The sequence below is a fragment of the Oncorhynchus nerka genome, linkage group LG27, assembly GCF_034236695.1.
Source record: "Oncorhynchus nerka isolate Pitt River linkage group LG27, Oner_Uvic_2.0, whole genome shotgun sequence".
In the NCBI taxonomy this organism is placed as follows: Eukaryota; Metazoa; Chordata; class Actinopteri; order Salmoniformes; family Salmonidae; genus Oncorhynchus; species Oncorhynchus nerka.
This window is the reverse complement of record NC_088422.1, coordinates 79,371,524-79,437,916: the sequence shown is the minus strand read 5'-3', so window position 1 is coordinate 79,437,916 and position 66,393 is coordinate 79,371,524. Positions and strand designations below refer to the sequence as shown.

The 66,393-nt window shown below is 43.4% G+C and overlaps 1 long non-coding RNA gene across 2 annotated transcripts; it reads left to right on the top strand.

Moving 5' to 3' along the window:
• The first annotated feature begins 8,701 nt into the window (after nt 1–8,701).
• On the top strand, nt 8,702–29,684 carry LOC115111139 (uncharacterized). 2 transcript variants are annotated; one of them, XR_010461396.1, is made up of 3 exons: nt 8,702–8,957; nt 9,080–9,204; nt 10,952–11,640. It is a non-coding gene; the product is annotated as an uncharacterized LOC115111139 (long non-coding RNA). The 2 variants fall into 2 exon arrangements; XR_003860782.2 differs by lacking the exon at nt 10,952–11,640 and adding an exon at nt 29,023–29,684 and having other exon boundaries at nt 8,704–8,957.
• Nucleotides 29,685–66,393: the final 36,709 nt, after the last annotated feature.

Sequence of the window (66,393 nt, the reverse complement as noted above, 5' to 3'; positions counted from 1 at the left end):
GTTCCGTTTGTTGTTTTGTAGATTTAAGTTATTTCATGTATCGTTCATTTTCCAGAACATGAGTAACCACCACGCTGCATTTTGGTCCGCTTCTCCTTCTACAGACGAACGTCGTTACAGTAGACAATAGTACAAATAAAGAAAAATCCTTGAATGAGTAGGTGTGTCCAAACTTTTGACTGGTACTGTTCACATATTTATATTCCGGACTCTGGTCCGGAAGCTACATTCCTGCAATTCTATCCATTTTGCCATGGGGTTTTGTACTGTGTATTTAAATACTGTATTCTCGACATAGCACATTGAAATATTTATTCTACTGTACATTGCATTTTACATTAGTTACACTGTTTATATACATCGCATATGTATTTATGTACTGGATTCTTAACACCCCTTGACTTTTTACAGCCTGAATTTAAAATGGATGAAATTGAGATTTGTTGTCACTGGCAAGATCCCAAGATCCCATAATGTCAAAGATTAATTTTGTTTTTGGAGATTCTTACAAATGATTAAAAAATAAAAGCTGAAATGTCTTCAGTCAATAAGTATTCAACCCCTTTGCTATGGCAAGCGTAAGTTCACCAGTACAAGTCACATAAGTTGCATGGACAATAATAGTGTTTAACAAGATTTTTGAATGACTACCTCATCTCCGTATCCCACACATACAATCGTCTGTAAAGTCCCTCAGTCGAGCAGTGACTTTCAAACACAGATTCAACCACAAAGACCAGGGAGGTTTTACAATACTTCACAAAGAAGGGTACCTATTGGTAGATGGGTAAAAATAAAACAAAAAGCAGACATAGGATATTCCTTTGAGCTTGGTGAAGTTATTAATTACACTTTGGATGGTGTATCAATACACTCAGTCACTACAAAGATACATGCGTCTTCCTAACTCAGTTAGGATTTCACCATGAGGCCAATGAGGACTTTAAAACAGTTACAAAGTTTAACGGCCGTGATAGGAGAAAACTGAGGATGGATCCACAACATTGTAGTTGTGAAAAGAAGGACGCCTATACAGAAAACATACATCCTGTTTACAATAAGGCACTACATTTTTTTAATATATATTTATTTTACAAATGTTAGATTTTTTCTTCCACTTTGACATTGGAGTATTATATGTAGATCATTGACAAAAAAATTACAATTAAATCCATTTAAATTTTACTTTGTAACACAGCAAAATGTGGAAAAGTCAAGGAGTGTGAATATTTTCTGAAGGCACTGTATGCTAATGCTGTACATATCATTCTTAGTATATCATGTCTAAATTCATCCAGTGTATATACAGAAGGTATAGATTGCATTCGGATTACTGTTATAGTGCTATTTTGGTTGTTAATTGGATTCGTTCCAACATTTCAAAATTATTATTATTTTGTATTATTATTATTATTATTTGTGTACTTTGGCATTTTACTGCATTGTTAGGAGCTAGTAATATATGAATTTAACTGCACCCACTATAACATATTAAACTGTGTACATTGAATGACCAATAAACTTAGATTTGATTATTAGATTTTGGCCTAGTATGACTTCTAGGCTGACATAAACCAAGCCGGTAGGTTAAAATTAAACAAAAATAAAAAAAATATTTGGAATTCAATGAACAGCATGAACATTTTTAGGGTCCAATACAAACCCAGGTAGCCTAAAATCACTCTTAATTAAAGAGAAACTTCCATATTTTTTTATTTATTTGATAACCAGAAGAGGTTTTAGGATTTCTTATAGTGAAACTTGTCAATTCTGGTCTTCATTTTGACAGCTCATTGCAAAAGTCATATATTTTGGTCTTTTAGTATTAAATCTAGCTCTTTTTGCCCATAGAGGTTCAACTACTATTGAAATCGTGATGTAGAGGGATTTCATCTCAAGAGATGTGCTGGGTGGTGTCATGACGTTGGCCTGGGAGTAGGTTTATGACAGTCATAAATACCTCTTCCACCCTTTTTCCTCTCTCTACCATACTGATGTTACATTTGCAAAACCCTTGGTTAACATAGAGATTCAGGGAACATCAGAAGGTGGGGGGAAATTAACTATATTCTGGTAATCCGACCAATTGATCATGTGCGGTGGTACTTAATGAATATGATGTCATCTGAGACATTCTCAATGATTAGATGACATAAACTCTACAGTGGAATGTCTACACATCAGAATTATTCACATGGAATTGTTGTTCAATTTAAATGTTTGAATATTAAATTATTCGTGATGGGAGGAAATGTGATTTTAGCTTCTAAAATGTGAGATTTGGGTTTTCATAAGGTAGGGCTCTGCTCAATCAGTGGCTCGCCCCTGTGAAGGGACATGGGCTATAAAACATTTCAAACATACCCTTCTCTCCCATCCGATATAAAGCCTTGACGACAATATAACCTCCTGTTCCGAGGATGTGAGGACGACGGTCCGATGTCAGAATGGTTCAGATAATAACTACAGAACGAAGCCAACATCAGCGTGAGCTTTGGTTGCGAATGGTATGAACTTTGAACTCTTTTCACTACAGAAGTGATACCTCCTAGCCATTGAGTTAGCAACAGCAGCTGCAAACGCAGGTTAGGAAGGAACAGACAGAGTATTCCGTCTACCACACAACGACGTTACTACAACGTATCCAATTTACCAGCAGAGACATTCTTCAAAGGACAAAAGACTCGGTTGGGCAACACGGCCTTCCATCTACCACCAACCTACCGATGCGCAGTTCAAATAAAAACAAATCAAATCAAATTTTATTTGTCACATACACATGGTTAGCAGATGTTAATGCGAGTGTAGCGAAATGCTTGTGCTTCTAGTTCCGACAATGCAGTGATAACCAACAAGTAATCTAACTAACAATTCCAAAACTAAATCAAATCAAATCAAATCAAATTTATTTATATAGCCCTTCGTACATCAGCTGATATCTCAAAGTGCTGTACAGAAACCCAGCCTAAAACCCCAAACAGCAAACAATGCAGGTGTAAAAGCACGGTGGCTAGGAAAAACTCCCTAGAAAGGCCAAAACCTAGGAAGAAACCTAGAGAGGAACCAGGCTATGTGGGGTGGCCAGTCCTCTTCTGGCTGTGCCGGGTAGAGATCATAACAGAACATGACCAAGATGTTCAAATGTTCATAAATGACCAGCATGGTCGAATAATAATAAGGCAGAACAGTTGAAACTGGAGCAGCAGCACAGTCAGGTGGACTGGGGACAGTAAGGAGTCATCATGTCAGGTAGTCCTGGGGCACGGTCCTAGGGCTCAGGTCCTCCGAGAGAGAGAAAGAAAGAGAGAATTAGAGAGAGCATATGTGGGGTGGCCAGTCCTCTTCTGGCTGTGCCGGGTGGAGATTATAACAGAACGTGGCCAAGATGTTCAAATGTTCATAAATGACCAGCATGGTTGAATAATAGTAAGGCAGAACAGTTGAAACTGGAGCAGCAGCATGGCCAGGTGGACTGGGGACAGCAAGGAGTCATCATGTCAGGTAGTCCTGGGACATGGTCCTAGGGCCCAGGCCAGTTGAAACTGTCTTATACACAGTGTAAGGGGATAAAGAATATGTACATAAGGATATATGAATGAGTGATGGTACAGAGCAGCATACAGTAGATGGTATCGAGTACAGTATATACATATGAGATGAGAATGTAGACAAAGTAAACAAAGTGGCATAGTTAAAGTGGCTAGTGATACATGTATTACATAAGGATGCAGTCGATGATGTAGAGTACAGTATATACGTATGCATATGAGATGAATAATGTAGGGTAAGTAACATTATATAAGGTAGCATTGTTTAAAGTGGCTAGTGATATATTTACAACATTTCCCATCAATTCCCATTATTAAAGTGGCTGGAGTTGGGTCAGTGTCAATGACAGTGTGTTGGCAGCAGCCACTCAATGTTAGTGGTGGCTGTTTAACAGTCTGATGGCCTTGAGATAGAAGCTGTTTTTCAGTCTCTCGGTCCCAGCTTTGATGCACCTGTACTGACCTCGCCTTCTGGATGATAGCGGGGTGAACAGGCAGTGGTTCGGGTGGTTGATGTCCTTGATGATCTTTATGGCCTTCCTGTAACATCGGGTGGTGTAGGTGTCCTGGAGGGCAGGTAGTTTGCCCCCGGTGATGCGTTGTGCAGACCTCACTACCCTCTGGAGAGCCTTACGGTTGAGGGCGGAGCAGTTGCCGTACCAGGCGGTGATACAGCCCGCCAGGATGCTCTCGATTGTGCATCTGTAGAAGTTTGTGAGTGCTTTTGGTGACAAGCCGAATTTCTTCAGCCTCCTGAGGTTGAAGAGGTGCTGCTGCGCCTTCTTCACAACGCTGTCAGTGTGAGTGGACCAATTCAGTTTGTCTGTGATGTGTATGCCGAGGAACTTAAAACTTGCTACCCTCTCCACTACTGTTTCATCGATGTGGATAGGGGGGTGTTCCCTCTGCTGTTTCCTGAAGTCCACAATCATCTCCTTAGTTTTGTTGACGTTGAGTGTGAGGTTATTTTCCTGACACCACACTCCGAGGGCCCTCACCTCCTCCATGTAGGCCGTCTCGTCGTTGTTGGTAATCAAGCCTACCACTGTTGTGTCGTCCGCAAACTTGATGATTGAGTTGGAGGCGTGCGTGGCCACGCAGTCGTGGGTGAACAGGGAGTACAGGAGAGGGTTCAGAGTAAATATTTATTTCATTTTCCTTTTCCAAATGGGCGGTAATTTAGAATGCATAAAATACTCCATTTACGATAGCACAGCTTCTCCCTGTGTTCCCCAGTCTTCCCACTCTTTCACTCAAACCCATACCTTTTCTTTTGTGTAACCAGCTGTCATATATGTTCCGCCCGCCAGGGACGTTTTCTTTTATGATGTAATTTGTGATCAAGTTATGATTAAGTATGTGTATATGTAATTCTGTGTGATTAGTTAGGTATTTAGTAAATAAATAATTAAACCCAATTTTGTATTGCTGATTCAACTTGTTAGCCGGGGTTCGTGCAGATAACCAAAAATTTACAACTTTCAGATGAGACTGAATTAAGGTGACAATTAATATTGACTGCTATTGATGTAAAATATTATTAGGTCTTTAAGAGTTTATTCGGAAGATAACAGCTCTATAATTATTATTTTGTGGTGCCCCGACTCTCGAGTTAATTACATTTACATGATTAGCTCAATCAGGTAATATTAATTACGGATAAATTATTTTATAGAATAGCATGTCATATCACTTAATCTGGCATAGCCAAAGACACGACAGTGGTGCCACCTCAAGGCTTACTATAGAAGCAGGTGACAGGACGCCTTATTTGGCAATGGTCTTGGTAAGTGGAGTGTGCCAATACATTAAGCATAATGCTTCCTTGACTAGACTACTGACGGTACACAAAATTCAAAAGGCTGTGAGGCACATTTTCGCATTTGACCAAATTAAACTTTTTTGCTTACTGTTTCATACTATGTGCTTTTACAAAGAAAAAAAAAGCATGTAGGCTATATGGATTACACCAAGTTAGGCATACCTAATTTCAAAATAGGCCATCATCACTGTCAATTGTAAATGATTATTATTCACATTTTACTGGTGAAATTGCAACAGCATGCCAATTATTTGACTGATCTCAATCAGTTTCATGGGAATAGCCTACGCATTTTGATCTTCTTGAATTACTGTTTCATGAGTGAAAAAAAATCAAGCTTTTGGGGTGGTGTATTCATGCATCTCAATAAACCAGTGGCAATATTTTAACATGTAAATCTTGGTGGGGCAAACGCAAAAACATTTTTTAGATGCATGCCAGCAAAGCCACAACACAACACTGAACAACACATGAATTGCACTATAACAGTGACAAATGGTGCCCATAAACTGTTAGGGCCTACATAAAGCTGTCCCAAAAGCAGAGATTTCTTTTCCACACCATGGAGTGAATCCTTACCACTGCTACACCTGGCTATCAGCAGAGCCTTGTCTGGCAACAAAACAGTTAATTCAGACTCATTTACTGCCTTTTAAAAAAACATAGCTGATATGGTTGACTTGCTTCAACAAATGTGGTTTCCATTGACAATTGAAATGTACATACTATGGCATAAGAGGACAAAGAGCGGATAAGTGGCAATGCGTAATTTCGATTAAGACATTAATGAGCGAGCTAGGACGGATGTAGTCAATATAACTATTTGCTCAGCACTTTTGAAATGTACAGCGACAGAATTCAGAACATGGTCTGTTCTTACAGTATTCTCCCTGTACATCAAGTCAGAACCGTAGGATAAATAATGGTGGCATATAAGCAGACAATGAAAGTAGACAAAATTCGATGATGACATTTCTCTAAAACAGGCTATAGGCTACATGTGCACCACAAGGTCAGAACAGTGGGCTAAATTAGGAGGGGGAAAGGGACCAAATGATTAGGGTGAGGCACATGGGCTACTAACAGCTTACTACAGAACATACACTTAGTATTACTTTCTTAGCTACAGTATACATACTGTAGCTGACATATTACATCATTTATGCAGCAGCATTCAATACTTCTTTGGACTCACTTTGTTGTGCTGTGCTCACTTGAACAGGAAGAAAAAAAGGTTGAATCATGGAGTCAGTGATCTTCAGGTTGGACCTCTAGAAAGAGGCCAGAGATTCCGACTTGGAATTCGGAGTTGGATGACCGTTCAAAACTTATTTTCCCAGTCGGAGCTCGTTTTTTTCCAGAGTTCCCAGTTGTCTTGAACTCACTGAAGTCTGAAATTTCTCAGTTCAGATTTTCCAGATGTTTTGAACACAGAAGAAGTCATGCTGGATTGACAGCATGGCCAATGTGTTCAACCTTTTCTTGCCCATCTTGTTGAATGTTTATCCTTTTAAGCTTAGAAAAGAGACCCTTAAACCCAGACATGGACCCCACACCCACTCCACTGAATAGAAGGATAGTGATTGCTTTGCTTTGCTTGCAGTTAGCCACTGATTCCTTCCAAACCACTCATTGCTGAATTTGCAATTTCCAACTTGTTGTGTAATGTTTATGTCCAATGACCGACGAGCACTGATACATTTTATCTATAATTTCTCTTCATAATATCTCTTCATATGACAAGGATTGAAAATGATTTGCCAGTAGATTGTCGACTTGATTCATAATGATGACTGCTAGCTACGATTTTTAAATATGATGTTGACACGATCAGTCAAATCTACGGTAGATATAACGTGATTGGACATCATTTTATCTGTGGCCAATGACCTTGAGCCTTCTTGGATGGGCACTTTTAAATGTACAGTGTATTCGGAAATAACTTTTTCCACATTCTGTTACGTTACAGCCTTATTCTAAAATTGAATAAATATTTTCCCCCTCATTAATCTACACACAATACCCTATAATGACAAAGTGAAAATGTGTTTTTAGAAATCTTTGCTAATTTATATAAAAACGGAAATATCACATTTACTTAAGAATTCAGATCCTTTACTCAGTACTTTGTTGAAGCACCTTTGGCAGCAATTACAGCCTCTGGTCTTCTTGGGTATGACACTACAAGCTTGGCACACCAGTATTTGGGGAGTTTCTCTCATTATTCTCTGCATATCCTATCAAGCTCTGTCAGGTTGGATGGGGAGCGTCGCTGCACAGCTATTTTCAGGTCTCTCCAGAGATGTTCGACCGGGTTCACGTCCGGGCAATGGCTGGGCCACATTGAGACTAGTCCCGAAGCCACTCCTGCGGCTGTCATTGTCCTGTTGGAAGGTGAACCATCGCCCCAGTCTGAGGTCCTGAGTGCTCTGGAGCAGGTTTTCATCAAGGATCTCTCTGTACTTTGCTCCGTTCATCTTTGCCTCAATCCTGACTAGTCTCCCAGTCCCTGCAGCTGAAAAACATCCCCACAGCATGATACTGCCACCACCATGCTTTACCGTAGGTATGGTGCCAGGTTTCCTCCAGATGTGACGCTTGGCATTCAGGCCAAAGAGTTCAATCTTGGTTTCATCAGACCAGATAATCTTGTTTCTCATAGTCCGAAAGTCTTTAGGTGCCTTTTTTTTTCAAACTCCAACCGGGCTGTCATGTGCTTTTTACTGAGGAGTGGCTTCCGTCTGGCCCTCTACCATGAAGGCCTGATTGGAGGGATGCTGCAGAGATGGTTGTTCTTCTGGAAGGTTCTCCAATCTCCACAGAGGAACTCTGGAGCTCTGTCAGAGCAAAAATCAGGTTCTTGGTCACATCGCTGACCAAGGCCCTTCTCTCCCGATTCCTCAGTTTGGCCAGGTGGCCAGCTCTAGGAATAGACTTGGTGGTTCCAAACTTCTTCCATTTAACAATGATTGAGGCCACTATGTTCTTGGGGACTTTCAATGCTGCAGATATTTTTTGGTACCCTTCCCCAGATCTGTGCCTTGACACAATCCTGTCTCTGAGTTCTACGGAATTCCTTCAACCTTATGGCTTGGTTTTTGCTCTGACATGCACAGTCAACTGTGGGACATTACATAGACAGGTGTGTGCCTTTACAAATCATGTCCAATCAATTTAATTTACTTAAGTTGTATAAACATCTCAAGGATGATCAACTGAAACAGGATGCACCTGAGCTCCATTTCGAGTCTCAGAGCAGTGTCTGAATACTATTGTAAATAAGATATTTTTGTTTTTATTTTTAATACATTTGCAAAAATATTCAGAATGGTGACATTTGCGCAATCGGTTTTCTATCGCTCATTTGCACGATCGGTTTTCTATCGCTCATTTGCACGATCGGTTTTCTATCGCTCATTTGCACGTCGTGTCACCATATGGGACTGAAGAGGTGGTTCCGCCCAGGGAACCATACAAGCTAGAACAGCCACTGTTCACAAGGCATATGAACTGACAGGTTATAGAGCAAACAACCCAATTATCACAACAGATGTTGGTTCTGTGGAGTTTTAAGATCATCAAGGCAGGTACACTGCATTTTGAAATGGAAAAAAGTGAGGACTTCGCGCTTCCCCAGTACTACAGACCTGTTTTCGACATAAACGTTGTAGCTTTAACCAGTGGCATATTTTTCCGTGCGCATTTGTAGGTGAAATCATTTCCCGGGTCAATGTGAGCCTCTCACCATATTCCTTTGAAGTCAACAATACCGGTGTGATTTTCGGATGCGGGAATAAACAGGAGACAGACATACAATTCCCGTCAGTGCACCAGGTAGGTGGCTTTGAACACCATAATTAAAGTTTTGAACCTAGAATGGGGGCATTTTATGTTGAGTAAAGTCAAGCATCTATAACTATTTCACACATTAGTAGCCTATACGCCCATGTCTTGCAAGGAAAATGTACTATGAAGAAAAATGTTGGGAAAGTCTCAGATATATGGCGCAAATAGGTTCATTTTGGTGTAGCCTACAAGTTACCAATAGGCCCAATAACTATAACCATACGAATTAGAGTTGGCATGCTTGCAATATTTTGATATGGATGAGTAGGCTAATTGCACATTTTGCCCTCACACTGCTACCAATGGGTCAGTTGCTTAAGCCACTATCTAGGTTCAGGAATCAATATGGCTATAGTCCATGGCCAATTCCTCCCATACTGCACTGTGGTCAGGGTTCATCTGAACATGTCCATGTTCCTTGCTTCCACTCCCTCAATTCCAATGTAGCCTAATTGGAGAATCTGGACAGTGTGGGTTGAGAAGTGGAGGCTTGGTGATTTGGGTGACAGCCAGGATTCATGCAAACATAGGCAGCCTAGGCATGCTACTGACTGGAACCAGTTTAATCAGTGGGTGCAGTCAATTTGTCTTGGGCTTTGATGTGATGGTGGGGGCTGGGAGGGAAGTGGTAGAATTAGTGCAGTAGACCTATGTTCATCATCTGCGGCAGTATCATCTATCACTGTCAAGTTGACAGACCCCTACCCCAACCAAGCCTCCCCCTCAAAAGCTGTTCTCATACATAAGGGGTCTTTTTTTCACTATGTCCTTAATATCAGAATTGCACTCCATTTTAACAATACAAATGAGAATGCACTGCCACCGTTAATTAATGGAATAGTACAAGCACTGCTATTCCCCATCCCCCCTCATCTTTGCATATGGGTTATTAAATGATTTACTGTATTTGGGATGATAGGTGTGGTAAGAGCTGTAAGGCTTTGCCATAGTGATGTAGTGGTAAATAAAGCAAGTCGGTACATTTTTCAGCAAAGGGTGGGTTAACTGGGTGGGTAAACAAAAAAACAAAAAAAGTGTGGAGGACCATCCTACTCAGTGAATTTCATAAAAATTTAAATAGTGAAACATTAAACTTCTTAGATAAAACTATACTAAATATATTCACGTCACCAAAAAAGTATCCTCAACAGCACCCTGTAGGGGATCACCAAAGTATAGCCGGAGGACAGCTATTTTCCGTCCCCCTCTTGTTACATTGACTTCAAAACAAAATCTATGAGGATCATGGTTCTAGCTCACTTCCATAGACTTACACAGTAATTATAACGACATCTGGAGGACATCCTCCAACTTATCAGAGTTCTTGCAGCATGAACTGACATGTTTTCCATCCAATCAAAGGATCAGAGAATGAATCTATACTGAATCTATACTGTTGGTCCCATGTTTTGTCACACAATGTAAATGTAAAAACAAAAAAGCAATACGCACCATAAAAGTATTTGACAAATTGAAAATGAATCTTGATATGTAATACTGTTAGGTTTATATACTCTTGTTTGTATATTTCTGTTTTTTTGTATTTGTTGTGTTCATAATAAAAAAAACATATTTAAAAAATAAATGTTTTGTCACACGACACAATGCCACAGATGTCTCAAGTTGTGAAGCAGCGTGCAATTGGCATGGTGACTGCAGGAATACCCACCAGAGATGTTGCCAGAGAATTTAATGTTAATTTCTCTAACATAAGCTGCCTCCAACATCGTTTTAGAGAATTTGGCAGTGCGTCCGACCGGCCTCACAACCACCAACCCCGTGTAATCACACCAGCCAAGGACCTCCACATCTGGCTTCTACACCTGCGGGATAGTCTGAGACCATCCACCCGGACAGCTGATGAAACTGAGAAGTATTTCCATCTGTAATAAAGCCCTTTTGTGGTGAAAACTCATTCTGATTGTCTGGGCATGGCTCCCCTGGTGGGTGGGCCTATGGCCTCCTGGGCCCACCATGGCTGCAACCCTGCTCAGTCATGTGAAAGCCATAGATGAGGGCCTAATTCATTTAGCTAGGACTGCAGTGCATAAAATGTAATGAGTAGTTGACTCAAAGAGAAAGACAATAATTGTATTTTTCCACATTCACTTTCACTTACTTAGCTAATGCAGTTAATTTAGCCTTCTCAACAACCTGACTCAAACAGAGAGGAAAGCTGTTTATGTTAGCTTGCAGGCTAAGGCACTCCTAACTCTTCCAAGTCAAGGTAAACTTTCGGTTGTATTAATTTATATTCACCGGGGCCCACTGGTGTAACTGCTAAACTGCTTGCTGATTGTACACATGGATTGGATTGTGGGTTTATTAACGCATTAGTTCTAGTAGCTATGTTGACTATGGTGGTAGCCAATATGGTGACAATGATGTAGGCTTTGTGTAGCGGTTATGATATGAAGGTTTGGCTTGGAGAGTTTTTTTTCGCTTGGTCACAGACAGCTGTTGTGTTGTGCACTGAAGTCCACAAGCGAAGGGAAAATGTGAGAGGAGGAGAGCGCATGGATTTGATGATGATGTTGTATGGCTGCTATGAAAGTGAACTGTGTCTGCACAGGTGATCAGGGGTGTATTCATTCTGCCGATTCTGTTGCAAAACATTTCTTAAAACAAAACGTGGATGGCCCTACCTGAATTTGTTCAATAGAAACTCTTGTTTTGCAACTGTTTGGGCTAATTATTAAATCCTAGATCCGCTAGATGCAGGCAAGAGTGTGCAAGGTGGTAAAGAATGTGTCACTGTCTGTCACCAGTCACTCCAATTTGTCTCTCGACCTGTGCACCTATGTTATATACATTCATTTGTAGGCTATGTGGTAGGGACCTCATGACGGGTAAAAGGCAAATTAGAGTATCATGTAGTAGCCTAAACCTAGAAATGTTACGACCTGGGAGAATGGAATATGAATGACAGTCATTCAATATGCTGTAATAAAAATAAGGCCATGATAATCATAGAAAAATGTGTTTTCCTTAATCTTAAACAGCACTGACCGCCACTGGATTATTCACTACCCTGTATCAGATGAAATTGAATGCTGTCATCCTGTGAATTATTTAGATAAAACAACAATACATTTTTATTAACCAGTACAATAAACCTAGAGGCCTCGTGTTATAGTTAGTGTCAGACAGTACTGCAAAAATGCATCAAATGCATTCAAACAACTTTGAGACAAAGAGTCAGAGTGGCGAGACCTGCATTCTGAAAAGATTAAAGGTGATGCAGCTAATTCAGCGGGCGTGCGTCAAACATGAGCACTGGCTATGACCTTTTCTGTGGCTATGAGAACAGGCCACATCACAAGACAAACTGTATTAAAAATAAATGGAGGAGCTTTGTGGAAAGGTCAGGACACTTGTTTCTGAGATGTCTGGTGTAAGTCTGTCAATAAGTCTATATACTGTAACACTTCAAATAAACGGAAAGTCTCAAATAGTCGCCTGTCCCTTCTAATTCCCCGCAATGTCACACATTTCAGCAAATAAATGCCTGTTTCAAATAAATGCCTTGTCTAAATGAATTGTTTATGAGGTTACCATGAATTACCATCAATTGTTTACAATGTTTAACACTTAATTTGTTACATTAAAGATGCACTCTGCAGAAATCGCTCTCCCATTTCCTGGTTGCTAAAATTTGAGTAGTATGCCTAATTTCAGTTTCTGACAAAAAAAAGCTAGTATAGCGTAGAACAGTGGTTCCCAAACGTTTTTTAGTACCTGTGCCCTTTCAAACATTCAACTTCCAGTTGCGTAGCCCCTCTAACACCAGGGTCAGCGCACTCTCAAATGTTGTTTTTTGCCATCATTGTAAGCCTGCCGCACACACACTATACGTTTATTAAGCATAAGAATGCGTGTGAGTTTTTGTCACAACCCGGCTCGTGGGAAGTGACAAAGAGCTGTTATAGGACCAGGGCACAAATAATTACCAAATAATAATCAATAATGTCGCTCTTTATTTAACCATCTTACATATAAAACCTTATTTGTTTACTGAAAATGGTGAATAACTCACCACAGGTTAATGAGAATGGTGTGCTTGAAAGGATGCACATAACTCTTCAATGTTGGGTTGTATTGGAGAGAGTCTCAGTATTAAATCATTTTCCACACACACTCTGTGCCTGTATTTAGTTTTTATGCTAGTGAGGGCCGAGAATCCACTCTCCCATAAGTACGTGGTTGCAAAGGACATCAGTGTCTTAACGGCGCGATTTGCCAAGGCAAGATACGCTGAGTGTAGCCCAATCCAGGGATAACGAAAGGGATAACGAATCCAGTTTGTGTCATCCGGTTCGGGAAAGTACCTGCGTAATTGCGCTCCAAACTCACTCAGGGGCTTCGCTATATCACATTTGACATTGTCCGTAAGCTTGAGTTCATTTGCACACAAAAAAGTCATACAATGATGGAAAGACCTGTGTGTTGTCCTTATTAATGCAGACAGAGAAGAGCTCCAACTTCTTAAGTCCAACTTCTTAAGCATAGCCTCAATTTTGTAATGAACCATAAACAATTAATGAACATGCACCTGTGGAATGGTCGTTAAGACACTAACAGCTTACAGACGGTAGGCAATTGAGGTCACAGTTATGAAAACTTAGGACACTGAGGCCTTTCTACTAACTCTGAAAAACACTCAAAGATGGATGCCCAGGGTTCCTGCTCGTCTGTGTGAATGTACGTGCCTTAGGCATGCTGCAAGGAGGCATGAGGATTGCAGATGTGGCCAGGGCAATAAATTGCAATGTTTGTACTGTGAGACGCCTACATGGAGACAGGATGGAGAGCTGATCATCCTCGCAGTGGCAGACCATGTGTAACAACACCTGCACAGGATCGGTACATCCGAACATCACACCTGTGGGACAGGTACAGGATGGCAACAACTGCCCGAGTTACACCAGGAACACACAATCCCTCCATCAGTGCTCAGACTGTCCGCAATAGGCTGAGAGAGGCTGGACTGAGGGCTTGTATGCCTGTTGTAAGGCAGATCCTCACCAGACATTACCGGCGACAACATCGCCTATGGGCACAAACCCACCGACGCTGGACCAGACAGGACTGGCAAAAAATGCTCTTCACTGACAAGTCGCGGTTTTGTCTCACCAGGGGTGATGGTTGGATTCGTGTTTATCGTCGAAGGAATGATCATTACACCGAGGCCTGTACTCTGGAGCAGGATTAATTTGGAGGTGGAGGGTCCATCATGGTCTGGGGCGGTGTGTCACAGCATCATCGGACTGAGCTTGTTGTCATTGCAGGAAATCTCTGTGCTGTGCGTTACAGGGTAGACATCCTCCTCCCTCGTGGTGCCCTTCCTGCAGGCTCATCCTGACATGACCCTCCAACATGACAATGCCACCAGCCATACTGCTTGTTCTGTGAGTGATTTCCTGTAAGACAGGAACGTCAGTGTTCTGCTATGGCCAGCGAAGAGCCCAGATCTCAATCCCATTGTGCATGTCTGGGACCTGTTGGATTGGGCCATTCCCCCCAGAAATGTCCGGGAACTTGCAGGTGCCTTGGTGGAAGAGTGGGGCAACATCTAACAGCAAGAATTGGCAAATCTGGTGCAGTCCATGAGGAGCAGACGCACTGCAGTAATTAATGCAGCTGGTGGCCACACCAGATACTGGCTGTTACTTTTGATTTTGACCCCCCTTTTTTCAGGGACACATTATTCCATTTCTGCTAGTCACATGTTTGTGGAACTTGTTCAGTTTATGTCTCGGTTGTTGAATCTTGTTATGTTCATACAAATATTTACACATGTTAAGTTTGCTGGAAATGAACACAGTTGACAGTGAGAGCATGTTTCTTTTTTAGCTGAGTTTTATAAAGGATTATTTTATTTTTTATGTATACAGGCATACTAAGACTAAATAAATGTGACACTTATTAGTGCAGGAATTTAAGAAATTTATTAAAATGCGGGAAGTGAACAATTAACAATTTTCAATGCAAATGAGCAAAAGCAATATGTATTAAGGCAATAGGGAGAAAGGGAAAACAAGATGGTCAAAGACATTATAATGAGTCTTTGAGAAATAAATATCTGTGGATGTGTAAAATGTTATTTTAGAGGTTGAAATCTTTTATGTTTTTAATGTAATACATTTATTCAGTTTAATATTTTGATTTTATGGAATGCATAATTGCCATGTTTTGGTATTTAATGCTGAAGTAATCTAACCCTAGATCATTAGTATTTTCTTTACCATTTATAATCAAAAGTATGAAGATGGTAGCTTTTAGGCCTGATTGCTGGATTACCACATGATTCTCATTGAACATTTCGTTTTGCTTTCCTGCCGGCCTACGGGAGACTATGGCTTAGTGCCACAGGTAGTCACACACCATTGCAGGAGAGGGGACCTACACCTACAGTAGGATTTGGAGTAGACCATCTCAGACCTGCAGCTACACTATGAGTAGGAGCTGTGCTCCATAACATCTGTCTGCCTTTTCCTAGTTAATGAACCTTTTAAGCCCTGATGAACTTGGGTCTTTGTCCCTCCTCTTTGGATCCCTTGATTTTCATTTCCTAGGCCGTATTGGTTTTGGATATCATCTTATGACTGAATTAAGATCCTGCTGCTGGCCTAGTTATGGTAACATAGTGCACAAATTAGTGTGGCTTGTAGTAAGTTGAGTCAAGCAAGGTTTTGATTATGTCACTTGTTGAATGAGCAGATCCTTTTTGTGTCTTTGTATTCACACACAAATCAAGATTGAATAGACGGCAATTACCATCTGCTGTGCAAAGCTTTTGAGTGATTTGAGTTTAAAATGCAGTAGCACACTCAGTTTAAAAATGTGAATTTTATTCAAATTGTCACTTGAGCAGGTAATGGGTCACTTCCTCTGCTGATTTAAACAGTGGTGTATGCAGCTTAGCACTAGGCTACTTCACGGCTATAGCATATGTCCACCGGGGTGTCAGTAGGCTTAATGGACAGCAGACCTGGGCAGAAAATAGTTGTATATAAATGTTTTCAAATACTTGAGATAGTCTAATATAGTTTATGTAGAGTTTCAACTAAAAGCCAACTACAGTATTGTCTTTGATATACAATACAGGTCTCAGAAACCCAAATAATAGTTTAAAGTATTTTGAATACGTCTCAGAAAACCAAATAATATTTGAAGGTGTTTGAATATATGTGAGGTGTTTGAATATATGTGAGGTGTTTGAATATATGTGAGGTGTTTGAATATATGTGAGGTGTTTGAATATATGTGAGGTGTTTGAATATATGTGAGGTGTTTGAATATATGTAAGGTGTTTGAATATATGTGAGGTGTTTGAATATATGTGAGGTGTTTGAATATATGTGAGGTGTTTGAATATATGTGAGGTGTTTGAATATATGTGAGGTGTTTGAATATATGTGAGGTGTTTGAATATATGTGAGGTGTTTGAATATATGTAAGGTGTTTGAATATATGTAAGGTGTTTGAATATATGTAAGGTGTTTGAATATATGTAAGGTGTTTGAATATATGTGAGGTGTTTGAATATATGTGAGGTGTTTGAATATATGTGAGGTGTTTGAATATATGTGAGGTGTTTGAATATATGTGAGGTGTTTGAATATATGTGAGGTGTTTGAATATATGTAAGGTGTTTGAATATATGTGAGGTGTTTGAATATATGTGAGGTGTTTGAATATATGTGAGGTGTTTGAATATATGTAAGGTGTTTGAATATATGTAAGGTGTTTGAAAACAAAATAAATATTTATTTGATGGCTGCCAAATATTTAATGAAAAACCAAAAACTACAATAGTTAGTTGAATTCATGTAAATATACTGTATGATCATTAGGTTTGGAGGGCTCTTAGATATGGATCTTATTATAGGCTATCGCTAGAATTACATTAAATATATGAAGGACATTGAATCATCACAACACTAGAGTAGACCACTTTTGCGCCTTAAGAATGACTAACACATATTTTCATAATAACTGAGACGTAAGGTAACACTTGACATCAAGTTCCTATACATGTGTAGTAACTTTGATTATTACAATAGCAACATTGTTGTTACATAGGACTTTGGAAATTGCTTTATAATTGCATAATAATGGAGTTATTACATAAGTGGAACAGTCACTATTCCTCTTGTGTACAGTAGTTACAAAAACTCAGCTCATTGCTATGGAATTAAAATATAATTACCAAAGTATTATGTAACAACATGCTAATAAAATGTTGCTCCAAAGTTAATTACAGTTTTATTACACAGGCACAAGAACAGTTTAATGTTAAGTGTTACTGAGTGTTCTAAAAGTAACAAAATATGGCTATTAAGTGTCGAAAAGAAGCTAAATATCCCCAAACTGCCTTCTTTAATCAGACTCCAGCCAAGGTAGGTGGAAAGTCATGTTATTTTGTATTCAGCGTAAACTCTCCTTTTAAAGATAGTATAGTGTGTGTTTGGAACAAGAACACTTAGGCCTACCCTCAGATGGACAAAGAGGTTCGAAATTGTTTTAGCTAAGCATCAACTTGCTGTTTGCAATGTTTGCAAACAGCTTTGAATTACTCTGAACAAATACACTGAACAAAAATATGAACGAAACATGCAACAATTTCAAAGCTTTGACTGAGTTACAGTCCATATAAGGAAATCAATCAATTAAAATTAATTCATTAGACCATAATGTATGGATTTCACATGACTGGGAATACAGATATGCATCTGTTGGTCACAGATGCCTTAACAAAACATTGGGGCGTGGATAAAAAAAACAGTCAGTATCTGGTGTGACCACCATTTGCCTCATGCAGTGCGACACATCTCCTTTGCATAGAGTTGATCAAGCTGTTGATTGTGGCCTGTGGAATGTTGTCATACTCCTCTTCAATGACTGTGTGAAGTTGCTGGATATCGGCGGGAACTGGAACATGCTGTCGATCCAGAGCATCCCAAACATGCTCAGTCGTTGACATGTCTGATGAGTAGGCAGGCCATGGATGAACTGCAACATTTTCAGCTTCCAGGAATTGTGTACAGATTGTTGTGACATGGGGATGTGCATTGTCATGCTGAAACATGAGGTGTTGGTGGCAGATGGATGGCACGACAATGGGCCTCAGGATCTCGTCACGGTATCTCTGCGCATTCAAATTGCCATCGATAAAATGCAATTGTGTTCGTCGTACGTAGCTTCAGCGTGCCCATACCATAATCCTATATCCACCATGGGGCACTCTGTTCACAGCATTGACGACAGCAAACCGCTCGCTCGCACGATGCTACATGTGGTCTGTGCTTGTGAGGTCAGTTGGACGTACTGCCAAATTCTCTAAAACAACGTTGGAGATGGCTTATGGTAGAGAAATTAACCTTAAGTTATCTGGAAACAGCTCTGGTGTATATTCCTGCAGTCAGCATGCCAATTGCACTGTCCCTCAACTTGACATCTGTAGCATTGCGCGAACCCAGAGTCTCTGGTGGCACAGCTAGCACTGCGATGCAGTGCCCTAGACCACTGCGCCACTCGGGAGGCCTCATGATCATGCCGTTTAATCAGCTTCTTGATATGGCACACCTGTCAGGTGGATGGATGATCTTGACAAAGGGGAGAGAAATGCTCACTAACAGGGATGTAAAACAAAACTGATTTTTTTTTTTTTGAAAGAAGCTTTTTGTGCGTGTGGAACATTTCTGGGATTTTTTATTTCAGCTTGAAAGAGTAATACAGTAGTTGATCATCACAACTTATTTATACTTATCTGTATACAATATAATTGATTAATTAGTTTGACTTGATTATGTACAGTACACCTGGGGCAATAGACATTCAGGAAAATGGACATTTTCAGAATGTTCAGATAGTCATATTTGATATGCACAATACATTTCTGTCAGATAGATTGAAATAGTATAGGAGATTGTGTGTGCGCTATTCATTCTATTTCTGTCTTCAACATGCAGTACCAGATACAGACCTGCGATTAGTTGAAGGCAGCCAATGTCACGCCCTGGTCGAAGTAATGTATGTTTGTCTTCATTTATTTGGTCAGGCCAGGGTGTGACATGGGTTATTGTGGTGCGTTTTTGTCATGGGGTTTTTGTGGGGTGTCTAGCATAGTCTATGGCTGCCTAAGGCGGTTCTCAATCAGAGTCAGGTGATTTTCGTTGTCTCTGATTGGGAACCATATTTAGGCAGCCATATTCTTTGAGTATTTCGTGGGTGATTGTTCCTGTCTCTGTGTTAGTTATTCACCAGATAGGCTGTATAGGTTTTCACGTTCCGTGTGTTGTTGTTGTATTGTTCGTGTTTTTCCATCTATTAAAGATGTATCGATTTAACCACGCTGCATTTTGGTCCGACTCTCTTTCAACGGAAGAAAACCGTAACAGAATCACCCACCACACCAGGACCAAGCAGCGTGGTGACAGGCAGCGACAGCAGAAGCAGCGAAAGGAGGAATGGACATGGGAAGACGTTTTGGATGGCAAGGGTTGTTACACTTGGGAGGAGATACTGGCTGGAAGAGATCGCCTCCCATGGGAACAGGTGGAGGCACTTAGGAGAGCAGAGGCAGCCGGAGAGAGGAGCCGACGATACGAGGGAACACGGTTGGCAAGGAAGCCCGAAAGTCAGCCCCCAAAATTTCTTGGGGGGGGGCTCAGGGAGAGTGTGGCAGAGTCAGGGTTCAGACCTGAGCCAACTCCCCCTGTTTATCGTGAGGAGCAGCGATCACAGGACTTCTGGACTTGGGAGGAGATATTGGACGGAAAAGGACCCTGGGCACAGCCTGGTGAATATCGACGCCCCAAAGAAGAACTGGAGGCGACGAAAGCGGAGAGGCGCTGGTATGAAGAGGCAGCACGGCGACGCGGATGGAAGCCCGAGAGTCAGCCCCAAAAATGTATTGGGGGGTGGCTCACAAGGAGTATGGTTACGCCAGGTAGGAGACCTGCGCAAAGTTCCTGTGCTTACAAAGGGGCTAAAGAGACCGGGCAGGCACCGTGTTATGCTATGGAGCACACGGTGTCTCCATTGCGGGTGCATAGCCCGGTGCGGTACATACCAGCTCTTCGTATTGGCCGGGCTAGAGTGGGCATCGAGCCAGGTAAGGTTGGGCAGGCTTGGTGCTCAAGAGTTCCAGTGCGCCTGCACGGTCCGGTCTATCCAGTGCCACCTCCACACACCAGTCCTCCGGTGGCAGCTCCCCGCACCAGGCTTCCTGTGCGTGTCCTCGGCCCAGTGCCAGCACCACGCACCAGGCCTTCAGTGCGCCTCGCCTGTCTAGCGCTATCAGAGCCTTCCTCCTCTCCAGCGCTGCCGGAGTCTCCCGCCTGTTCAGCTCAGCCAGAGCCTTCCTATTCTACAGCGCTGCTGGAGTCTCCCGCCTGTTTAGCGCAGCCAGAGCCTTCCTCCTCTACAGCGCTGCCGGAGCCTCCCACCTGTTCAGCGCAGCCAGAGCCTTCCTCCTCTACAGCGCTGCTGGAGTCTCCCGCCTGTTTAGCGCAGCCAGAGCCTTCCTCCTCTACAGCGCTGCCGGAGCCTCCCGCCTGTTCAGCGCAGCCAGAGCCTTCCTCCTCTACAGCGCTGCTGGAGTCTCCTGCCTGTTCAGCGCAGCCAGAGCTGCCAGCCTGCATGGAGCAGCCTGAGCTGTCAGTCTGCATGGAGCAGCCAGAGCTGCCAGTCTGCATGGAGCAGCCAGAGCTGCCAGTCTGCATGGAGCAGCCAGAGCTGCCAGTCTGCATGGAGCTGCCAGTCTGCATGGAGCAGCCAGAGCTGCCAGTCTGCATGGAGCAGCCAGAGCTGCCAGTCTGCATGGAGCAGCCAGAGCTGCCAGTCTGCATAGAGCAGCCAGAGCTGCCAGTCTGCATGGAGCTGCCAGTCTGCATGGAGCTGCCAGTCTGCATGGAGCAGCCAGAGCAGCTAGATCCGCCAGTCAGCCAGGATCCGCCAGTCAGCCAGGATCCGCCAGTCAGCCATGATCTTCCAGATCCGCCAGTCAGCCAGGATCCGCCAGTCAGTCAGACTCTTCCAGATCTGCCAGTCAGCCAGACTCTTCCAGATCTGCCAGTCAGCCAGACTCTTCCAGATCTGCCAGTCAACCAGACTCTTCCAGATCTGCCAGTCAGCCAGACTCTTCCAGATCTGCCAGTCAGCCAGACTCTTCCAGATCTGCCAGTCAACCAGACTCTTCCAGATCTGCCAGTCAGCCAGACTCTTCCAGATCTGCCAGTCAGCCAGACTCTTCCAGATCTGCCAGTCAGCCAGACTCTTCCAGATCCGCCAGTCAACCAGACTCTTCCAGATCCGCCAGCCAGCCAGCCAGGATCTGCCGGAGCCAACTACCTGCCTGACCTTCCTCTGTGCTGAGCTTCCTCTCAGTGCTTGGCTTCCCCTCATTGCTGGGCTTCCCCTCAGTGCCGAGCTTCCCCTCAGTCCCGAGCTTCCCCTCAGTCCCGAGCTTCCCCTCAGTCCCGAGCTTCCCCTCAGTCCCGAGCTGCACCTCAGTCCCGAGCTGCCCCTCAGTCCAGTGGGGTTCTGGGTGAGGACTACTAGGCCATGGTCGGCGGCGAGGGTGGACTATCCTAGGACGCGAGGAAGAGGGACTAAGACATTGATGGAGTGGGGTCCACGTCCCGCGCCGGAGCCGCCACCATGGACAGACGCCCACCCGGACCCTCCCTATTGTTTTGATGTGCGTCCGGGAGTCCGCACCTTAGGGGGGGGGGTTCTGTCACGCCCTGGTTGAAGTAATGTATGTTTGTCTTCATTTATTTGGTCAGGCCAGGGTGTGACATGGGTTATTGTGGTGCGTTTTTGTCATGGGGTTTTTGTGGGGTGTCTAGCATAGTCTATGGCTGCCTGAGGCGGTTCTCAATCAGAGTCAGGTGATTTTCGTTGTCTCTGATTGGGAACCATATTTAGGCAGCCATATTCTTTGAGTATTTCCTGGGTGATTGTTCCTGTCTCTGTGTTAGTTATTCACCAGATAGGCTGTATAGGTTTTCACGTTCCGTTTGTTGTTGTTTTATTGTTCGTGTTTTTTCGTCTATTAAAGATGTATCGATTTAACCACGCTGCATTTTGGTCCGACTGTCTTTCAGCGAAAGAAAACCGTTACAGCCAATCCAATAGTTTCAGAAAAGTAGTCACTACTTGAGATCTGTATTAAAACATATTTTTTAAGTAGTTGATTTCTCAGGTCTGTATTCAAATAGTTTTGAAAAGTATTCACTTTCTGATATCGTTATTCAAATAGTTGTAGTCATTAAATTAGGACATTCACATTTTTTACGATATGACAGTATTCGACTGTATTTTTTATTTTTTTCACTTGATCCATAGCGGTCCCCAGACGGTGGAAAATGGTGGTGAGGTGTTTCACGTGCTCCTCCATGGAAGTGGAGAGTGCGTCAGGAGCGCGTATAACTTGGTGCGTATCCGGGAGGGAGATGAGTGGAAGACAGCGTTTAGTACCACATCTGGCCATTATGAGTACCTCGTTATTCCACATGGGTTGAAGAATGCCCCAGCCGTCTTCCAATCCTTTGTAGACGAGATTCTCAGGGACCTGCACGGGCAGGTTGTGGTGGCTTATATCGATGACATTCTGATATATTCCCACGTGTCTCTGGTGCGCAGAGTACTTGGGCGACTGTTGGAGCGTGACCTATACGTCAAGGCTGAGAAATGCGTGTTCTCCCAACAGCCCGTATTGCATTTCCACATCAGGGTTGGTGATGGAGTGTGACCGCATTGCAGCCGTGCATAATTGGCCGACTCCCACTACGGTAAATCCAATCAAATCAAATTGTATTTGTCACAAACACTTGGTTAGCAGATGTTAATGCGAGTGTAGCAAAATGCTTGTGCTTCTAGGTCCGACAATGCCATAATAACCAACGAGTAATCTAACCTAACAATTCCACAACTACTACCTTATACACACAAGTGTAAAGGGATAAAGAATATGTACATAAACATATATGAATGAGTGATGGTACAGAACGGCATAGGCAAGATGCAGTAGAGTATATACATATGAGATGAGTAATGTAGGGTATGTAAACATAAAAGTGGCTAGTGATACATGTATTACATAAAGATGGCAAGATGCAGTAGATGATATAGAGTACAGCAGGGGTGTCAAAGTCAAATGGACGGAGGGCCAAATAAAAAAATCAGCTACAAGACGAGGGCCGGACTGTTCGAATGTTCATTGAACATTTTTTAAATGACGCATATAGTCTAGTGAACCTAATTGAACCTACTGAAAACCTAACAAATATATTACAATATGATCAGATAAATAAAGCAATATTTTCTTATGGCTCTGTCAGTAATCTTTAATTTTCAACAGACACAAAAGACAAATTTCCTTTATATAAATATCCCCATAACATGAACATTAAATGAAAGAAACCGGTATTCAAGGCACCATCAGTAGACTATATTTTCTATTTTAGCAAAAGTGGGCTAAATTTACTTCAAAGAAAAAACAATAATAGCAATTTTCTATCATCCACTCAACTGAAATATTTTTAAAATATAATTGGATTGAAATACAAAAAAATAAAGTGCAAAAATCTATTAATCAAAAACAACACTTTGTTTAAGGAGAAGTAACATGCAGTGAAAACAAATATTAAATTTTAACTTTTAAACTTGAACTGAGTAAAAACTCTAAATATGTGATTGCACAGTAATGTTCACTTGTTTGAGGTTGAGGGTGATACTTGGTGGTGTCCCATCTTTTCCACAAGTTCATCAATGTTCGGGGTAAGGCTCTGAGCTGAAGAAATCCTCAGAATTGAGTGGAGGTGTTCAGCAGTAAGTCGACTTCTGTGTGATGTTTTGTTCAGGTTCATCAAAGAAAACAGTTGTTCACACAGGTATGTGCTGCCAAACATAGACAACGTTTGAGCAGCCTGGATGCGCAGCTGGGGCATTGTGCCGGGAGGAAACGGGCGAACTCCGCAGCACCCACTGCCGCATATTTTGCCCTCAGTGCATCATTGCATTGGAGGTCAATCAACTCCATTTGGAGGTTTGGTGGTGAGCTTTCCACGTCAACAGCAAATGGGTTACCGAGCAGTTCCAACCTGCTTTTTGTGCTTCAAAGTCAGCAAATCGGCGTCGAAAGTCAGCGGCAAGCATACCTATTTTATCAGCCAACTGTGTGCTCGGGAACGCACTGGTAGAGAGCTTCTCTTTCATGGTCTGGCAGCTGGGAAAGTGGCTCAAATTTTCTTTCCGCATCTCGTCTCCCACAGAGTCAGTTTGGTTTTAAATGCCTTCACTGTACTGTACATATCAGAGATGACACGATCCCGACCCTGCAGCTGCAAGTTTATTGCATTCAGATGACTCGTAATGTCACACAGAAAAGCCATTTCACACAGAAACATTTCGTCTCGGAGTTGTGTTGTGTCTTTCCCTTTGCTGTCCAAGAACAGACAAATCTCCTCACGAAGCTCGAAACATCTTTGAAGCACCTTTCCCTGGCTTAGCCATCGCACCTCTGTGTGATAAGGCAAATCACCATGCTCCGTTTCTAACTCCGTCAGAAATGCCTTGAACTGGCGGTGATTCAAACCTTTGGCTCTGATAAAGTTAACTGTGCGCGTGATGATGCTCATTACATGCTCCATTTTCAAGGCTTTACCGCACAACGCTTCCTGGTGTATGATACAATGATAAGCTGTCAGCTCACCTGTCGCGTTTTCCTCTTGCATCTTTTCCCGTATCTTCGCCACCAGTCCGCTCCTGTGTCCACACATCGCAGGTGCTCCGTCGGTTGTCAAACCCACAAGTTTTCCCAAGGCAGCTCCATCTCATTTACACATCTTGACACCTCTTCATACAAATCATGCCCCGTAGTTGTGCCATGCATAGGACGTAAAGCCAAAAACTCCTCTGTCACGCTTAGGTTGGAGTCCACTCCGCGGATGAAAATTGACAACTGGGCAATGTCAGAAATGTCGGTGCTCTCATCCACAGCCAAGGAATATGCAATAAAATCTTTTCCCTTTTTCACAAGCTGCTCTTTTAGATTGATGGACAACTGGTCTACTCTCTCGGCAATGGTGTTTCTGCTCAGACTCACATTTAAAAAGAGTTGCCTTTTTCTGGGCAAACTTCGTCACAAACTTTAATCATGCAGTTTTTGATGAAATCCCCCTCCGTAAATGGCCGGGCTGATTTAGCGATCTCTTCTGCCAAAATAAAACTGGCCTTGACAGCAGCCTGGCCTTGTGATTTGGCTTTTTTGAACAGAGCCTGTCGAGATTTGAGGCCTCGTTTTAATTCCTCTGCCTTTTGTAGCCTTTGTTCCATGTCCATATTCTTGTTTTTGTCCGCGTGTTTCGTTTCATAATGTCGTCTCAGATTATACTCTTTCAGTACCGCCACACTTTCTCCACACAGAAGACACACAGGTTTTCCAGCTACCTTCGTGAACATATACTCCGACTCCCACCTTGTTTGAAACCCCCGGTTCTCAGTATCCACCTTCCGTTTTGCCATTTTTGATGGGTATCTGAAAGTTAATTTTACTGTGATGCTGACGACTGCTGTGCCAATAAATATTGAAATGAAGCAGCCTACTGCTCGGTGCGTCACCTTTGCATTGTGGGAAATGTAGTATTGGTGCGTGTAAAAGATCTGCGGGCTGCCGGCTTGCTGCGGGCCGGTTCTAATAATAAATCAAGATCATCCCAGGGGCCGTAAAAAACCTTCTTGCGGGCCGGATGTGGCCCGCGGGCCTTGACTCTGACATATGTGGAGTACAGTATATACATATACATATGAGATGAGTAATGTAGGGTATGTAAACATTATATTAAGTGGCATTGTTTAAAGTGGCTAGTGATACTTTTTTTTACATCAATTTCCATTATTAAAGTGAGCTGGAGTTGAGTCAGTATGTTGGCAGCAGCCACTCAATGTTAGTGGTGGCTGTTTAACAGTCAAATGGCCTTGAGATAGAAGCTGTTTTTCAGTCTCTCGGTTGCTGCTTTGATGCACCTGTACTGACCTCGCCTTCTGGATGATAGCGGGGTGAACAGGCAGTGGCTCGGGTGGTTGTTGTCCTTGATGATCTTTTTGGCCTTCCTGTGACATCGGGTGGTGTAGGTGTCCTGGAGGGCAGGTAGTTTGCCCCCGGTGATGCGTTGTGCAGATCTCACTACCCTCTGGAGAGCCTTACGGTTGTGGGCGGAGCAGTTGCCGTACCAGGCGGTGATACAGCTTGACAGGATGCTCTCGATTGTGCATCTGCAGAAGTTTGTGAGTGCTTTTGGTGACGAGCTGAATTTCTTCAGCCTTCTGAGGTTGAAGAGGCGCTGCTGTGCCTTCTTCATAATGCTGTCTGTGTGGGTGGACCAATTCAGTTTGTCCGTGATGTGTACGCCGAGGAACTTAAAACTTACTACCCTCTCCACTACTGTCCCGTCGACGTGGATAGGGGGGTGCTCCCTCTGTGGTTTCCTGAAGTCCACAATCATCTCCTTTGTTTTGTTGACGTTGAGTGTGAGGTTATTTTCCTGACACCACACTCACCTCACCTCCTCCCTGTAGGCCATCTCGTCGTTATTGGTAATCAAGCTGTAGTGTCGTCCGCAAACCTGATGATTGAGTTGGAGGCGTGCATGGCCACGCAGTCGTGGGAGTACAGGAGAGGGCTCAGAACTTACCCTTGTGGGGCCCCAGTGTTGAGGATCAGCGGGGTGGAGATGTTATTACCTACCCTCACGACCTGGGGGCGGCCCGTCAGGAAGAACAGCACCCAGTTGCACAGGGCGGGGTCGAGACCCAGGATCTATGGTGTTAAATGCTGAGTTGTAGTCGATGAACAGCATTCTCACATAGGTATTCCTCTTGTCCAGATGGGTTAGGGCAGTGTGCAGTGTGGTTGCGATTGCGTCGTCTGTGGACCTATTGGGGCGGTAAGCAAATTGGAGTTGGTCTAGGGTGGAGGTGATATGGTCCTTAACTAGTCTCTCAAAGCACTTCATGATGACGGAAGTGAGTGCTACGGGGCGGAAGTCGTTTAGCTCAGTTACCTTAGCTTTCTTGGGAACAGGAACAATGGTGGCCCTCTTGAAGCATGTGGGAACAGTAGACTGGGAGAGGTGCAGTGGTTTTTAGGGTTTGCCAACTACTACCGGAGGTTTATCCGGGATTTTGGGCAGGTGGCTGCTCCCATTACTTCACTGCTGAAGGGGGGACCGGTGCGTCTGCGGTGGTCGGCTGAGGCAGACAGAGCGTTTTGTCGCTTGAGGACTCTTTTTACCGAGGCTCCCGTATTGGCGCATCCGGATCCCTCTTTGGCATTCATAGTGGAGGTGGACGCATCCGAGGCTGGGATTGGAGCCGGGCTCTCACAGCGCTCAGGCTGTGCTTTCTTTTCAAGAAAGCTCAGCCCGACGGAGCGAGACTATAACATGGGGGACCGGGAGCTGCTCGCTGTCGTAAAAGTTCTGAAGGTGTGGAGACATTGGCTTGAGTGGGCTCAACAGCCTTTCCTCATCTGGACTGACCACCACAATCTGGAGTACATCTGGGCGGCGAGGAGTCTGAACCCTTGCCAGGAAAGGTGGGCCATGTTTTTCACCAGATTCAGATTTACGATATCGTATAGACCAGGATCCCAGAACGCTAAGGCAGATGCACTGTCCCGTCTTTATGATACAGAGGAGCGGTCAATCGATCCCACCCCCATACTTCCGGCCTCTTGTCTGGTGGCACCGGTGGTATGGGAGGTGGACGCAGTCATCGAGCGGGCATCTCGGTCAGAGCCTACTCCACCTCAGTGTCCAGCTGGACGGAAGTACGTCCCACTTGGTGTTCACGACAGGTTGATTCAGTGGGCTCACACGTTACCCTCCTCTGGTCATCCGGGTATCGATAGGACGGTGCGATGCCTTAGGGGGAAGTACTGGTGGGCCACTTTAGCTAAGGACGTGAGGATTTATGTCTCTTCCTGTTCGGTGTGCGCTCAGTGCAAGGCTCCTAGACACCTGCCCAGAGGGAAGTTACAACCTCTCCCCGTTCCACTGCGGCCTTGGTCACACCTGTCGGTGGACTTCCTGACCGATCTTCCTCCGTCTCAGGGCAAGACCACGATCCTGGTCATGGTGGATCAGTTTTCTAAGTCCTGTCGTCTCCTCCCTTTACCTGGTCTCCCTACGGCCTTACAGACTGCGGAGGCCCTGTTTACACGTCTTCCGGCACTACGGGGTGCCTGAGGACATTGTTTCTGACCAGGGTCCCCTGTTCATGTCCTGGGTTTGGAGGGCATTCATGGAGCGTCTGGGGGTCTCGGTCAGCCTGACCTCTGGTTTTCACCCCGAGAGTAATGGGCAGTTGGAGAGAGTAGACTAGGATGTGGGTAGGTTTCTGCGGTCGTATTGCCATGACCGGACAGGGGAGTGGGCGAGGTACGTTCCATGGGCAGAGATGGCTCAGAACTCACTCCGCCACTCTTCAACTAACCTTTCGCCCTTTCAGTGCATTTTGGGGTATCAGCCGGTCCTGGTACCGTGGCATCCGAGCCAGACCGAGGCTCCTGCGGTGGAGGAATGGGAGGTCGTCCACGGGCACCTGAAATGGGCCGAAGGGTGGCAGAAAGCGAGCGCTGACCGCCACCGCAGTGAGGCCCCGATGTTCGCACCGGAAGCTGGGTCCGCGGTTTGTGGGGCCATTTAGTCCTGAGGAGAATAGACAAGGTGTGTTATAGATTACAGCTCCCCCTTATCACCGTATTAACCCCTCATTTCATGTGTCTCTCCTCAGGCCGGTGGAAGCTGGTCCGCTTCAAGAAGCTGAGGTGCGGGAGGTCCCTCCACCCCCCCTGGACATTGAGGGAGCTCCGGCGTACGCAGTGCGATCCATACTGGATTCCAGGCATCGGGTAAGGGGCCTGCAGTACCTCGTGGATTGGAAGGGGTACGGTCCGGAGGAGAGATGCTGGGTGCCGGTGAAGGACGTCTTGGATCCATCTCTGCTGAGTGAGTTTCACCTCCATCTGGATCGCCCTGCGCCTCGTCCTCCGGGTTGCCTCGAGGCCGGCGTCGGCGTGCTGCGGGAGCCGCATGTCAGGAGGGGGGACTGTCACTTTCTCCGAAGGTGGCTCCTCTCCCTGTTCGGGCGGTGCTCGCCGGCCTACTAGCTGCCACCGATCCATTTTTCGCTTGTGTCTGTCTGTTGTTATCACCTGTGCCTGATTAGTTAATTTCAGTGGGTTTATTAACCTCCGCTGCCTGCTAGTCTCTGTGCGGGATTATTTTGCTGTGTTAGCTCTGTTAGGGGTGCGTGTTTGCGCCACAGGGTTTTTTCCCTCCACGTCGTTGTACCGTTCGTACTGTGTTAGGCGTAGAGGTTACTCCTCCGTGTGTGTCGTGATTTTCCCCGCCTGTTGTTGGTGGGTTGGGACTTATAATAAACGACTGTGCAAACTGGAATTCCTTGCTCTCCTGCTCCTGACTCCTGCACCTACCTCTTCTTATGAGGGACCTAACAGTGGGGTTAAAACTTGCAAAAGTACTCTACTAGACGCTGTGAACAAGCGATACGGTGGCATTCTCTCTGAGTCTCTTTACTAGAGGTCGACCGATTATGATTTTTCAATGCCGATGCCGGTTATTGGAGGACCAAAAAAGCAGATACCAATCAATCGGACGATATATATATATATATATATATATATATATATATATATATATATATTTGTAATAATGACAATTACAACAATACTGAATTAACTATTTTATTTTAACTTAATATAATACATAAATAAAATAAATTTAGTTCAATTTCGTTTAAATAATGCAAAAACACAGTGTTGGAGTGTAACGGCTTTCTTCCGTCGAAGGAGAGTCGGACCAAAATGCAGCGTGGTTAGTTCGATACATGTTTAATGAATGAATAAACACGAACAATACAAAAACAACAAACGGAATGTGAACCTATACAGCCTATCTGGTGAAATTAACTAACACAGAGACAGGAACAATCACCCACAAAACACACAGTGAAACCCAGGCTACCTAAATATGGTTCCCAATCAGAGACAACGAGAATCACCTGACTCTGATTGAGAACCGCCTCAGGCAGCCATAGCCTATGCTAGACACCCCTACTCAGCCACAATCCCAATGCCTACTAAAACCCCAATACGACAACACAATAAACCCATGTCACACCCTGGCCTGACCAAATAACTAAAGAAAACACAAAATACTAAGACCAAGGCGTGACAGAACCCCCCCCCTAAGGTCCGGACGCACATCAAAACCATAGGGAGGGTCCGGGTGGGCGTCTGTCCATGGTGGCGGCTCCGGCTCGGGACGTGGACCCCACTCCATTAATGTCTTAGTTCCTCCCCCTCGCGTCCTAGGATAGTCCACTCTCGCCGCCGACCATGGCCTAGTAATCCTCACCCAGAACCCCACTGGACTGAGGGGCAGCTCGGGACTGAGGGGCAGCTCGGGACTGAGGGGCAGCTCGGGACTGAGGGGCAGCTCGGGACTGAGGGGCAGCTCGGGACTGAGGGGCAGCTCAACACTGAGGGGAAGCTCAGCACTGAGGGGAAGCCCAGCACTGAGGGGAAGCCCAGCACTGAGGGGAAGCCCAGCACTGAGGGGAAGCCCAGCACTGAGGGGAAGCCCAGCACTGAGGGGAAGCCCAGCACTGAGAGGAAACTCAGCACTGAGAGGAAGCTCAGCACTGAGAGGAAGCTCAGCACTGAGAGGAAGCTCAGCACTGAGAGGAAACTCAGGCAGGTAGTTGGCTCCGGCAGATCCTGGCTGGCTGGCGGATCTGGAAGAGTCTGGTTGACTGGCAGATCTGGAAGAGTCTGGTTGACTGGCAGATCTGGAAGAGTCTGGTTGACTGGCAGATCTGGAAGAGTCTGGTTGACTGGCAGATCTGGAAGAGTCTGGTTGACTGGCAGATCTGGAAGAGTCTGGTTGACTGGCAGATCTGGAAGAGTCTGGTTGACTGGCAGATCTGGAAGAGTCTGGTTGACTGGCAGATCTGGAAGAGTCTGGTTGACTGGCAGATCTGGAAGAGTCTGGTTGACTGGCAGATCTGGCTGCTCCATGCAGACTGGCAGCTCTGGCTGCTCCATGCAGACTGGCAGCTCTGGCTGCTCCATGCAGACTGGCAGCTCTGGCTGCTCCATGCAGACTGGCAGCTCTGGCTGCTCCATGCAGACTGGCAGCTCCGGCTGCTCCATGCAGACTGACAGCTCCGTCTGCTCCATGCAGACTGACAGCTCCGGCTGCTCCATGCAGACTGACAGCTCCGGCTGCTCCATGCAGACTGGCAGCTCCGGCTGCTCCATGCAGACTGGCAGCTCTATGCAGACTGGCATCTCTGGCTGCTCCATGCAAACTGGCAGCTCTGGCTGCTCCATGCAGGCTGACAGCTCTGGCTGCTCCATGCAGGCTGACAGCTCTGGCTGCTCCATGCAGGCTGACAGCTCTGGCTGCTCCATGCAGACTGGCAGCTCAGGCTGCTCCATGCAGGCTGACAGCTCTGGCTGCGCTGAACAGGCAGGAGACTCCAGCAGTGCTGTAGAGGAGGAAGGCTCTGGCAGCACTGTAGAGGCGGGAGGCTCCGGCAGCGCAGGAGAGGAGAAAGGCTCTGGCTGCGCTAAACAGGCGGGAGACTCCAGCAGCGCTGTAGAGGAAGAAGGCTCTGGCTGTGCTGAACAGGCGGGAGACTCCGACAGCACTGGAGAGAAGAAAGGCTCTGGCTGCGCTGAACAGGCGAGGCGCACTGAAGGCCTGGTACGTGGTTCTGGAACTGGTGGTACTGGACCGAGGACACACACAGGAAGCCTGGTGCGGGGAGCTGCTACCGGAGGACTAGTGTGTGGAGGTGGCACTGGATAGACCGGACCGTGCAGGCACACTGGAGCTCTTGAGCACCGAGCCTGCCCAACCTTACCTGGCTCGATGCCAACTCTAGCCCGGCCAATACGAAGAGCTGGTATGTACCGCACCGGGCTATGCATCCGCACTGGAGACACCGTGCGCTCAATAGCATAACACGGTGCCTGCCCGGTTTCTTTAGCCCCCCGGTAAGCACAGGAAGTTAGCGCAGGTCTCCTACCTGGCGTAGCCATACTCCCTGTGAGCCTCCTCCCAATACATTTTTGGGGCTGACTCTTGGGCTTCCATCCGCGTCGCCGTGCTGCCTCTTCATACCAGCGCCTCTCCGCTTTTCCGCCTCCAGTTCTTCTTTGGGGCGTCGATATTCACCAGGCTGTGCCCAGGGTCCTTTTCCGTCCAATATCTCCTCCCAAGTCCAGAAGTCCTGTGATCGCTGCTCCTCACGATAAACAGGGGGAGTTGGCTCAGGTCTGAACCCTGACTCTGCCACACTCTCCCTGAGCCCCACCCCAATACATTTTTGGGGCCGACTTTCGGGCTTCCTTGCCAACAGTGTTCCCTCGTATCGTCGGCTCCTCTCTCCGGCTGCCTCTGCTCTCCTAAGTGCCTCCACCTGTTCCCATGGGAGGCGATCTCTTCCGGCCAGTATCTCCTCCCAAGTGTAACAACCTTTGCCATCCAAAACGTCTTCCCATGTCCATTCCTCCTTTCGCTGCTTCTGCTGTCGCTGACTGTCACCACGCCACTTGGTCCGGGTGTGGTGGGTGATTCTGTAACGGCTTTTTTCCGTCGAAGGAGAGTCGGACCAAAATGCAGCGTGGTTAGTTCGATACATGTTTAATGAATGAATAAACACGAACAATACAAAAACAACAAACGGAATGTGAACCTATACAGCCTATTTAAAAAATATATATATTTTTATAAAAAATAATTATTATCTTCAATACCATTCATTCTTTACAACTCATAATTTTCATACATACACAAATAATGGTATTTTAATTTAACTAATTTAACTAAACATAAACCCCAAACAAAACCTCAGGGGAGCATCTTCCCTCCCCGTCACACTACAAAATACCTTTCCCTATCTCCCCGTCCCTAACCTATCCCCTTACAAATCTAAATGACACCCAGCCCTAAACCCCCCTTCCACCTCTCCCGAGCAGCATGCTGCCCCCACTTCCTCTCCTCCCTCTTCATCCTCCCCGTCAAATCTCCTTCCACCCTCCTCACTATCCCTTCCACCCCCCAATCTTTCCCTGTCTTCACCATGTTCTGCCTGGCTTCCCACAGCCCCCGTTTAAAGAGACTCATGAGAAGCCAGAGCAGAAACCTGTCCCTATCCGTCCCTCTCGCTCTCCCTACACCTCTCTCTAACCTGGCCCACGTCAATACAAAATCCCCCCTTACCAAACCTAACAACACCCGTGCCTTAGCCCATACTACTCCGGCAAAGGCACAGTCCCAAAAGACATGGCGCACAGTCTCCTCCCTGCCACAAGAGGATCTTGGACAGGTGGGGGATTGCACCAAACTATACCGGTACATGATGGAACGTACCGGCAAGCACTTATGGAGGCTCAACCAATTCAGGTCCTTGAGCCTGTTGTCCAGACCCCGCACCTGCACTCCCTCCCAGACCACTTCCGAGATGCCCACTATAGGCGCCGGACTCCCTGCCTTTCTGACCTCCTCGTACAGGTGCCTGTGATCTAAACCTACTCGGGCAACTTCAACCTCAGAGTGCGCACGCAGCCACTTGGCCGCATGACCAAAGTGCCACGGCAGCTGTTCCGCCCGAGGACCCGTGTTAGACCACACCATTACGCTTCTCGCCTGATACGAGAAGAACACCCGCAGGAGGTAACCGGACGGGTGTATCACTGGATGAGCAAGCTCCGTTAACAAGAAAGAAACAAAAATTGTGTCCAGCTTGAGGGGGAAATGTGGTACCCCCCTACCTCCCTCCCCGATGGGACAGATCATGCGTGCCCTGGCGACCCACTCGCACCTGCCACTCCACATAAACTGAAACACAAGCCTCACTAGAGGCCTCCTCAGACAAGCCGGCAATGGGTAGATGTACGCCAAATACAAAAGAGACGGCAACACATCCACCTTTAGGACCAGGACTTTGCCCTAGCCTTCCACATTGCTAGCTTCCTCTGTACCACTGCGATACGCATGTTCCAGTTTAGCGTCGCTGAGCCGGAGGTCTCAAAATGGACCCCGAGAATCCTCAGGGCCCCCTCACAGAGAGATAACCCCCCAGGCACATCCGTTCTACCGCGCCATCTTCCGAAAAACTTGACGGAAGACTTTGCATGGTTCAGAACTGCTCCCGGCGCTCGGGTGAAATCCCCAAAGATGGCAAGGGACCATGTCAGGCACGAGTCCTTGCACAGCAGCAAGGAAGTGTCGTCGGCGTACTGCGTCATCTTAACACTCAGCCCACCACTTCCAGGGATCAACAATCCTTCCACCTCTGTGTCTGCCTGATAGAGGAATTCTAAATTCCTTTATGTTTTAATTGCCAAAACCAATTTCGCACTCGTTTCTAACTCATTAATGAGGTGTAAGTTCATTAATTATGCATGAAGTAGATCGAGACCAGTCTTAAAAGCCAGGTAAGAGTGTTTAATTCCAGAGAGTACTGACTCCAAATACAAAGAACATTACATTTTAAAGAAAGAGAACATAAAATGACGTCATCAGTTTCACACCCTCTCCCACCATCCTTACAATAGCGTAGTATTCAGTCCTAGAGATTTTTTTACTCCCCTCATAAAACTACATTCCAACCTGTCTAAAAGATATACTTCTCTCCACTAATGGAATCCAACCAAAACATTCTTATCTGTCTGAAAAGCTATCTCACTTTCCCTCCTTAAACTACCCAAGAGGCACAGACAATTAATTCGTTCTGCTTACATTTTCAGTAAAAACTCATACTTTTCATATCATAACATAATAGTATCAGAATAAATGGTTCTAATCAATAATGTATACATAATTAATCATTTCAACTATAATTTCCTCTAACACTGCCCTAATGGCAGCCCCCAGAGGCTCCATGTACAGAACGAAGAGGAGAGTCGAGAGTGGGCACCCCTGCCTGACCCCAGACGAGAGGTCAAAAACGTCACCCAAGTGACTATTTACACTAACTCTGCACCCCGCTCCGACATATAATGTACGAATCCATCCTATGAACTTCTCCCCAAATCCTAATTGACCTAACACTCTGAATAAAAAGGATCTATTCACGCGATCAAAGGGTTTCGCCTGATCTAGCGCTGCTACCATTAAAGGCAGTCCTCTATCTTCAACCCAAGCGATGGAGTCCCTGATTAACTGTAGGTTCCATCTAATAGAGCGGCCCTCTACCCCGCACGTCTGATCCTCATGGACGACGTAGGGAAGGGCTGTGCGCAACCGGTCTGCTAAAACCTTTGCAAGTAGCTTGTAATCTACACACAGCATGGTCACCGGCCGCCAGTTGCCAAGGTCTGTTACTTCCCCCTTCTTATATAAAAGTGACAGCACACCAACAGCCATTGATCCCCCCGGGACCCCCGTCTCAAGGATGGCCTTCAAGACTTCGAGGACCACTGGTCCAAGTATACCCCAAAACTTGAGAATAAACTCAGCCGGCAGCCCATCCATCCCAGGCACCTTCCCTTTTCCCATCCTCCTAAGAAGCGCTCTCAACCTCTTCTAGTGAAATCTGGGCCTCCATCACTTCTCTAATGTCCTCCGGCAACCGCGTGGACAAGTGTTCTAAAAACACATTTCCCTGCTCTACATCTATTTCCCTTTCCTTAAATAAACCTTGGAAATGATCAGTTGTCACCCTGACCATATCCTCTGGTTCTCTAACTATACTACCATTTTCTTCCCTAACGCCATGCATTACCTTCCTACTCTGTCTGGCCCTAACCGACTTAAAGAACATAGCAGAACAAGTCTCATTATGTTCTAGAAAGCCACTATGCGCACGCTCCAGGAAAGCTCGAGCCTTCCGCTCCTGCAACTCCCTGAGCTGCGCCTTTAGGGTTGCGGATCTTTCCCAGTCAAATGACCCGCCGAGGTTGCCTGCCTTGTATTCGAGTTCAATTAACCTTTGGATACGATCCACCTCCCTCCTCTCCTCCCTTTTTTTCCTCTTGCAATACCCTATTATAAAAGCCCTAATCCTCACCTTAACAAATTCCCACCACTCTAACACCCCCTCACACATGGACCGGAGGCCTTCAAGCCTCCAAAAGAAACCATTAAACCCGTCAACAAAATCCTGCTCCTCCAGCACATCCCGATCTAACTTCCAGTACCCCCTACCAAAGAGGCAGACTGGCGACCCCACCTGCAGGAGCACCCCGTCGTGATCCGAAAAGAAAACAGGCAACAGCCGCCCAGACAACTTACCCAAAGACCTGGGTACAAAAATATAGTCGAGCCTCCGCTCAACCCCCCTGGAGTTGTGCCATGTAGGACCGTCCATTTTCGGAGTAGTGTGCAGACCATGGCAAGCCATTAGCCCGGCAATGGCGCCTGCACTGCTATCCCCCTCCATTCCTAAATCTGTATTAAAATCCCCCCCTATCACTAATTTCCTATTTGTGACACACAGGGGCGTCAGACAGTCCACCATCTCCCTCCTGTCTGCCACCACCTGTGGCCCATACACCACCACTAATCTAAATTTACAATCCCTTATCGTGACATCCACCTCTATAACCCTCCCCTGCATTACCACAAATGAATCCTCCACTTTTACCTCCCTGTGGCCCACACAAAATCCCTACCCCCGATTAGTGCACCCCCCCAATACCCCAAACCGACTCCCCCTTGTCCCACTCCCTCTTAAACCTATTAACATCCCCTCCATCCCTCAGGTGAACCTCCTGTAAAAAACAGAAATCAAACCCCACACCCTCCAAATAACTAAAAACCGCCCTCCTCTTAACACAATCCCTTAAACCCCTTCCATTTAAACTAACAAAAGTCTAATTAGACCCCATGAAAAAATAAAAACATGTAATACACTCAAATTCTAAACCCAGACAGAAAAAAACAAAAACAGGAGACTCACCCGATGCTCCCCTGCTCCATATCTACCGGTGAGAACACCATCCGTACTCCCGACAATCCCCCCTCTTCCTCCATCTTACCAACCCAGGATGCAGGTTTAGTGTTTGGCTCCGGGGTGCCCTGCACCCTGGGTCTACCCCCACAATCCTCCCCCTCCCCAGTGCTGCAGCTGGATTGGAAAAAAATCGGGAAGGCTGAGTCCCCAAACAAAAAACTCCCCACCTCCTCCTGTACCCAGTCCTGAGTCTTGTTAGGTGTGTCCCCACCCAACAGAAGTTGAGGGCCTGGGGAAACCAGCAGCAGCCCAGATGTTTCTCCCACCTCCATCACTCTCTTGGCCATCCCTTCCCTCTCACTGTCAGCCAATCGCACCCTCCTCTTCATTCTCTTCTTTGGTGATGGCGGCAGTGGAGAGATACCACCCTCCCCCCCCGCCAGCTCCTCCACCATACCCCTCATCTCTTCCACCAGGGCACTTTCCCCCCAGTCCACTTGCTCTTCCACCGTCTCCTTCTCCAACACTCCTCCCTCGCTTTCTTCTCTCTCATGCTCCTCCACTCGGTCGCCTTCTTCCGCCACTTTTCCTGGTTCTCCTACTCCCGTGCCTTCCGTTTCCTTCCCTCTTCCATCCTTCGCTTCTTGCTCCTCCTCCTTCCTTGCGGCCTTCCCCTCTGGACCTGTACTCTGGTCATGAGGTGTGCTTCCTTCCGCTCCTCTTCTTCCCCCATCCCCCGCTCCTGCTCCACCCCCGCCACAGGTGTGCTGACGAGCCACACCCGTGGCACGTCTTAGGCTTGTCACAATCCCTCGCCTCGTGTTCCTCAGATCCACAAAATCTGCATTTTCTTGTGCTGCATGAGGCGAATATGTGTCTGTAGGCCATACAGCACCTGCAAAATGGGGGCTGACGTGCATAATACAACGTCCCCCTGTCAGCCCCTAGGGAGAACATAGCAGGAGGATGGAGGTAGCCACCATGTCCCTTTGGGTCCTCTCTGAGGAGGGCCTGGAAGCCTCTCCTCCCATTCCAAAACCCAAGGGAGTCTTTGAGGTGCCTTGCTGAGGAGACGTTATCCATGTATCTCCCCAAAAAGGCCCTCACCTCTTCGTCCTTAACGTATGGGTTGTAAATGTTGACAGTTACAACCCTAAAGTTATTCTTCGCCAGGCTTGTTATTTCATAGTGGCTCATCGGCCTCTCACCTCTCACTGCTCTTGCCCTTCTCAGGATATCATCGTGTTTCTCCTCTGTATATAGTGCCACGTCGTATGCTCCCTCCAACGAGTTGCCTTGGAAACAAAACACGTCCTTCACCGTCAGCTTTAGAATCCCCATCAATATTATCCTTCCAAAAGTTTCCTGTTCTAAAGGCTCCAACTCCTTTTCCTTCCAAGCAAACCGAATCGTGTTGGCCAGCCCAATCCCAGGGACCGACCGTGTTGATGTATTTAGCACCATCTCCGCAAGGAGAATGGCGCTCGTTCTCTTCTCTTCCAAAAAAATGAAAAAAGAAAAAACCAATGTGACTGAGCCTATTTGGTGCAAACAAACACAGAGACAGGAACAATCACCCACAAAACACACAGTGAAACCCAGGCTACCTAAATATGGTTCCCAATCAGAGACAACGAGAATCACCTGACTCTGATTGAGAACCGCCTCAGGCAGCCATAGCCTATGCTAGACACCCCTACGCAGCCACAATCCCAATGCCTACTAAAACCCCAATACGACAACACAATAAACCCATGTCACACCCTGGCCTGACCAAATAACTAAAGAAAACACAAACTACTAAGACCAAGGCGTGACATGGAGAAGAAAGTAAAAGTGCAATATGTGCCGTGTAAAAAAGCTACATTTAAGTTCCTTGCTCAGAACATGAGAACATATGAAGCTGGTGGTTCCAGTCTTCAATACTCCCAGTTAAGAGGTTTTAGGTTGCAGTTATTGTAGGAATTTATAGGACTATTTCTCTCTATACCATTTGTATTTCATATACCTTTGACTATTGGATATTCTTATAGGCACTATAGTATTGCCAGCCTAATCTCAGGAGTTGATAGGCTTGAAGTCATAAACAGCGCTGTGCTTCAAGCATTGCGAAGAGCTGCTGGCAAACGCAGGAAAGTGCTGTTTGAACGAATGCTCACGAGCCTGCTGCTGCCTACCACTGCTCAGTCACACTGCTCTATCAAATATCAAATCATAGACTTTTATAATATAATAAAAACACAGAAATACGAGCCTTCGGTCATTAATATGGTCAAATTATCATTTCGAAAACAAAAAGTTTATTCTTTCAGTGAAATATGGAACCGTTCTGTATTTTATCGAATGGGTGGCATTCCTAAATCTAAATACTGCTGATACATTGCACAACCTTCAATGATATGTCATACTTATGTAAAATTCTGGCAAATTAATTACGGTCTTTGTTAAGAAGGAATTGTCTTCACACAGTTCAACGAGCCAGGCGGCCCAAACTGCTGCTTACGCTGAACGCAAGAGAAATGACACAATTCCCCTAGTTAATATTGCCTGCTAACATTAATTTATTTGAACTAAATATGCAGGTTTAAAAATATATACTTGTATATTGATTTTAAGAAAGGTTAGATCATGGTTAGATACATTGGTGCTACTATTGTGCTTTTTTCATGATAGCACCTTTGTTAAATCATCACCCGTTTGGCGAAGTAGGCTGTGATTTGATGATAAATTAACAGGCGCTGCATTGATTATATGCAACGCAGGACAAGCTAGTTGAACTAGTAATATCATCAAACGTGTAGTTAACTAGTGATTATGTTAAGATTGCTTGATTGTTTTTTATAAGATAAGTTTAATGCTAGCTAGCAACTTACCTTGACTCCTTGCTGCACTTGCATAACAGGTGGTCAGCCTGCCACGCAGTCTCCTCATGGATTACAATATAATCGGTGTCCAAAAATGCAGATTACCGATCGCCCATGCCGATTAATAGGTCGATCTCTACTCTTTACTGTGTCGTCACCATGCTCGATGGTTAGGTACAAGAACCTCTACTTCGATGCAGACAAGAAACAGGGTTTGCGTGAAATGTTAGACACAGCTGGACATGATGGAAACCCACGCAGTGAAAGTGAAAATCCGAAGAAGAGGACCCACGAAAGAAGAGGCCACGGACAGACAGGGCTGAAACTTTACTGCTTGACAGGTATGATGAAATCCTAGTTGAGATTGAAACGAATGAACAAATGAACAATGAAACAGCACAGCAAGTAAGTGAAAGAAATTGGTTATGGTTATGTTTTACTGGTAAATGCCAACAAAATAACTTTTTGGTGTGTGTGTGAGAGAGAGAGACTCATTGTATTTTCATTTTCTTTACTAAATCGGCCAACATTTGCCAATGTTGATCAATGCCTAATGATCCTTTGGAATGCAAGAATAATATGTTGTATTACATGTTCTAACCCCCCCACCCCTTTCCCATTTTTTGCAGATACTAGGATACCTGACAGAACCTACTATTCCCAGGAATGAAGATGCACTTGGATACTGGAGAAGGAACAAGCACCGTTTCCCCATCCTAGCTAAAGCTGCGCGCAAGTATCTTGGTGCTCCCTGTACTAGTGTGGACAGTGAGCGCCTTTTCAGTGCATCTTCACACATTGTAGACGAAATAAGAAACACTCTCTTGTGACAAAGCCGAGCAGGTCCACTTTGTGATGAAAAACCTCCCCCAGGTGTTAAAATTGTAAATGGGAAGTCATATTGTTACCCAGCCATCTCGAGGCACTGGAAAAATGTTTACTAAGCCCAATGGCTTTTCTGTTGTTCATTCATGGCTGGTATAGGTTAAGATTTTAATTTAATTTAAAACAAAGCAGTTGTGTTTTATTTTTTTGATTTCCTAAATGAAAGATGAGATGTGTTGTAAATTTGCTCTCATTTTACTAGTTAAGTTAGTTGAGCACATTTGAAATTTTAAGTTGTGCCATTTATAGCAGTTTTTGACAGCCTAGAGACAGTATTTTTTTCAAGCAGTTAAAGCTAAAATTATTAACTGCATTTTAGTTTAAACCAATATTTCTTTCAAAGCATTTAAGGTTCTCCATACGGTCAAGATTGGACAGTAAGAAGAGCCACCAACAACTTAACCATCTATGTAATGTGGGGCAGCTAAAATATTTGTCTCATGAATATCTGTTGTGCGATAAAATACATTCATGGATGTGTAATTCAAATGTACAAGTTATTACAAGTTATTAAACAATCTTGTAAAACAATCAAGTTATTAAACAATCTGTTCCTAACTGAACAAATGAACATTGTTTCAACTATTTAACTGTACTAGAATTCTTAAAAGGCTGCTAAAATGTAAGATATCGGTTATCGGTATCGTTTTTCTTTGCCAGGGAAATTTTGGATATCGGTATCGGCCAAAAATGTCATAGCGGTGCATCCCTAGTTTTAATCGATTGTATGGCGACAGCCACTAAACTCTGGCAGTTTTTGCTTGAAAGAGTAAAAGCTGGCACAATACAGCCAATGCCGCGCACAGCTGCCTTTCGCCCGGCTCGTTGCCTCAGCCAACGGCATCAGGCACTACCACACAGGTACAGTAGCAAGCAAGTTCTCGTCATGAAAATGGGAGTGGCGAAACGTGTATTTGGACCAGTCGATTTGGACCAGTACATCAGAACGTAGTTATGAAGCTCTACTTTGTAACCTGTTGTTTTTTCGTGTCTCTGAAAGCATCTGAATGACAGAAGTAAAGGATAAACGTTTTACCTTATATTTTAGTCAAAAGACGTGCAGTGATCGTGAAACAAGCTCAGGACTTTTCCAAAGTTCTTGGTAATACAATGCCACATAAAATTTTACTTGTCACATGCTCTGTAGACTAACATTAAAATGCTTACTCACGGGTCCCTTCCCAATAATGCAGAGAGCAAAAAAGAGAAATAACAGAAAAATAATAACATGAGGAATAAATGCACAATGTGTAAAGATAACATGGCTATATACACAGGCTACCAGTACTGAGTCGATGTGGAGGAATACAAGGTAATTGAGGTAGAAATGTATATTATAATTTTTTAAATGTAATTTTATTTAACTAGGCAAGTCAGTAAAGACCAAATTCTTATTTACAATGACGGCATACCAAAAGGCAAAAGGCACCCTGCGGGGATGGGGACTGGGATTGAAAATAAATTCAATAAAAATATAGGACAAAACACACATCATTACAAGAGACACTACATAAAGATCAAATCAAATCGAATGTATTTATATAGCCCTTCGTACATCAGCTGATATCTCAAAGTGCTGTACAGAAACCCAGCCTAAAACCCCAAACAGCAAGCAATGCAGGTGTAGAAGCACGGTGGCTAGGAAAAACTCCCTAGAAAGGCCAAAACCTAGGAAGAAACCTAGAGAGGAACCAGGCTATGTGGGGTGGCCAGTCCTCTTCTAGCTGTGCCGGGTGGAGATTATAACAGAACATGGCCAAGATGTTCAAATGTTCATAAATGACCGGCATGGTCGAATAATAATAAGGCAGAACAGTTGAAACTGGAGCAGCAGCACGGCCAGGTGGACTGGGGACAGCAAAGAGTCATCATGTCAGGTAGTCCTGGGGCATGGTCCTAGGGCTCAGGTCCTCAGAGAGAGAGAAAGAAAGAGAGAAGGAGAGAATTAGAGAACGCACACTTAGATTCACAAAGGACACCGAATAGGACAGGAGAAGTACTCCAGATATAACAAACTGACCCTAGCCCCCGACACATAAACTACTGCAGCATAAATACTGGAGGCTGAGACAGGAGGGGTTAGGAGACACTGTGGCCCCATCCGAGGACACCCCCGGACAGGGCCAAACAGGAAGGATATAACCCCACCCACTTTGCCAAAGCACAGCCCCCATACCACTAGAGGGATATCTTCAACCACCAACTTTACCATCCTGAGACAAGGCTGAGTATAGCCCACAAAGATCTCCGCCATGGCACAACCCAAGGGGGGACGCCAACCCAGACAGGATGACCACATCAGTGAATCAACCCACCCAGGTGACGCACCCCTTCCAGGGACGGCATGAGAGAGCCCCAGTAGGCCAGTGACTCAGCCCTATAAAGAGAGACCTAAGACGACAACGTAGCATGGAAGCAGCACATATTTCATGGTATATACAGTGGGGCAAAAAAGTATTTAGTCAGCCACCAATTGTGCATGTTCTCCCACTTAAAAAGATGAGAGAGGCCTGTAATTTTCATCATAGGTACACTTCAACTATGACAGGCAAAATGAGAGAAAAAAATCAAGAAAATCACATTGTAGGATTTTTAAACAATCTATTTGCAAATTATGGTGGAAAATAAGTATTTGGTCAATAACAAAAGTTTCTCAATACTTTGTTATATACCCTTTGTTGGCAATGACAGAGGTCAAACGTTTTCTGTAAGTCTTTACACGGTTTTCACACACTGTTGCTGGTATTTTGGCCCATTCCTCCATGCAGATCTCCTCTAGAGCAGTGATGTTTTGGGGCTGTTGCTGGGCAAAACATGGACTTTCAACTCACTCCAAAGATTTTCTATGGGGTTGAGATCTGGAGACTGGCTAGGCCACTCCAGGACCTTGAAATGCTTCTTACGAAGCCACTCCTTCGTTGCCCGGGCAGTGTGTTTGGGATCATTGTCATGCTGAAAGACCCAGCCACGTTTCATCTTCAATGCCCTTGCTGATGGAAGGAGGTTTTCACTCAAAATCTCACGATACATGGCCCCATTCATTCTTTCCATTCTTCCCTACAAAAAATATAGATGAAAACTATTGGTGTAAATAGTATGGTTTGGAGCTTTTCATGAGGCATTCTAACTCAGGTGAGCAAAACCTAGAGACTTCCTTAATATTAGAGATCGCACACAAGCTGTTGTTAAAAAAAAAGACACACACCTCCCCCTTAACCTTACCCAAAGTTGCCGTTCAGTTTTGACAATGCACCAGCTAGATGTACAGTATATTGTCCATGTTCAGCCATGATACTGAGAAACGTGGGATATTACAGTTATTCAGGTCCCGTTGATGGTATAGTCTCAAACAGAGCTTGTCCAGTTTGTTCTCTAGTGATTGTATGTTCGCCAATAGAACGGAGGGTAGAGGCGGTTTATTTACTCGCCAACGTAGTCTCATCAGGGAGCCTACTCATGTGCCTCTCTTGCTCCGTTTCTTTCGAATCCTGGGGAGTAGGCCTTGATCCGGAGTGAGCAGTACATACATCCACAGCTGCCGACTCGTTGAAGTAGAAATCTTTGTTCAAATCGAGGTTAGTGATTGCTGTTCTGATGTCCAGAAGCTGTTTTCGGTGATATGAAATGATAGCGGAAATGTTATCGACAAAAAACGTTCAGATCAGTGTAAAAAGTCCACACAAAATAGCAGAATTGGTCAGGAGCCTGTAAGACAGGAACTATCCACTCTAGCGCCATCTTTTTCTTTTTAGGTTGAGAAATACCCATCGCAAAGAGCAAATATTAACACAGATTTTGCAGGTTTCACAAAACTGACTGTCCCGTTTTGAACATGCTTTACAGTTGTGCTCTAATTGCATAAATATTATAACGTAGAGTATTGCGGTTTTAAGACATGGGTAACAACTGCCACATTAATGTTTTCAAATAATTGATTATGTATTTTGACAACCACATTATTGACATTTAGTGAAAACGGATTTGTTTACTGCAGGTTTTTTTTTATTCTCTCATAGCATCCATTGTGTGTTGCATCACCTATCACCCTACCTACAGTAGTTTATTGGTGAACTGTTGAAATCATGGACATTTTATGATAATTGTAATTCAATAGTTGGAATATAGTGGGCAGCACTTTGAATACATTGTTGTTTGACATGACAACAAATGAATGAGCCAGGGAGGAATAATAGATAGACGACTTGCAAGTATCAGACAGAGTAAACTACAAAAATGGACATTACACTCGCCAGTGTTGCTTATCACATTTAACAAACCAAACAGAGCATCAATTCCAGGTATATAGTAAAATACAGTATACTGCACAGCCCTACATCATAACGGCATGCATACTGTATGTTTGACGTAAGACATCAATTTAAGTTTTTGTCCTTGGTATAACCTCAACATAATTGAGTGAGGAAAAGATCAAGAGAAAATTTGTGTTGGTAATATATTTTGTATCATACACATAATTGTAAAGTAAATATACGGATACTGTTTTTGCTTGAGAGCAACAAGAGAAGGTTGGAAATGCTCCTTGAAATCATGTCTCCCTTCCTTTCTCTTAGATATACATCTGTAGCCTAGTGTGTGTTGCTGTCACATTGAATAAAGTAGCTTGGCATTTCAAAATGCTTTGAAGAGTTTTTCAGGGTAATAAATAATACATCTGTCCCAGGACTTCAAGACCTCTTGTGGAAGTGAACCGTAAACATCAAGTTGATGAATCTTCGGTGGAATTTCAGTTTCAAGTGCCTGCTGGATGTTAGATTCAAAACAATTTGTTACATTTAAAAGTACACTAAGGTTAGAATCAATTTACCAGGCCAGTTTCAGTGATCAGTGCAATTTTGTCCAAACCATGTCAGCGATCAGTTCAGTGTTTTCCAAACCATTTCAGTAATTCAATGCACCCATTGGTTTCCAACTATAAAAGAAAACGTCATCTGTAAAATTCAATAATTCATGCCACGTCAAAGATGTTATATAATACTGCATAGCAACTAGTCTCTGCGGAGGGAAAGGTCACTTAGCCAATAAATTCATTGCCTCAGTAGATTCCTATTATTGTATTCCATTTAACCATCACTTTCATCCAAAGCGACTTACAGTCATGCATGCATTTGTGTGGCCCCTGGAATCAAACCCACAACTCTAGCGGTGCAAACACTGTGCTCTACCAACTGAGCCATACAGGACCACTTGTATTTTACTTGCTCCCTCTCTCTCTCTCTCTCCCTCCCACTACCTCTCTTACTCCTCCCTCTCTCTTCCCCCTAATTTTCTCCCCCCCTCTCTCTCATCTCTATCTTGCCATGGTTGCCACGTCTAGCTAAAATGCACAGCCCAATGACTACTCAAAACTCGCCCTCAAGGCCTGAAAATTAGCCCCAATTTTTTTCCACAGCAGTTGCCACATTTATCCAATAAACCCGTTTTCCATAATGTTAACGAGCAAATTAAAAAGGAATCTCAATGTAACTTCTAACGACCTAAGAAACAAAATTTCAAATGAACAATTATTGCGAGATAATGTGACTAATAAAGGAATTTGAATATGTCGCAAGAGAAAAGATAATTCACCCTTATTAAACTTCAAAAAACGAATGTTAGGCTATTTTCTGGCAATTGTGCTGTTATTATGTGCCAGATGTTAAGACTACAAGCTGTTGTAAATGGCCTATTTGCGAGATTGACTTGTCATTTCAATAGCCATAGGCTAGGCCTACTGACTACAATCTGGGTTTGTGATTGTAATTCAACTTTACCATGGTTTGGTTAGCTAGATGCAGGTATCCTATTGCCCCCGATAGGCCTACATCTAATGTCAGATAGCCTACAGTAGCCTAGGCAAGATGTAAGATGAACAATTTAACAGCTTGCTTAGTTCAAATTGATAGACTCATTTATTCAACATGAACAGCGAGGTGATTTCGAGGTAAGAAGCGCTTCCATTGCCCAATAGCCTGCTGGAATAAGCTACTGAGGATGGGGTCGTAGTTTCAATCACTGAATCAAATATTAAATTATGGGTATGAACTGAATAGGTCTATTCTTGTCAACAACAGCCAGTGTTTTTGTTTTAACCTGCAGCCTAATCTGACTGACTGTTACCTTCAATCTAATACAATGTAACACCAGCTGATCTGCAATTGGGAATGAACTGTGACCATGATCACAATTGACAACTTCCAATTTCATTAACTAAACATGTACAAAAGCTGAAGAACATACAGTACGCACATCTTTGTACTTCTTGCAGGTGCTGGAGTTCTAGGTGAATTAATAGAAAAAAAGGAAAACGCTGTACACTGCTGCTCATGCTCCCAGGTGATTTTATGTTAGGCATCCATATCCCAGGTGAGGGTGGAAGGTCCAATATGTAGGGGCAGTTTTCACTGACATCACTTCCTGAAACAGGAGGTAAAAATGTATAACATAGGTTCACAATATCAACAATCAATGTATTATAATATATGACCATACACAAGGAAAGTGATAAATATTTACAGTAATATACAGTACCAGTCAAACTTTTGGACACACCTACTCATTCAAGGGATTTTATTTATTTAGACTATATTCTACACTGTAGAATAATAGTGAAGACATCAAAACTATGAGTAACACACATGGAATCATGTAGTAAACAAAGAAGTGTTAAACAAATACAAATATATTTGATGTTTTAGATTCTTCAAAGTAGCCACCCTTTGCCTTGATGACAGCTTTGCACACTCTTGGCACTCTCTCAACCAGCTTCATAGGAATGCTTTTCCAAAAGTCTTGATAGAGTTCCCACATATGCTGAGCACTTGTTGGCTGCTTTTCCTTCACTCTCCCGTCCAACTCATCCCAAACCATCTCAATTGGGTTGAGGTCAGGTGATTGTGGAGGCCAGGTCATCTGATGCAGTACTCCATCACTCTCCTTCTTGGTCAAATAGCCCCTTACACAGCCTGGATGTGTGTTACGTCATTGTCCTGTTGAAAAACAAATGATAGCCCTACTGAGCGCAAACCAGATGGGATTTCCCTGCAGAATGCTGTGGTAGCCATGCTGGTTAAGTGTACCTTGAATTCTAAATAAATAACAGCCTTTGTCACCAGCAAAGTACCCCCACACCATAACACCTCCTCCTCCATACTTTACGGTGGGAACCACACATGCGGAGAGCATCCGTTCACTCACACCACGTCTCACAAAGACACGGCGGTTGGAACCAAAAATCTCAAATTTGGACTCATCAGACCAAAGGACTGATTTCCACCGGTCTAATGTCCGTTGCTCATGTTTCTTGGACCAAGCAAGTCTCTTCTTCTTATTAGTGTCCTTTAGTAGTGGTTTCTTTGCAGCAATTCGGCCACGAAGGCCTGATTCACACAGTCTCCCCTGAAAAGTTAATGTTGAGATGTGTCTGTGACTTGAACTCTGTGAAGCATTTATTTGGACTGCTGGTAACTCTAACTTATCCTCTGCAGCAGAGGAAACGCTGGGTCTTCCTTTCCTGTGGCGGTCCTCATGAGAACCAGTTTCATCATAGCGCTTGATGGAATGCACTGGAAGAAATTTTCAAAGTTCTTGACATTTTCCACATTGTCTGACCTTCGCGTCTTAAAGTAATGATGGATTGTCTTTTCTAGTTGCTGATTTGTAAAAGAGACCTTGGTCTCAGTCAGTGTTCCTTGTTGAAATAAAGGTATAATGAATTGAGCTGTTCTTGCCATAATATGGACTTGGTCTTTTACCAAATAGGGTTATCTTATGTATACCCTCCTTACCTTGTCACAACACAACTGATTGGCTCAAACGCATTAACCTGTTGCGACGAGCAATCCCGTATCCGGGATCCTATTTATAGCCTCAAGCTCATTACCATAACGCTACGTTAACTATTCATGAAAATCGCAAATGAAATGAAATAAATATATTAGCTCTCAAGCTTAGCCTTTTGTTAACAACACTGTCATCTCAGATTTTCAAAATATGCTTTTGAACCATAGCTAAACAAGCATATGTGTAAGAGTATTGATAGCCTAGCATAGTATTAAGCCTGGCATTCAGCATGCAACATTTTCACAAAAACAAGAAAAGCATTCAAATAAAATCATTTACCTTTGAAGAACTTCAGATGTTTTCAATGAGGAGACTCTCAGTTAGATAGCAAATGTTCAGTTTTTCCAAAAAGATTATTTGTGTAGGGCAATTCGTTCCGTTTTGTTCATCACGTTTGGGTAAGAAAAAACCCGAAAATTAAGTCATTACAACGCAATTTTTTTCTCCAAATTAACTCTATAATATCGACAGAAACATGGCAAACGTTGTTTAGAATCGATCCTCAAGGTGTTTTTCACATATCTATCGATGATAAATCATTCGTGGCAGTTTGGTTTCTCCTCTGAAGAAATGGAACGCGCATGGACCTGGAGTTTACGCAATAATTTTGAAGCAGGACACCGGGCGGACACCTGGTAAATGTAGTCTCTTATGGTCAATCTTCCAATGATATGCCTACAAATACGTCACAATGCTGCAGACACCTTGGGGAAACGACAGAAAGTGCAGGCTCATTCCTGGCGCATTCACAGCCATATAAGGAGACATTGGAACACAGCGCCTTCAGAATCTGGGGCATTTCCTGTATGAAATTTCATCTTGGTTTCGCCTGTAGCATTAGTTCTGTGGCACTCACAGATAATATCTTTGCAGTTTTGGAAACGTCAGAGTTTTTTCTTTCCAAAGCTGTCAATTACATGCATAGTCGAGCATCTTTTCGTGACAAAATATCTTGTTTAAAACGGGAAAGAGCGCCCCCTATCTCGAAGAAGTTAAGAAGAAAAGAAATTCCACAAATGAACTTTTAACAAGGCACATTGTTAATTGATAAGCATTCCAGGTGACTATCTCATGTAGCTGGTTGAGAGAATGCCAAGAGTGTGCAAAGCTGTCATCAAGTCAAAGGGTGGCTATTTTAAGAATCTCAAACATAAAATATATTTTGATTTAACACTATTTTGATCACTACATGATTCCATATGTGCTATTTCATAGTTCTGATGTCTCCACTATTATTCTACAATGTAGAAAATAGTAGTAATAGCGAAAAACCCTTGAATGAGTAGGTGTGTCCAAACTTTGGACTGGTACTGTATATACACACTTTTAAATTAAGATAAAAAAAACACAATAATTTTTACATTTTGGAAGTATAAAAACAGTTTTATGTCAAAATCCTCGTTAAGGCCAAGGGAAGACAGTGTGTTTTATTGAACCTTTTTTTAATCTAGGAAAATCAGTTAAGAACAAATTCTTATTTACAATGACAGCCTACCCCAGCCAAACCCTACAGGACTCCCAATCACTGCTGGTTGTCATACAGCCTGGAATTGAACCACTGTCTGTAATGATGCCTCTAACACTGAGATGCAGTGCCTTACACCACTGCACCACTTGTGAGCCCGAGTGTTAAGCCGGTGGATCCAGAAAGATCCCCTTTGAAGAAGTTTCCTCTCAATGTCCCATCTTGACCATTTCTATTCCAATGCATCTCAGAGAACTAATAGGATGTCCAGCTTGTACAAAATGTCTCACCTGCCCGTATATTGCGATGGTGCTCACTGATCTAGGTCTTAAGCATTCTACAGGTTTTCCCTATGGTAGACAGACCACAGAAACATTTCACCATGTAAATAACATTGGTGTCATGGAGGTAATCAGGCATTTGATCTTAAATCTTTGTCCTGTGCGGGGTGGCTAAATGAGTCACATTTGTACGTGAAACTGCATTGGGCACAATGGCCACATTTTCAGTTGCCTTCTGGAACCTTGTCCAAGAAAGTGTCCCTTTTCTCTGATGGATAATCAGATTTGTTCACAATATTCTACTTGTCACGCCCTGACTTTAGAGAGCCTTTTTATTTCTCTATTTGGTTAGGTCGGGTGTGATTTGGGTGGGCATTCTAGTTTTTCTATTTCTTTGTTGGCCGGGTATGGTTCCCAATCAGAGGCAGCTGTCTATCGTTGTCTCTGACTGGGGATCATACTTAGGCAGCCTTTTTTCCACCTTTAGTTTGTGGGATCTTGTTTGTGTGTAGTTGCTTTCTGCACTGCATGTAGCTTTACGTTCATTTTTGTATTTTGTTGTTTTTTCAGTGTCATTTAATAAAAGTAAAATGTACACCTACCACGCTACACCTTGGTCCAATCCATCTTTCAATGAACGTGACACTACTAAGCTATATGGAATTATTTTAAGGTCATACCAAGGATAATTTTGCTCTGATTTTAAATTTTAAGACCCCTTGAAGTATAAAAAATAGGGGGAGGCCCTCTCCCTCCACAGCACTTACTCACTCACTGTCACCCCTGACCGTAGAGAGCTTTTTATGTCTCTATTTTTGGGTTGGTCAGGGTGTGATTTGGGTGGTGATTGTATTTCTTTGTTTTGGCCTGGTATGGTTTTCAATTAGGGACAGCTGTCTATCGTTGTCTCTGATTGAGAACCATACTTATGTAGCTTTTCCCCACAGAGGTTTTGTGGGTAGTTGTTTTGTGTCTTTCTGCACCTGACAGGACTGTTTCGGTTTTCGTTCATTCTCTTTGTTATTTCAGTGTTCAGTTCAAATAAAGTATGAACACATACCACGCTGCGCTTTGGTCCTCTCCTTCCAACAGCCGTTACACTCACTCACTAAGAAACAGGCTGCTTCAATGCCTGTTAGTCAGCAGCAGCAGGTCACAGTGAAATATATATTTTTAAGAAATTGCCATGGTGGCTGCGGTTCAATTTAGAAGTAGCCCAAAGACCTGCAACCCTCGATCAATACATTTTTCACCTGCGACATAGATTTCAAAGTAGCCCAATTTTACAGGAAAACCGTTTACATGGCAACCCAGTATCTTTCTCTGCGGTTACCCCCACCTTGACCAGCGCCCATGTCTTGGCCGGTTTGCCCAGGTGGGACACTGGGTGGTGCCCCTAGAGGGGGGGGGTACTGTCACCCCTGCTCCCGCTCTTCCCCCCTGGCGATCGAGGGCGCCAGGCTGCCCTGCATCACGCACTCCTGCCATCTATTACACACACCTGCCTTCCCTTGTCTTGCACATCAGCGATATTGGACTCACCTGGACTCAGTCATAACCTGTTTATTTCCTCCCCTATATTTGTCAGTTCCCTTGCTCTGTTCCCTGCTGCTACATTAATTGTTTTTTGTCTGTATTACTCGTTTGCTGATGCTGTTCCTGTCTCGTTCCATGTCTATTCCTTATTAAATGTTTGACTCCCCATACCTGCTTCGTCTCTCCAGCATCATCCCATTTGACAGAATGCTTACGAATCATCGGGGAGTACTGGCGTTCCGGTTGGGGATGACATCGGCTCTGTGTCGCCGCCGATGGAACCGGGAGTGCCTAGCCAGCTCGTCGGGCTTCCACGCCCTAGCTGGCTCGATAGGTTTCCTTGCCCCGGTTGGCTCGGATGGCGCACATCCCACGTTGGGCCTCAGCCGGATCGTCAGGTCTTGTTCGCCCAGCTGGTCCAGGAGTTTTTTGTTGTTGTTGTTGGTGACGTCGGGGTGGATTCTGCCGCCGATGGAACTGGGGGTGCCTAGGCCAGCCCGTCGGGTTTCCACGACCTGGCTGGCTTGAGAGGTTGGCTCGGCGGGTTTCCATTCCACGTCACACTCCACCGGATCTTTGGGCTCCCTCTCTGCAGCGGAATCGACAGGCATCTTGCCTCAGCCGGATCGTCGGGCTTCCATGCCTCAGCCGGCTCGCCAGTCTCCCACGCTCTTGCCGGTTCGTTGGGCTGTCACGCTCGGCCGGTTCGCCCAGGTGGGAGGCGGGTGGTGCCCCTAGAGGGGAGGGGGGGGGGTACTGTCACGTCTGCTCCCGCTCTCCCCCCTTGCACTTGAGGGCTGCCCTGCATCACGCACTCCTGCCATCTATTATGCACACCTGCCTTCCCTCGTCACGCGCATCAGCGATATTGGACTCACCTGGACTCAGTCATAACCTGTTTATTTCCTCCCCTATATTTGTTAGTTCCCTTGCTCTGTTCCCTGCTGCTGCATTAATTGTTTTTTTGCCTGTATTACTTGTTTGCTGACACTGTTCCTGTCTCGTTTCATGTCCGTTCCTTATTAAATGTTTGACTCCCCATACCTGCTTCGTCGCTCCAGCGTCATCCCATGTGACCCCCCCCATATTGCTCTCTCGCTCTCTCTTTCTCTCTCTTTCACTCTCTCTCTCTTTCTCTCTCATAAATGTGGTGATTCACAGCTTTGATTTTGAACAAGCTATTAATATTAATTTTCTGTTTTCAGTGTAATAAACATTGACATGAGAATGTGCCTAAGGCAGGGACTTCTAATGAGAAAATGAAATTAGTTTTTCGGCTGACTGATCAGAAACATTTTTTACATTATAATCAAGCATTTATTTGACATGATTTGTTTGTGTGTGTGTGTTTCTCTCTCTTTCTCTGTGTATTGCTTAATGCATAGAGTGCATGTAAGTTGGTAATGTGCCCAGCTGTGTGCATTTGGTTGATAGGATGTGAGTGCATCTGCTTTTACACAACACAGTACATGTGTTTTTACTTATTTGTTTTAATACTTGAATCCCAGATTTTATGTAGCCTGTGACATTTTCCAACCTTTATGTGTAGGAATTAGCACAAACCCTCCCTGTCAGTGTGAACATATTTTTTGTGTAACCTTTCCATTTTCCATTATTCCTTCACTCTGAGGTCAAAGGTCTACGTCTGTGGCCCAATTAACTGGCCTGACATGCAATTTATTCCATCTACATTTAACCGTCCTTCTGCTGGGTTTGAGTGCTACACTTCAACGAACAATGATTGAGTGAAGGAATGATTGAATGAATGCAAATAGTTTGCAGTTTAAGTGGCTGGAGTCCAAGGTCACACATTTCAAAGCTTATGGAACATGAGTTGCAGTGCTTTTTCTGGATCAAAAAGGGGCTTAGGTGGTGGCCGTGGCAGGGGGCTCGTTGGCACGTTGGCGAGGCTGAATTTGATAGAACATTTTAGAGGCCCCATCTTGGCGATGTAAACCTATTTCCTGCAATTCTGAACACTTCCCCATGTAGCTGAGAGAAATGTTTGCAGTTTTGAAGCTAATTTCCTGCATTTCTACACATTTTGCCATGCGTGAGAATGAAAATATTGCAGTTTTAAAGCAAATTTCCTGCGACTCAACTTTTTCTGCCATAGAGCTAAGAGAAAAATGTGTCGTTTTAAAGCTACTTTTCGGTAAATTCTATGCATTTTGCCATGGCTAATGCGGAGTTATTTTGCTCAAACATAACAACTAAATCTGTACTGTTAAATTAATTGTTTTTGGGATTTTAGTCTACTTTTTATATCAGTGAATGTTAGTTCTCAAAGATTATATTATAAGAAAATATGTAGGTCCATTATCTTTTCTAGATACTATTTATCTAGTTTTAGTCATTTACGTTTACACTGAAAGCGTATTATCCTTCCCAATTTTGAAAAAATATATAGGCAACCCAAATGTTTTATTTTATTTCAATGGCAGAAAGGTTCCTGAGTTGGCCTATAGCCCAATCTAGAAGACCCAGTAAACTGGATGAGGTACAGTACATGCATTTGACATTCCTACATGATCTGTGTGGCAGGAGCCATATGCAGAATACATTTGTAAAAACCCTGGCCGATATTGTACCGGATGCGTTTTTCTACTGTAAGATATGCTATGGATTTTGAGGACAAATGGGGAGGCGTACACTACCGGTTAAAAGTTTTAGAACACCTACTAATTCAAGGGTTTTTCTTTATTTGACTATTTTCTACATTGTAGAATAATAGTGAAAGAATAAAAATGATGAAATACACATATGGAATCATATAGTAACCAGAAAAGTGTTAACCTCTCTGCGCACAGAACCCGTTAGTTAGCTGGATGAAATTCGACAACATACGGTGAACGCTACATAAATAGTCATATTAAACATTCATGAAAATACAAGTGTCTCACATGTTTCAAAAGCCTAGAATCTTGCTAATCCAACTGCGTTGTCAGATTTAAAAAAATAATTTACTGCGAAAGAATTCGCTGCGATAATCTGAGGATAGAGCGCCATAAAAAACAACTATTTCAACCAGCACAGGCGTAACAAAATCACAAACTGCAATAAAATAAATTGTTTACCTTTGACGATCTTCCTCTGTTTGCAATCCCAATGCTCATTGTTACACAATGAATGGTCTTTTGTTTGATAAAATCCATTTTTATAGCCTAACACAAAACATTTTGTGAACCGCTTGTGTCGTGAATTCCGTCTCATTCCATTTTCGACGACACATTCGATGTAAATACACACACGAAACATGACTTTTCCAGTCATGTTTGGTTTCATTGCAATCAACTGGTTTGTTTGTAACACAATCAAACTTGATGGGTCATTTCGCGGAACGTATTGACTGAAAGAAACCGATTTGAAGACAACAAGTAATGACATCAGTGTGCACCAATGATATGACCGCTGTTTCGTTGATTGACTGTATTTTAACCCAATGACCACTGATCGTCTTGAAATCTAGCTGGGTAGATAGCCAATGAGCTGAGGTAAACGGCAATATGTAATATTTATGTGTTGGAAGACCAACCCATGTGGTAAACTCCGGCGTAAAGAGGGTCATTCGCCATTGAAGTTTCATACCGGAAGGAGCAACGGATGTTACGCACAGCGGTGTTTTGGTAAAGTGCGCCTTCAGCTGTTTATATATCAATCAGTATGGCGACAACCGTAATTTCCGGACTATAAGCCGCTACTTTATTCCCACACTTTGAACCTCGCGGTTTATACAATGACGCGGCTAATTTATGGATTTTTCCCGCTTTCACAAGATTCATGCCGCCAAAAAACTGAGCACCGTCACATAATGTGACGTAAATCGAGCGCGCTCAAACTTCCCATCATTCTGATTATGGTAGTAATTTTGTCACCCTCATCATGGCAAAGACACGGAGAAATGCATATGATTCAGCTTTCAAGTTGAAGGCGATAAATCTGGCTGTTGGAAAAGGAAATAGAGCTGCTGCATGGGAGCTTGGCCTTAATGAGTCGATGATAAGATGTTGGAAACAGCAGCGTGAGGAACTGACTCAGTGCAGAAAGACAACAAAATCTTTCAGAGGGAAGAAAAGCAGATGGCCCAAAGTATTTGCAGCCACTCGACATCAGTGTAAATCGTGCATTTAAGGTGGCGCTCCTTGTTCAGTGGGAGGCTTGGATGACAAGTGGGGAGAAATCCTTCACTAAAACGGGCCGCAGGCGAAGAGCATCTTATGGTCAAGTCTGCCAGTGGGTCCTGACAGCGTGGAGCATTGTCAAAAAATTCACTATCATCAACGGGTTTCGAAAGGCTGGACTGCTGCGTGTTGAAGGGGCAGCATGAGCTCAGCGGGGTATTTGCCTCCGGATGAAAGTGACGAGAGCGACAATGAAAACGATCCAACATCGGATTAAGCACGTGGAGGCCACACACACTTCTGAGCCTCATTTTGACTTGTTTTAAGTACATTACATCAAAGTTGGATCAGCCTGTAGTGTGGTTTCCACTTTAATTTTGAGTGTGACTCCAAATCCAGACTTCCATGGGTTGATAAATTTGATTTCCATTGAACATTTTTGTGTGATTTAGTTTTTTTACCATTTGTTTGGGGGGGGGGGGGTGTTAGAATACCATTTTGGTATTTTGTATATAGTTATTCCATTCCAAATGTATAACTTCACCACTTGGGTACATTTGGGCTACTTGTGTGGGACACCTAGGTGACTTCATGATAAATGTCATGTAGCACACTCATTTTGGAAGTTATCATTCTGAAACTTTGCACAAGTACTGTTGCCCTCTTATGTTTTTCACTGAAATTGTCCCCATTGTCCTAACTGAATGTTTTGTTTTGTCTTGTTCATTTTAAAGATGATGATACAACAATAAAAATGAAAACTGTTTTTTTCATTGTATTATCTAAACCAGATCTATTGTGTTATATTCTCCTACATTCAATTCACATTTACACAAACCTCAGAGTGTTTTCTTTCAAATCAAACCAAGAATATGCATATCCTTGGTTCTGAGCCTGAGCTACAGGCAGTTAGATTTGGGTATGTCTGCAGGCGGAAATGGAAAAAAGTAAGGGGTAGCTGTAAGAGGTTTTAAACAAATCAAAATATATATTATATTTTATATTTAACATTCTTTGCCTTGATGACAGCATTGCACACTCTTGGCATTCTCTCAACCAGCTTCATAGGGATGCTTTTCCAACAGTCTTGAAGGAGGTCCCACATATGCTCATCCCAAACCATCTCAATTTGGTTGAGGTCGGGGGAATGTGGATGACCGGGTCATCTGATGCAGCACTCCATCACTCTCCTTCTTGGTAAAATAGCCCTTACACAGCCTGGAGGTGTGTTGGGTCATTGTCCTGTTGAAAAACAAATGATAGTCTCACGAAGCCCAAACTAGATGGGATGGCGTATCGCTGCAGAATGCTGTGGTAGCGATGCTGGTTAAGTGTGCCTTGAATTCTAAATAAATAACAGACAGTGTTACCAGCAAAGTACCCCCACACCATAACACCTCCTCCTCCATACTTTACGGTGGGAACCACACATGCGGAGAGCATCCGTTCACTCACACCACGTCTCGCAAAGACACGGCGGTTGGAACCAAAAATCTTACATTTGGACTCATTAGACCAAAGGACTGATTTACACCAGTCCGTTGCTCATGTTTCTTGGACCAAGCAAGTCTCTTTTTCTTATTGGTTTCCTTTAGTAGTGGTTTCTGTAGCAATTCGACCATGAAGGCCTGATTCACACAGTCTCCTCTGAACAGTTGATGTTGAGATGTGTCTGTGACTTGAACTTTTATTTGGGCTTCAATTTCTGAGGCTGGTAACTCTAAACTTATCCTCTGCATCAGAGGTAACTCTAGGTCTTCCATTCCTGTGGCGGTCTTCATTAGAACCAGTTTCATCATAGCGCTTGATGGTTTTTGCGACTGCACTTGAAGAAACTTCTTGAAAAGTTATTGACATTTTCTGTGTTGACTGACCTTCATGTCTTAAAGTAATGATGTACTGTCATTTCTATTTACTTATTTGAGTTGTTCTTGCCATAATATGAACTTTGTCTTTTACCAAATAGGGCTATCTTCTGTGTACTCCCCTTACCTTGTCACAACGCAACTGATTGGCTCAAACACATTGAGGAAAGAAATTCCACAAATGAACTTTTAACAAGGCACCTGTTAATTGAAATGCATTCCAGGTGACTACCTCATGTAGCTGGTTGAGAGAATACCATGAGTGTGCAAAGCTGTCATCAAGGCAAAGGGTGGCAATTTGAAGAATCTCAAACATAAAATATATTCTGATTTGTATAACACTTTTTTACTACATGATTCCATATGTGTTATTTCATAGTTTTGATGTCTTCACTAATATTCTACAATGTAGAAAACAGTAAAAATAAAGTAAAACCCTTGAAATAGTAGGTGTTCTGAAATGTTTGACCGGTAGTGTACATTGTACTGTAGAGTAAATAACTGGCCTGGTTAAGACCATGTTTTAGTCCCCTCATACCTGTATCCCTCCTAGCTGTTCACATAGTATCATCCATGCTTAGTGATTCTACATAAGTCAGGTTCCATGTTAAAGGCCCAGTGCAGTCATAAATTAGATTTCCCTGTGTTTTATATATATTTCCACACTATGAGGTTGAAATAATACTGTGAAATTGTGAAAGTGATAGGAGCTGTTTGAAAATACATTTCTGCCAGTTGTGGTGGGATGGAGATTTGTCCTGCCTTGTGACATCACCAGGCTGTAAATTAGTTAATAGACCAATAAGAGCATGCAAAACCTCTCTGCCAATAACAGCTAGACTTCAGTTTCCCTCTCCCCACTCAGACAGCTTCCAGTACTTGCAAAATTCTTGCTTGAGAAATAGCTTTTTGCTAAGAAGCAATTTTGGTTTCTTTTTCACCATTTTAGTTTACATGAATCACAGTAATGTACTTAATTGTTATCCAGAAATTATTTTGATAAAAACGGCTGCATTGGACCTTTAAAATGCTCTTAATATATTCAATTATAATTCCAGTTTTAGCAGGGAGCATCTGTCTTTAATTTCCGCTCTGATTTATATTTCTCCTGCTACGGACCAATACCGGGGTATCCTGTTCATTAGCGTCAGTTTGGCGCTCCAGCAGAGTTCAAAGTGTTTTCCTATCTGCAGATGTATAGTTAGATTAAAATAACTAAAACCTATGCTGAGTATGCAGAACCTCCCTCTGTGCCATTTTGGAGAAATGGGGCCGTCATCAGGCAGAACAAAGGCTTGTTTATTGCTGTTTTACATAATTTATTCTCGTGTTCCTATGACGAGGGCGTGCTGTGATCATGTCTGTTTGATAAAACCTAAACCACGGCACTGTAGGCCTGGATAGACCCTGTTATTTAACATAACACCAGCGCATAAACACACAATGCTTTAATATTATATTACACTACAGACTAGAGGTCGACCGATTAATCGGCATGGCCGATTAATTAGGGCCAATTTCATTTTTGGATGCAGATTATTGCAATCCACGAGGAGACTGTGTGGCAGGCTGACCACCTGTTACGCAAGTGCAGCAAGGAGCCATGGTAAGTTGTTAGCTAGCATTAAACTTATCTTATAAAAAACTATCAATCTTTAACATAATCACTAGTTAACTACACATGTTTGATGATACTACTAGTTTAACTAGCTTGTCCTACGTTGCATATAATCAATGCAGTGCCTGTTAATTTATCATCGAATCACAGCCTACTTCGCCAAACGGGTGATGATTTAACAAAAGCTCTATCACGAAAAAAGAACAATCGTAGCGCCAATGTACCTAACCATGAACATCATTGCCTTTCTTAAAATCAATATACAATATATTTTTAAACCTGTATATTTAGTTTAAATAAATTAATGTTAAGAGGCCTCTTGCTTCTACTTGGGACGCTTGCGTCCCAACTAGAGCTCTGGAAATGCAAATGCGCTACGCTAAATGCTAATAGTATTAGTTAAAACTCAAAAGTTCATTAAAATACACATGCAGGGTATCAAATTAAAGCTACACTCGTTGTGAATCCAGGCAACAAGTCAGATTTTTAAAATGCTTTTCGGCGACAGCATGAGAAGCTATTATCTGATAGCATGCACCAATACACTACAACACAAAAGCACAGCAGGGGACGTAAACAAAATAATTAGCATTTCGGCGTTACACAAACCGCACAATAAAATAGAAAACAGTCATTACCTTTCACCATCTTCTTTGTTGGCACTCCTAGATGTCCCATAAACACTATTGGGTCTTTATTTCGATTAAATCGGGCCATATAAAGCCAAGATATCGTTATATGTAGACTGTGTGATAAACGAAAAAAACAGCGATTTCACAACGTAACGTCATTTTTTTTAAATTCAAAAAGTAGACGATAAACTTTCACAAAACACTTCGAAATACGTTTGTAATGCTACTTTAGGTATTAGTAAACGTTAATAAGCGATAAAAATCATCCTTAGGCGATGTAAAAATCATTAGCTGTCGTCTTGGAAAAAATTTCACGAGAGAGCTCTTCCGGAATGATCTGGGCGGAGACCGGAGGTAAGTGGTGCCCCTGTTTCGGTTCAACCAAGAATCAAAGATGATTCAATTCACAAGACTCTAGGCAACATAGGGATGCTGTGGGAGTTGAATGCTCGGTCTTATCTAATTCGGCTCACTGTTAACAATTGCTGGAAGTGGCACAAGGATATTTATTTCCATTTTCTGTGATCAGGTTTTCCTGCGCTTTCCGATGTAACGCACGTTATGTTATAGCCACAGTCGTGATTTAACCAGTTTTAAAAACGTCCGAGGGTTTCCTATCCACACATTCTAACCATATGAACGTACTATATTCCTGGCATGAGTAGCACGGCGCTGAAATGTTGCGCGATTTTTAACAAAATGTTCAAAAAAGTAGAGGGTAGGAGCAACAGGTTAAGAGGTAGTATTAACTAGGGAAATTGTGTCACTTCTCTTGCGTTCAGCGTAAGCAGAGTCAGGGTATATGCAGCAGTTTGGGCCACTTGGCTCATTGCGAACTGTGTGAAGACCATTTCTTCCTAAACAAAGACCGTAATTAATTTGCCAGAAGTTTACATAATTATGACATATAATTGAAGGTTGTGCAATGTATCAGCAATATTTAGACTTAGGGTTGCCACACGGTCTATAAAATACGGAACGGTTCCGTATTTCACTGTAAGAATTTTTTATATTTTTTTATCGAAATTATAGTTTCCGGATTTATTAATGACCTAAGGCTCGTATTTCTGTGTGTTTATTATAAGTGTGTGTTTATAAGTTTATGATTTGATATTTGATAGAGCAGTCTGATAAATTCCTATAATAACTACAACCTAAAACTTCTTTACTGGGAATATTGAGGACTCATGTTAAAAGGAACCACCAGCTTTTATATGTTCTCATGTTCTGATCAAGGAACCTAAACGTTAGCTTTTTTACATGGCATATATTGCGCTTTTACTTTCTTCTTCAACACTGTGTTTTTGCATTATTTAAACCAAATTGAACATGTTTCATTATTTATTTGAGACTACATTTACTTTATTTATGTATGATATTAAGTTAAAATAAAAGTGTTCATACAGTATTGTTGTAATTGTCATTATTACAAATATATAAAAATCGTCCGATTAATCGGTATCTGTTTTTTGGGTTCCTCCAATAATCAGTATCGGTATCTGCTTTGAAAAAAATCATAATCGGTCGTCTTCTACTAGAGACAGCTACAGAGAAGTGATAAGCACTGCACATCCCAGATCGGTAGATTCCAATGAGCAGCTACAGTCACATTGGACACATTGTTTAAATTCCTCAATTACAAACTAGCTGTGACGCATTGTTTGACTTCCAGCGAGTGCAGGCTTGATATGAGTTGCTTTGCTTCACCTGCAGTTCAATTTGGAATGATACTTCTTTTAACTCTATGCCACTACATATAATTAGATCAAGGAAGCCCTACAGTTGCACTGATGAGTTTGATGACTGAACTATTTTACCCGAATAACTTATGCTTTCACTTATAGAAAGGGAAAACATTTATCTCTCTGTGTAGTCATGCAGTGTCAGCATTAACTAGTCGGTACATGGATTTGTTGAATAGGCCTATTATATAAGGTGCTATAGTTAGACTTGGCATTTAAAAAAAGTTTGCAGTAAAACTGTTTGAAAGCCGAGGTGATAACTGATTTGCATTTAGGCACCACTGTTGCTGACAGTCAAGTTCAGTCTTGTTTTGAAAACATTAGCTAGCATGTGTCCTTTATTTATGATCTCTCTCTGAATTGATGAACAGCAGTCATCTTCTTAAGAACAAACTATAGCACCATTTTTCTTTTAAAGAGGTGCTTAAGATAAAACGCTGAAAGGGCAGAACGGCACATCTGGAATTAGCTAGTAGCTGTGGAGGCATGCAGACCTGCTGCCGTAGAAAGCTGCCCTCACTGCACTCTTCTCCTACAGTAGTCACAGTGCTCTCTGTTCTCTGCTCCCATACCAGCTGACATGGTACAGTATGTCATGCTATGCATGCTTCACTGGCTCTGTCTAAGCCCTCTGACTGTCCGTTTGCTGCTGGGACAGAGCAGGGCTGGGGAGAGTTCCTTTCAGACCACAGGACCAGAGAGGGCTTGCCAGGACACGGCTAGGTGACAGATGTAGTGTGAGGAAGGATCTAACCTTTGTGTTCTACTACCTAGCTCTCTACTTGTGTCTAGACCACACACAGGCACACAGGTGTGTCCAAGCATTCACACAAGCACACATATAGGTTAGTGTTGGGTTAGTATAAGGGTATTTGCTGTAAGAACAGTGTACTAATACGTCATTTCAATACTTGTTATTAGTCTCATAGCATAGGGCCACTCTTCCAGTGCATAGGCATAATACTCCAAGCTATTTAAAAGCATATGCATTAATGCAAAGTTTATTTTGCTTCGTGTTAAGCCTTTTTCAAAATGCTTGGTTGATTTTAATTATTCACATAGTGTTAACACTCTGCAGTCACAGTTATACAAAGAATGACACTGGCTTTCACACACAGTGTTTAAATACAACTGTGAATGCTGAATTAAATGTAAAGTCTTACATCGTTCTCAAAAGGTGACAATGCTATAATCTTGTAACTGCTAATTAAAACTACTTGACTAAACTAAAGCCTCCGGTTGCCTCAGCGTGTGGAAAGTTACAGTGACGGAGGAAGAAATCACTCAGAGAGAGGATATAAGGTGCATCTGAAATGGCACCCTATTCTCTTTATAGCACACACATTTTGACCAGAGCCTGCATAGTTTTACTGTACATAGAAAACCTGGAATTTAAACATATTTATATCAACTGCCAATTTATTTCACCCAAATAACTGTTCTCTTCTCCCTTCATCCAGGTGCACCTGTCACGCCCTGGCCTTAGTTATCTTTGTTTTTTTAAATTATTTTGGTTAGGTCAGGGTGTGACATGGGTGATTTATGTGTTTTGTCTTGTCTAGGGGTTTTTGTAGAATTATGGGGTTGTGTTCTTTTAGGTGTCTAGGTAAGTCTATGGTTGCCTGGATTGGTTCTCAATCAGAGGCAGGTGTTTATCGTTGTCTCTGATTGGGAGCTATATAGGTGTCTGGTTAGACTGTAAACTCTCCTTCCAGACCCATATCAAACATCTCCAATCCAAAGTTAAATCTAGAATTGGCTTCCTATTTCGCAACAAAGCATCCTTCACTCATGCTGCCAAACATACCCTTGTAAAACTGACCATCCTACCAATCCTCGACTTTGGCGATGTCATTTACAAAATAGCCTCCAATACCCTACTCAACAAATTGGATGCAGTCTATCACAGTGCAATCCGTTTTGTCACCAAAGCCCCATATACTACCCACCATTGCGACCTGTACGCTCTCGTTGGCTGGCCCTCGCTTCATACTCGTCGCCAAACCCACTGGCTCCATGTCATCTACAAGACCCTGCTAGGTAAAGTCCCCCCTTATCTCAGCTCGCTGGTCACCATAGCATCTCCCACCTGTAGCACACGCTCCAGCAGGTATATCTCTCTAGTCACCCCCAAAACCAATTCTTTCTTTGGCCGCCTCTCCTTCCAGTTCTCTGCGGCCAATGACTGGAACGAATTACAAAAATCTCTGAAACTGGAAACACTTATCTCCCTCACTAGCTTTAAGCACCAACTGTCAGAGCATCTTACAGATTACTGCACCTGTACATAGCCCACCTATAATTTAGCCCAAACAACTACCTCTTTCCCAACTGTATTTAATTAATTAATTAATTTTGCTCCTTTGCACCCCATTATTTTTATTTCTACTTTGCACATTCTTCCATTGCAAAACTACCATTCCAGTGTTTTACTTGCTATATTGTATTTACTTTGCCACCATGGCCTTTTTTGCCTTTACCTCCCTTCTCATCTAATTTGCTCACATTGTATATAGACTTGTTTATACTGTATTATTGACTGTATGTTTGTTTTACTCCATGTGTAACTCTGTGTCGTTGTATGTGTCGAACTGCTTTGCTTTATCTTGGCCAGGTCGCAATTGTAAATGAGAACTTGTTCTCAACTTGCCTACCTGGTTAAATAAAGGTGAAATAAATAAAAAATAAATAAAAAATATTTAGGCAGCCATATTCTTTGGGTATTTTGTGGGTGATTGTTTCCTGTCTTTGTGTTTTATGCACCAGTTAGGACTGTTACGGTTTTCACGTTTATTGTTTTGTAGTTTGTTCATGTTTGAGTTTTCTTATTAAAGAACCATGAACTATAACCACGCTGCGTTTTGGTCCGCCTCTCCAGGAAGAAAGCTGTGACAGCACCTTATATGCCATTTGACATTATTCCTGTTATTTATTCATCTTTCAAATTGGATTTTCCATCTGGCGTATTGTGCCATAAAGCCTTTCTTTGGTTTGGTGCTATAGATCATTACTCACTTCCTTTCTTCCTCTGGGGGATGTCACTGGTGTTTTTATCCCACAGAACCAAATCCACAGTGAAACATCACCGTTTCCTCTGTGATAAGGTTATTTCGCCCTGCGGTTGCTATGCAACAATGTGAAGTGTTGGCACAACATGATTTTTATCTGTTCCAACAATAAAGGCAGTATTGCGCATAGCAGCAGATATATTACTAGATGTGTGTTTCTAATGTTGCCAGCCAGGATCAGTCTGATGGAACATAAAACAGTTCGATATTAGATTCCCCCCGCTCTCTCTCGTTCTACACTGTGTTCTAGAATGTGTTCTTCTTCAAAACCATCTGTGTTGCTTTATTCAACCTGACTCTAACATTTATGGTTTTGGAAATTAAGGCATTATTGATATCCAGTCTCTGTGCCCCCTATAAAATGTTACTTTCTGAATATTCTCAATTTTCAATATGATTTATTTTTTGCCATAAAAATCGTGCTCATGTTGCATGTTCTTATATTTATCAATCTCATAGTCTCTTGTATTTTCACCTGAAGAAACCTTGTAGAAAGTCTCTGTAGAGTTGTCAAATCATTCAAATGTTTTCTAGGCTAGATAACAACCAAAAACGGAGCCTGTGTTAAATGAATTCCATTGGGCATGTCTTCATTTTGAACATTTATTTGTTGAAATGGATGTATTATAGATGAGCCTTGGCTGGTATTGTCTCAAACAAGTACAAATATGTGCCATTGAAAATGGATTGATTCTAACAACATTGTGATCAAGTTGACAAATAAAAATGTAGCTCGTCTCTTTTGGTTTCATCAGAGAGCGAGAGCTGCTGTGAAGGTTGTGAGGTGGAGAGGGGTAGACATATAATGGTACTTAAATTAGAAACGTGTATCATTAATCATCCCTTTCTTTCATTGCCTTGACACGTGAGACAAGGAAATCTATGTTTATCTGAGCTGGGAGAATAAATATGAACAACGTCATTTCATGGATTAGTCCCCAAAGAACAGAACAGCCACTCTCTCAGGGTGCACTTTCCAGTCATCACTCAACTGACTAAACAAGCCAATTATTTCTTATACCACAAACATGCCAATTAGTTACAGAAGCTGAAATCTCTGCTACAATGTTTTTTATTATGGTATTGCTGCATTGGGTGACTTGTGTAAGGTGCTGTCAGACAGTATCTCTTCCAGTCCAAAGCAATTGATGTGAGCATCACTGGAGAGAGCAGCTAGGATAGTGTTCTGTTCTGTCAGTGTTCTGTTTGACACTGATGGCCTGTAGAGGATAATTTTTTATCATTTTAGTTGGCTGGTT